Below are 70,192 nucleotides of genomic sequence, written 5' to 3' on the forward strand. Positions count from 1 at the left end.
GGCTGAGGCAGAAGGATCACAAGTTTGAGCCCAGACTGGACAACTTAGTGAGACTCTGTCTCAAAATAAAAAATAAAAGAGTTTAGGGATGTAGTGCAATGTAAAGGCTCTGATTCAATCCCTAGTACTGGGAGGGGGAATAAAAAAGAAAAAAAACAGTCTGATTCCATGCACATATGGTTCAAAAAAGACAAAACTCAGATACTTTGTTTAAAGTAACATACATGTGGGTATGGAGACTATAAAAAGAATATCAAGGATATTGTCTTAAATGTCAGTACTGTGGTCGTCTCTGAGAGGGAGGGGCGGGGAAATGTGGGGGAGACACACTCAGCTGGGGTGGTGGTCCGTTCCAGGGTGGCACGTTTGGTAGCTGGTGGCTATGTGTTTGCTTGATATAAGCACTCATAAGACTACATAAACATGCTCTATGCCCTCTTCTGTGTGTGTGTGATTATCTCAGAATCAAGGAATAATTCGAGTGCTCGGTAATTGGCTGGAGCTGGACAAAGATTGGTTTTCCTGCCCTCTCCCCAGCCCCGCCGGCACCCAGGCTCTGTGGAGACACCAGCCCCTGCTTGCTGGGCGGCAGAGAGGAGCTGCAGTCTGTGCCCGCACTGGAGTGGGCCAGCTAAGGCCTCCCTGACTCCCTGGGCCCAGCAGCAGCGTTTCCAGATAAATGCCCCAGAAAGACACAGTCTGGGACTTGTTTTAAACCGCTTTATTCGGGTTGGCTGGTAGTCACAGATTGGATTATGTATACAGGGCTACCCACTCACCCCCAGGCAAAGCCCTCCACCTCTCCCAGCAACTGGATCCTTCGCTCACCGGCGGCTAGAGAGCCAGTTCTGGGGGTGAGGAGGGGCCCAATAGAAATATTTACACATCACCAGGGGTGGGGGTGCCCCTGATCAGGAGTGGTGAGGGAATTGGTAAAGGGGGGCCCTTGGCTCCCAACAGCCCCAGGCCTTGGGTGGACTTGCAGCCGAAGAGGGGACTATGACATCAAGGCTGGCAGAGGGAGCTCCTGGGCGAGCCCCAAGGACCCTGAAGGGGTCCTGCTGGTGCACGGCCCTGTGCGGGCTGGGACCGAGGGGAAGCCTCCCTCTGACCGCTGTGGATTGGCAGATTCTGGCGCCGGACTCCCTGGAGGGTCAGACCCGCTGTTTAGATATAAAGAGGCTGGACAGGAAGGGCCCACCAGGAGGTCACACAGCACCTCATTCTTCTCTCAGGCCCTGGTGAGCGATCCTGCTACAGGGCCACTGCCACAGAAAGGCCCTCCTGGGGGCTCTGTGCCCCATTTCTTCCGGTGGAGGGTGAGAGGCTCTAGTTCTGCTCAGAGGATTCAAGTCCAAAACTAGGGAGGGATCACGGTCCGCAGCCTCGGGTCCAAGTGAGGGGAAGGCTGGGAGGCCCGGCTCAGGACAGGATGGGGACAAGCAAGCAAAGCAAAACAAGGGACTCCACAGAAGCTGGTGGCAGAAACCGGGCAGCCCAGGCCCCCGGCATGGTCCCCGCCCCAACATCGGGGCAGGGCAGTCGTCCCTTGGAGCCCAGGGCCACCTTCTCCGAGCCGGGTCACCGCGAGGGGCTGAAGGGGGGATGGGCGGGTGGGCTTGCATGCTGAGCGGGGGTGGTGGGCAGAGGGCCGGCGTGACGGCAGCCACAGGCAGCCCGGAGGAGGCGGCGGCCGCAAGCAGTCCGTCCTCGGTGCGGCTCGAGCTCCCGCAGCGCAGCTACAGGCTGCAGGCCTCCGGGTCCACCGAGCGCTTGCGCAGCTCCTTGCCCGGCTTGGGCGGGGGCGGGGCGGGGGCGGCCGGAGGCGCCTCGGGCAGGTGCAGGACGGAGTTCTCGCCCGGCTGCACCCGCAGGTACGCCTTGACCTTGTGGTGCCGGGCCTTGCCGTCGCTGAAGTCGATGACACGACACTCATAGGTGCCTTCGTCCGTGGGCTTCACCCGCGACAGCCTGAGCTTGTGGGAGATGTTGCTGCCCACCACCTTGACCACCTGGGGGCGACAGAGAGACTGTGACCTGTCCTGCGGGGCGGTGGGGAGGTGGGTTCCCATCAGGAAGCTGAGACCCGCCCCAGCTCTCGCCCCCACCCACACACGCCCAAGCGCGCACAAGGCCCCGCCAAGGTTTGCTGCAGTGTCACAACAAAGGCAAAACAACAAAGTAGAAGCAGTTCCACTATTCGTGAAGGGAATGGGTAAGTAAGCTGTGGGGGGTTCATCCGGTGAAATTCTGCACAGCCGTTAAGAAGCATGAGCTGTACCACACACGCCGGAGCTCACCGCACACAGAAGGGAACGGTCTCTGCAACACAGTGGAGCACTGCTCTGCCATGAAGGACAAGCACCGCTCATTGGTAGGAAAACGGATGCCTCTTGAGACCACAATATTAAGCGAAGTAAATCAGACACACAAGTTTAAATAGCACATGGTTTCTCCTTTTTGAGGAACCTAAGTTATAAGTAAAGAGCAAAATAAAAGATGGATAATAGGAAATAGTGAGATCTTTTGTGAAAGGGCAGGAGACCAAGAGATGGAGGGAGGAGAAAGAAATGAAAAGCGAATGCAGATGTGCTGTGTACAGGTACCAACTTCCCATGGGGAAGGTGATCGCCACATTCTGCAAACGTAGTAATAAAATGTTTTTTAAGAACTCCTAGGGCAGGATGCCCTCTGTGGAAACAGACGGACAGGTCTCCAGCCCGGCTTCGTGCCTCTGTGTGAAGAGTGAAGAGACAGCGGGGAAGCAGCCTCCTAGCACTGTGTGCGCTGGGGCCCCTGAGGCGGGCGTGGCCCGGGCTGCTTTAACGTGAAGGCTGATTACAGAGATACCCGGATGTGCACCGCTCTTTGTGCCAGTGGTGTGGATGGAGCCGCAGCATTTGTTCTCTTGCCTTTGTAAAGCTTTGGCCTTCTATTGGTTTGTTTCATTGGGTTTTACATTTGGTTCTTTAAAACTGAAGATTAATTTGTATACAATAAAGTACACAGAGCTTGATGCAGTTGCGTTTACTGTGTGTCTGTGTAACTACCGTCCAGGGCAAGGAGCAGGGCAGTGCAGCCTTGGACAGCACAACCTGTGTCCCTTGCTGACCACGACGCACACTTCCGTCACTGCCGTGGGCCTGCCTTCCCCGTTCTGGAGCTTTTGTGGGAGACTCTTGCTGTGCCTGGCTGCTGTCATACAACACAGCGTCCCTGAGACTCCTCCGCGGAAGAGCCTGTCCCCAGAGCCCCGCGTCAGTGTGTAGCAGAGCGGAACACGGGCCCAGGCTGGACCCCATGAACTCTCAACCTCCAAACGGGGTGACAAGTTACACGGGTCCCGGGGGCCAGCAGGGCCACAGGGCCTCCTCAAACTCCAGCAGGGGCCAGGGCCAGTGGCAGCAGCAGGGAGCCAGGCCATGGTGCTCAGGCTGGAGTCACCACGCCTCACGAAGCCGGGGGGTAGCAAGGGGTGCCAAGGTGGGTCCCAAGCAGAACGCCCCACGGTGAGCAAGGACCCCTCTTCCAGTTGCCTGTTCTGCGTGGGGACCGAGGAGCAGGTGCCTGTCCCTGGTGCCGGGGCCAGCTGGAGCTCAGGGTGCCCTGCGGACCCCTCCACCCGACGGAGGGCCCTGAGGGCCCCGTGGTCCTGCCACGCTCTCGGCGGGCGGGGAGGAGATGCTATCGCAAATGCGCAGCGGGAGCGAATTACCTCAACATCTGCTTCCCTCACGGATATTAATTATCCTTCATTTGTCAACCCTACGAGGCGCTAATGGAGTAATAATGCGAAGCGCTGGGAGCGGCTCGAGGGGGGGAGCACCCGCAGGCCCGCCCTCCACCGCCCTTCGGCGCCGACCGGCCTGCAACAGCCCCGGGTGCCCTCCCATGCTCTCTGCCCACACACAGCTGCGGCCTTGAGAAGTGCCAGCCCCTCCAGGAGGCAAGGGGGACTGGCCGGATGTAGGGGGGCACTGTAGCACAGGGCTCTGACCTTGACAAGTTCCCCCGCACCCTGGTCTTGGATTTCTTGGGTCACATTCATTTACTCATTCAACAAACATTTAGCAAGCACCTGCTCTGAGCTGGGCACTGGAGACCGGGCTATGAACAAGCCAGACCCAGCGAGGCCTGCACAGTCACCCGTCTAATGCAGAACCCAGAGGAAGGGTGAGGACTCAGCCCCGGGAGCTCTGAGCACCTTCTGCAGGAGGCAAAGGGTTGAAACAACAGGAACGGTAACCATAGCGCTGACAGCCAAGGTCTATGCGGCAGTAGTCACTGTGCAGGGCTGAGCCGAAGCTGCACCAACCTTCAGACCTCACAGTCACCCTATGATGTGGGCAGTGGCAGGACACCTATTGTATGGGACAGAAAACTGAGGCTGGGAGAAGTGAAGTGTTCTTCCCAAAGGCCCCCGCTGGCCGTAGTGACCGGCCTTACCCACACCTCCGGGGGCATTCCATGAACAGAATGGGTCTGTCTTCCCATCTTTCCTCCCTAGGCCCCCAGCACTCCAGGTCCTGGGGGAGCCTAGCCCCAAACCTCATCAGAGGCCTGTGCCATTGCAGGACCAGGCACTCTGGCTTTGGGGGTGGGGGGCACAGCCTGCGGGGTCTCATTGCTCACAAATTGTCCAGAAACTTTTGGCCCAGCGGCCTACAGAGGCCGCAAGCAGGGAGACCCCCACATGGTGGCTTGGTTGTAAATCATAATCACCTCGGCACAGGCATCGACAGGCCTTAGCAGTGCCATTAAGCACCTAATTATGCTGAAAGAGTCCTCGCCACGACCAAGCCCAGCCTCCTTCCTGCTCACCCCATGGCCCTGGCACTTCGGGTGTGGCAGGAACAGCCCTGGGCCAGCTCCTCCTGTCTCCGTGCCAGGAGGGAGGGCAGTGCCAGCTGGTGCCCATGATGCCAGCCCTTGCCCACATGTCGCTCCTAGCTGAAGTGGTGGCCCCCGGGAGGTGTAGGGTAGGACAGGGTCAGTGGCTCCCTATCCCAGGCCAGGCCCTGCTCTGAGCTCCACTGGCTGCTTCCCCAGCCCCTCAGCATGTTCAGGGTCCAATTCAGCACCCCCCAAACCCAGGCCCAGACAGACCTCGCTTGTCATCATCCTCTGCCGTGCATAGTCTGCCTCTGAATCCCGGTCTTCCCTCTGAATGTCTCCGGGCCCCTTCCCTTCCCAACGCCCTGCACTGACCAAGGCCAGGTCCTGGCTCCTCACACCCGGGTAGCCACCCCAGCTTCCTTTGGGTCTCCCCAGAGTCACCGAGACCCCTTCTGTCTGTTTTTCCATGACAACCAGACCGAGCCTACCAAAATGCCCCCACTGGACACCTTTCCAGACAGGCTGATGGGACCACGGGGCCCCCTCTCCCCACCCCCCAGGAAGCCCTCTCGGCAGTGTTGGCTCTCAGAGGCCAGCAGCCCTTCTGCTCCATGTTGGTGGTCGCAGCTGCGGTCTTTAACTTAAACCCTAGTACACAGGGCTTTAGTGAGATCAAGGGGAAAACTTGCACAGTGTGACAACAGCCAGCAGGCAGAAGTGTTTCCTGCACCACAGCACAGGTCCCTTCCTGTCAGTGGGACCCACGGCCCATGCAGGCCACTGGGGGGACACTGCTAGACCAAGGACCCCTCCCCAGGACCCAGGTTCACTGAGATGATGCATGCAGAGTGCCCAGCATGACTCTGACCGGTGCTAAGCACCCAGTGAACCTCAGTGGCTGTGGTCCTACTATATGATTACACAGATGCCAGTCCTCCCGTAGAAATGATCTCACTGCCACCAGATTCTGAGCTCTTTCCATTCCCCAGCCCGTTTCTTGCTCCGTGATAGGAAAAGGAGTCTTATGGTTCTCAGTGTCATGTTAACAAGTAAACAACCACTGACATTCACAGAGCCAAATCCATGCGCTTTACAGTTTCCAAAGTGTTTCTTATATCCTCTAGACAAGAGCTTATATGGGAACTGGAGATCCAGGGAGGTGGCCTAGCTGGAACCAGAACTCAACTCTTGGGACATTAAGTTCTGGCCCCACCATGTCCTCACAGTGGCACCTGGCTCTCAGTACAGGGGCGTCTCAGACTCTGGGCCTTGTCACGGTTAAGACGGTGACCCAGACAGTCCTGAGGCCCTCCTGGGGACAGACTCCTAAGCTGGTGGCACTTTCTCCCCAGAACCTGAAACTACACCGGATCTGAGACGCCACCCAACTGTGGACTGCCACATTCAGGGCATGCAACTTTTCTCAAGAGACCAAATTATGTCCCAAGAGTTAAGCATCAGGAGATGCTCCGTCCATGTTGGTATTTTTAGAAGACATAGGACTATCAGTCCTGGCTCCCTGCCTGGCTCAGATGCCTGATAAAGATAATGTCGCTGTAGTCCCCACATAAGCACCTTCACTCACTCACGTCACCCTACACGTACACATACAGAAGCAGGATCTGTGTCCCAGCGGTAGGTCCGTGCACAGAAATCCACTTCCATACACGCTGGCCTGGATGCAGGCGTGTGAGAGTCACTGAGCAGTACTGGGCACTGACTGTGTCAGGCCCTGTCCCCGGCCCTGGAGTAACAGTGCCTCAGGCAGGCACAGTCCTGGGGCCTCTGGGGGAGGCAGACAGGTGGAGGTACAGCCATGGGGGAAAGGAAGAAGTGCCACTGTCACTGGGCTGGGCTGGGGGCGCCCCAGCTCCCTTTCTGAAGGGACAGAGAGAAGCAGCTTTCTGGGCAGAGGCCTGGCACTGGGAGGGGATGGGAAGGTAGAAGGGTACAGAGTTGGGGCAGGGTTGCAGTTGGGATGAGCCCAAGGAGAGGGAGAGCAATCTGCAGAGCCTTGAAGGCCAAGGAGAAGTCAGAGCCCTCCTTTCAGACTTCAAGAACCGAGGGTGTGCGCCTGTTACAGGTATTGCGGGCTGGGCCTCTGCGTGTTTAAGGATGAGGTTTGTGCGGACCAGGCCTAGGCCGGCTTGTGCATTTCCTCAGCAGACCTGAAGAGCTGCTGCTGGAGCAGCAATGGCTGGGGAGTGGGGCTGGGGGCGATTCCACACTCACATGGGGCACATTTATTTTGTTTAATTCATTTATGTGGTCCCGTTCCCCTCATGTTGGGCCCAGCAGCCTGGAATTATAATCCTCTAAATCAATTAGGTTATTCTCTCCTTTGCCTGAGCCTTGCCTGAAACCCAAAACAAATCAAAGGAGAGAGGCTTTCGATGAATGGGATGTGTTAATATACGTGCAGACCCCCACCTGCCCCGCTGATGGGTGTTTGGGGAAGCAATGGGGTGTTAGACACGGCTGTGCCCTCAGCAAAGGGAGGGCAGGGTGGGAGGGCAGGTGGCACCGCCAGCACCCTGAGTTTCCAAAGCCAGCTGGGCCCAGGCAGATGGCACACACAGCACTTTGATGGTCCTTGCTCTCTCCTCTGCCCACCTCTTGCCCAAGTGGCTGCGGGAGCCTCCTCCTGGCCTCCTTGCCTCCACACTCCCACCTCCAGTCCCAGACACAACCCTGTACCCCTTGCCTCCTAGTGTCCACATTCTAGGCTGTGACCTTTGGTTTGGGAGGGCAGCTTCCCTGTGCATCTGCGTCTAGTTGACCTTGGGGTCCTGAGCTCCCCGCTGCTCCGAGGGCAGTTCTGGGAGACCTCTCAGAAAGGAGTGAACGTAGAAAGGTCACCTCTTCGGCCCCTGACCTCACTGGGCCCCAGCATAGCCCGGGACACCAATCACCTTGGAGTGACCTCCCAGCAGGCCTTTGGCTCCCTTCCCAGCCTTGATTATCCTCACCTATAAAATGGGTGAATAACTGCCCTTTCCTATAGAGTGTGACTATATTATTTGTTTGTTTTTGTTTTTGTTTTTGTTTTTGGCTCCCCCCCCCCCCCGTACCAGGAATTGAACTCATGACCTTGCGCTTGCCTGGCAGGCGCTGTGCCGCTGAGCTAAATCCCCAGCCCCGAGTGTGACTATATTAAAACGAGCCAATGCATAAGAAGTCTGGCCAGTCCTAGAGTCCCCATTCCCGGAAGCTAGATCACCCAAGGGACTCAGGAATTCAGGGATCATGAGCTACTGTCACTGCCAGACATGATGAGGAGAAAAAAGCCCACTCAGTCTCATTAGACTTTGTTGTTTCCTCAAATAAAAATGCTGCTGAGACAGGCAGGAAGCATCAAGTGTGCACAGCCTTGGCCCGACACGAGAGAATGCATCTTCTCTCCTCTTGTCATTTTTTGTGTCTGTCATTCAATGAACTTGAAAAATCTCTAGCTTTTAAAACACAGAGCAGGGCTATTTTTCCTCTTCCGCTTTTTCTTCTCCATCTTCTTGCCCAAGCTCCCTTGCTGAAATGGACCCCCCAAAATGTTTTTTAAAGGTACAGCCACATCCTCTGTTAGAAGCTTTGTGAGAAGTCATTATCAACACTCACGCTTATTTTGGTGGCGTCCTTCCCTGCGTCTTCCTGCTGAGATGCTTTTAGCTGTAGGAGGGGGAGGGGCAGAGAGAGCAGAGACAAGGCGTTAACACGGGGTGGAGATGGGGGAGACACACCGCGGGATGGCACACGGGGGACAGTTCAGACTGTGGAGAAAGGGAGGTTGAATTTGATCAGTGCATGCTGTGCGCATGTATGGAAATATCACACTGACCTCATTAACATGTACAATTACAACGTGTTAATACCAAATTAAAAACCATTTTTAAAAAAGATTCCAGCTATAGCAGAAGATGCTTGGAAGCTGCATGGTCTGGGGTTGAGGTCCCTCAGCTCTGTGCCTGCTCAGGGTATGGGGGAGGGGGTCAGACAAAAGATGAAGGTGGCACCTGTGAAACTGACTGCCCGTGCTAGGCATCTGGGACCATGAGAGCACTGGGTAACAATAGGGGGTATGTGCAACTAGGCCAAAGAGGCAGCAACTGCTCAGCAGTCAGCTGGAGTGTGTGCCCTGCACCTATCTGCGAGTGTGCATTTGTAGCAGATGCTGCTGTGTGAGTCCCCACAAGCTGGCCCGGGGGCTTCCACCTGCAGGTATCCGCACCTCCTTTCCTAGGGGCTTTCCCTGGCCAAGGTCTTTTTCGTCTATGTGTAGCAGGCTGATGCACTGGGGTCTTGATGCCCCAGGAGCAGAACAGAGTGTGACATGTCCTTGTGCATATGTTAGCAGCTCTTTCAAGAGCCTGAGGGAATGTGTAGCTCGCTACTGTGTGCAGGTGAAGGTGTGCACGTGTGTGTTCACATGCGGATGCACATATTTGCACATCCATTTGAGTAGATACCCATGTGCCTCAGATGCAAGTGTCTTAGATGGTGACCCAACAGCACACCTGAGGACAAAGGTGAAAGTACAAGGGGCTTATTTGGGAGGTGACCCCAGGAAACCCCAGCAGAGGAGAGACAAAGGGAAGTGAGATACAAAGGGAAGGACAGTGATGCGGGGGCTACCCCTGCTCCACCCTGCGGGTGCCCAGGGGACCCTGTGGGTTGCTCATCAGCTTCCTAGCCCCACCTGCCTTGCAGCCAGCAGGCTCTGCTGCAGGGACAGCCCTTAGCAGAGTTGCAGGAGTTAACAGCTGGCAGCGGGGCTGGTGGTAGGGCATCTGCTCTAGGCCGTGTGTGACTGGGGGTGCTGGGAGCCTGCCTGTATGTACACGCATGAATGAACTTGAAGATGAACTCAGCAACGACACCCGCGTTTGCCAAACCATTTACAAAACAACTCTCTTCGTGGCCTGGAGAAGTGGGGGAATGTGAACCAGGAGACCCACTTTGCCTCATAACCTGGAGCCAGCTTCTGTCCCTCCGGCTTCCGTTTCCGGAGGGGAGGGCCTCTGTGCTCTCCCGATGGCCCTCTTGGGGCGGCGCCTCAGGAGTTTCCACTCGCTCGTCTCCTGCCTTTCCTAAAATAGTCTCCATCTGGGCATCACCTACTCCACCCCGGGCAAAGGGAGGGCCTGGCGGGTGCTGCGCAGAGGAACAGCGGGGGTGCCACCCGCAGCACCACCCACCCTACCAGCTCCCCAGTACCTGGTTGGAGGCCCACGCCTGCTTGTCGGCCCAGTCCCGGTGGCTCCGCACGTACCACCACTGGATCTCCAGCGAGTAGGAGGGGGAGCCGCTGCCGCGGAAGGAGCAGGCCATCTCCACGTCCTCGCCCGTCCGCGCAGTCATGTCGTGGGGCGTCTCTGTGAACAGGGCTGCGCAGAAACAGGGGAGGTGTGGCGGGCTGAGGAGCAGCAGCGAGGGGCAGGGGCGGAAAAGGCAGAGAAGCAAGAGTGGGCGGACGGCTGTAGCCTGGCTCTGGGTGGGCAAGGCTGGCAAGAGATGGGGAGGAAGGAAGGGGTCTCTCTGGACGCCCGGCCGTCAGCCGGGCCTCTGTCCTGGAGCCGTGGGATGCAGCGCAGCGGACAGAGGATGAGGGGCTGCGTTGGAAGCGGTGAGCAATGGGGCCAGGAGGTTGGAGGCGGCTTCTAGCCTCATCAGCGCACTCTGATTCTTGCAGTCGCTGCCGCCGCGTCCCCTCCGGGGTCACTCCCGGTCCCGTGCACAGCAGCCAGTGCCATCTTGGTGAAAGCCAAATCCACCCTGGCCTCCCCCATGCTCAGGACCCTCTGCGGCTCCCACCACTCCCCAGATAGGCCCAGAGGTCTCCATGGACACCCAGGGGTGTCTGCCTGGGCTCCCTCTATCCCTTGAGCTAATCTCACTCTCCCACTCATTTTTGTGGGGCTGGCCCCTGCCGGCCCTCCCCAGGGCCCCTCTGCACTCAGTGGAAGCTCAGCCCAAGGCTGTCCCCTCTGAGGGCTCCTCCGCCACCACCCTGAGGAGATCCCCACCTCCTGCCTTTGGTCCCATTGTCACTGGCTGCGGCAGCTCCCTCGGGTACTCCGCCTGGGCCACAGAGGAGCTGCCCAGGCTTGTTGAAGGGTCTCCTCTTTAGGGACACCCAGGTGCTGGGGTGCAATTTCATCCCTTCCCCTGCAGGTTCAGCCCTGCCCCCACCAACCCCCTGATCTACCAGGACCCCCCATGCTACCAGGTAACTGACGGAGCTGTTGCTGGGGGGCCAGCACCCCTCCCCACCATATGCTCAGTCTCTCCATCTCCCCAAACAAATGTCTTCCTGAGAAGTAATTAGAATGCTTGCCTCTTCTCAGGGGAGATTATCTCGCCCTGGAAAGATGCCTGGCAATGTGCGGGTCACCCAGGAAAAGTGAAGTCTGTCAGCCCCCTCCCCTTGCACTGCTGCAGCCCGTCAGGTACCCCAGGCTCAGAGAGGGATACGAGATGCCCGGTCCTGGAGGGCTGTCACGCTCCCGTCCCTTTCTGTCCCCTCTAGTCCCAGGAAGGAGGGGAGCCCTGGGCTGGGAGGTGGGGGGAACAACAGGGGGAAGGTAGGGTTCTGAGCCCCCCTCCCCCAAGGAGCAGTCCAGCGCCGGGAGTGGCAGAGTGCAGCTGCCCCCCACGTGAGCCCCCCAGGGCGGCCACGCAGGAAGGCACTTCCTGGCACTCAGAATGGAGCCATATTGCAAAACGTACAGGGAAGATTCCAGTTTCTAGTAGTCAGGTGGAAAAAAATTTTAATGTGAAATTAATTTTAATAATGTATTTTATTTAACCCAAGATATCAAGAAATTATTATTTCAACATGGAATAAAATTACTAGTGAGTCATTTTACATTCCTTTTTTGTGCTAAACCATGGAAATCCGTGCAATTTAGGCGCTCCCAGCACATCTCAGTAATGTAATGCTGTGTGTGCAGCAGTGACCCAGGATGTGGTGACCTGTGTCAGCCTGGGGGGCCGTCCTTTGCCCGTCCTCACAGTTAGGAGCAGACAGCCAGGCCCACCAGGGGACACCCTCCCACACCACACAGCAGAGCTGGGATTTGAACCGAGGCCTCCCTGGCTCCCAAGGCCACACTCTGTTGGAGCCTTCAGGTTCTTCCTGCATGCAGAGCCCTTTCTAAGGAGCAGGGTCCTGCTAGGGTGGGCGTCTGGTTCCCAAGGGCAAAGGCCTCACAGCCCAGAGGCAATCAAGGCAGGCTTCCCTGAGGAGTGTTGCCTGGGTCAGCCCCAGGGAGGGCAAGGAGCAGGGCGATGGTTTGCAACGAGAACCAAGAACCAGGCCTCAAGGCCTCAGGGAAAGGGGTTTGCTGTGAGTGAGCCCACAGCGAGCTCTAGTTCCAAGGTACCTTGGTCCCAGACCCAGCCAGGTGGGATGCAGCGGGGGAGGGCCCCTCAGGATCCCAAGACTCTGACTTGTGGTGACATGGGCACTCTACCTATAGGACAGGAAAGGAAACTGAAGCTCTGGGGACTGCGCAGAGCATGAGCCTCCCAGGCCTGTCCTGGGCCCACCCCACACGGCTCCAGAGGGAGGAGCCCATGTGTGCAGCGGCGCACCGGGAGAACTGGATGGGAACCATCGCAGTGGACTGGGTCTGGCCAACAGAACTGGTGGGGTGGGGTGAGGGGATGAGGTGGGAGGAGGGGGTTGTGTCTTTCCCTCTGAAGCTTGGAGGTCCTGCAGCTGTGAGCCCTTGGCTCTGGCATCCAGTAGAATGTGAGGTGCGTCCTAGGGGCAGGCAGCACTTGGGAACCGGGAAGGGGAGAGATCACTTGTATTTGAGGATAGGGGACCTGGGAAGGCTTCAGAGAGGAGGGGCCTGTAAGTCAGGCCTTGAAGCCCCATGCACCCTGACAGTACAGGCCAGAAAGGAAGATGGCCAGAGGCAGGAAGGACTCAAGCAAAGACTTCATTATTGAGCACCTACTGCATGCCTGGCACTATGCAGGTACTGTCACAAATACTCCAGTGCATTCCCATTTAACAGATGAGGAAGGTGAAGCTCTTTTCCAAGCTCACGTAGAGCTGCACTTGAAACCCAGCTCTGATAGCAGTTGTGACCAGGACCCGTGGACCTGTCAGCAGCTCAGGCTTTGGTCTGAATTGTCAGGTAAAGTTCAGCCATCAGGCTCCACCCTTCTGCCTCCCTTTGCACACTGCCAGTGACCGGGGGCTCAGTTCCTCTCACCTCCACAGAGTGTGAGCAAGAGTTTCCTCCCTCCCTTAACTCTGAGGACCTCAGCACCAGAACCTGGTGGGTAATCCATGGTGATCCAATGATAGAGTAGTAGCAATCTCCGAAGTTGAAGAAATAAAGAAAACCTGTCTGCAATTGGGCTGTGTGCCAAGCTCTTTGCATATATCTTTTCATGGTGCCATGGGGTGATGACTCATTTTCCTCATGTTTCAGATGGACTAGTGGAGGCTCAGAGAGGTTGTGACTTGCTCAAGGCCACTACAAAGTGAGTCAAAGACATCTGCACCTCTAGATCATCCTCAGGCGGCCTCCTCGCCTGTCCTCACCCCATTCCTTCCCAGCAGCCTCTAGGATCCCCGCCCCCACATCAGCACCATAGGGGAGCTGGGGACAAAGGAGCCATCTCTCCTCTTTGGCTGCCTCCACCCGAGGTGCCTCCGCAGCCATCCCCAGGTGCCTGGAATAATTATAGATGTGGGCAAAGAGGGAAATGAGTTCTCCAGCCCCAGGGCCTAAGCTGGGCCAGGCTCTCAGGGAAGACAATTAAAACCCGAGTCCACAAATTAGGGTTCCGCAGGAAGAAGAGCCGAGACTGAGTGTGGCACCTTCTTCCTCTCTGCTCTTGGTTGGGGGAGCGATGCACGCATTAACCTGGGCAGCACTGGGGACATCGGCTGTCGGCCCTGCCTCTGTGAGCCTGGCCTGAGCCAGAGCTTGGCTTCTAGGCAGGGTTGGAGATGACCGGAAGGCCTGGTCCAACTTCTAACTCCAGGCCCCCACAGCACCCCCAAACTCCAGCCTTCCTCCCACACAAAGAGTGAGGGCTTTGCCTTCAGGATGTGCTGGAATCCTGTCCCCCTCCTTCATAGCTGTGTGCCCTGGGCAAGCCTCTTTGCCTCTTTGAGCCTGTTTCTTTACCTGAAAAGAGGCAGAAAGAGAGGGGCGTTGAAGGAACAACATAAGGTGACCTCTGCCTCCTTCCTGGTGCATAGTAGGACTCTATACATGGCACTCCCTCCCCCACCTTCTCACTCCACACTCTCAACACCTCCAGAAAGATCTTTGGAGAGATGGCTTCTTTGTCCTCAGCTCCCCTATGGTGCTTCCAGTTGCCTCATGGGAACACGCAACGGACGCAGCACCTGCATCTCACTGGCCCGGAGCCTTTCACCCCCTAGTCTCGTTCTGCTCTCCAGCCTCCTTTGGGACCCTTGCTCCACCTCCCAGGGGCTCCTTCAGGCTGAGGCTTGTCCATTTACAGGGGCAGCCTAGGTTTCCTCAACTCCCTCATCGCTAAACCCAGATTCCCCACCCTAGACCCTCTGCTGCATCCCCCAATCTCCCTCCTCCCTCTGCACAGCCCTCCCAGTCCCTCTCCAATCTGGTGGGAGGCTGCCTCCTCCAGGAAGCCAACAGAGATTGTTCCTTAGCCCAGCCAGCAATCTCTGCTGGAGGAGAACGGGCTCCCCTCAGGGTCAGGGTGAGAGGTAAGGGGGTAAGGGCAGATCTGCGCAGGAAACTCAGACAGAGCGGGGTGCTTTGCTGGCTCCTCAGTCACCCGTCAGCCCAGGCCTCGTCTCTTACTCGGTCACACCGTGACACTGTGCTCCAGAACCTCTAGTGATGAATGGACACAGCCACACTGGATGAACCTTGAGGACATTAGGCTAAGTCACCCACAGCAGTCACAGAAAGACAAATGTGGTGATTCCACTATCCGAGGTCCCCAGAACAGTCCAATTCATAGAGAGGAGGGTGGCTGCCAGGGGCTGGGGGAGTGTGCGATGGAGAGTCACTATTGTAATGGGCAAGTCTCTGTGCAGGGGCATAAGAAGTTTCTGGAAGCTGGGCACTGTGGTCCACACCTGTAATTCCAGCATCTAGGGAGGCTGAGGCAAGATTGCAAGTTCAAGGCCAGCCTCAGCAACTTAGCGAGACCCTGTTTCACAATAAAAAATAAAAAAGGTTAGAGTGGCACAGAGCTCCCCGGGTTCAGTTTCCAATATTATGAAACAAACAAACACACACAAAATTTCCGGAGCTGGACGGTGGCGATGGCTGCACAGTGACCTGAATGCACCTGGTGCCGCCAAATGGTGACTTTCCGGCTGTGTGCATTTCACTCCCATCCTCCCCCGCGGCAGCAGTGGTTTCCACACGGCACACGTTTTCTGGATTTGTGTCCTCCCTATCCCCGGGGCTCGCTCTGCGCCCCTTTCATGCCTTTGTTTCCGTGCCACTTCACTGTGGAGGCCTTCACTGAGCCCCTCTCCTGCCCTCTTTGCCCCGCCTCACAGTGTTTCTGCCCACTCCTCCCAACCTGTTACACTTTTGCTCACTCCTCTCATTTCGTGCCAGTCTTGCAAGTGGAGCGTGAGCTCCTTACAGGCAGGGATTGTAGTCTGGTGCTGCTGTGTCCCGGCTGCTAGGACAAGGCCGGGCACGGAGCAGGAGCTCAGCGATACCGCTGGCCCCACACAGACACAGGCAGCAGCCTAGTGGCAGCAGAGGACACTTCCAGTTCTCCTGCTCCAGGTCACTGAGGCTTCCAGAGCCTTTCATATTGGGACCTGGCAGGGAAGATGCCAGCCCTCAGGGTCACAGTTAGGAGCATAGACTCTGGCTCTGCTACGGCCCCCTCTGGCTAATTACATGTCCCTGTCGTGGCTGGCCAGCACACAGTGCCTGACATCCTGGCTCATGTGGCCCTCACAGTGGCCTTCTGCCCAGTTCCTATTCCCCAGGCTGGGCTGGAAACCCTCCCAGGTTCCCTAAGAGTCCTGAGTCCTCCTCACGCCGGTGTCTCTGAGAGCTTCCCAGGGCTGCACGTGGGGATCAGCATGTACTCAATGAAGGAATGAATGAATGAATGAAATGGGAAGGGAATGTCAGGCCAAAACACAGAGGATTTCAGTTAAAAATGATACAGAAAGGAGCCATGAGGCTCAGAGATGGCAGATGGCCCATAAAGTCTTCTTGTGGAAGGCAACCACGAAAGAAACAGGACGACACACAGAGGCCACGTTGCCGGCAGGGCCACAGCTGTGTAGCCAGCACATGGACCGGCCTGAAGCTCTGCTGTGTCATCTTTCAGATAGCAGGCCCCTGCATGCCACAAAGGTGATGGCCAGCTCCATGCAATCCTCACAATGATTCTGTGGGCCCTGGCAACTGGGGTTCAGGGAGGCATGTCACAAGATCACACAGCAAGTCGGGGGCAGCCACTGGGATCTCAACTCAGGCTTTGGGACTGCAGAGTCCAACTCTCCCCAGCTCCTGCTGGCACCATTGCTGCAGTGAGTCTGAAGACTGGCAGGGGTGGCATGGCCCCTGCAGCCTTGCCCTGGTCCTTCTCCAGCAGCTGACAGGCGGAAAAGCCCTCCTCTATGCCAGGCACTGTACACTGGACCCTACTTTGTATTAGAAAGTCAGGATGAGGTTGAGCTGTAATCAGCCCAGTGAACAGCAGGGCCACTGCTACTCTGAGAGGGAGCATCAGTGCCTGAAGTCACACAATGTTGAAGGGACAAAGTCAGATCACAGACCCAGAAACGACTGAAAAAAATGCCCAACCAGAGCTGGAGTCTGCACTCCTTTTCAGCTCTGAGAAGTGTAACCCTCTGAGGGGCATTTCCTGCCCTATGCTCGGCTCAGCTGGGTGGTGAGATACAGGGGTGTGGCTCAGGGTCAGGAAGGCAGCGGAAGAGCGGCTCTCCCAGGGACAGGGCTGCAGGAGGAGGAGCTAAGGAGGCTCCAGCTCACTGGCTTGTTCATCACACCTGGCTCCTAAAATCAGGGGGCATCGACCCTCCCCAAAGGAAAACCAGATAAACTGGACGGAGAAAGCCCCCCAGGGACTGAGAAGGCTGGCAGCTAAGGGAGCCCGAAGGGCACAGAGACCCCTCCTCCCAGGGAAGGTGCAGGCACTGCCCAGGGCTGGGCCAGGGAGGCTCCTGAGCCTCTGTTTCTTCCCGGGCAGCCCGTGGCCCCTGACAGGCTGCCTGCAAGAGAGATGACAGGGCAACTGGTGGCAGTCATTTAAACAGGCAAGCAGACGTGAGCAAGCTCTCCTCTCCGTGAGAGGGGGACAGTGTACACGCCTTAGAGGCAAGTGACAGGAGCTTGAGTCCTCTCCGCCAACAGAATGAAGATGACCCACCCTTATGGGCCCCTACCTTTAGCTAGGCCCTGTGCAGGGCTTCCCAAGATGTTTTAGAGCAGGTTCCATCCCTTCAGGAGCCCACAGTCCACAGGAGGGACAGACATACACACCAGGGACTATTGTACCAGCACTGGCTCGGACTGAGTCTGAACCTCCCTGCACAGTTGCTCAAGGTGAGCACCGTTCCCACGGCCATGAGCCATACCCTGCCCAGGGGTGAGCAGGCAGTGTACACAGGAGCTCTGGAAGGAGGTGCAAGCTGGGGCTGATACTGGGCAGTCAGGGAGGGCTCTGGGGGGTACACTCGCTTGGACTGGAAGGCTGGCTACGGTTGCAGAGTCAGGGGAGACACAGAGAGGAAAGGGCAGCCCGGAAGAGGGTTTCCTGATCTAGCCTTTGGGGGACCTCCCTCACCATTTCCACAGATCCCTGTATCACCAGCACTATTATTTACTTAATATTTATTTTCAAAGCATCTTTCCTTTTTTACTTAAATAAATTCAGCTTAAAAGGAGACTTTTATGACCGCCATAAATGGAAAATCAGCATCACTTGCCATAAATAGAGGGTAACTGTAAAAATCAACACTCTGAAAACTGAACAGCATCCGTAAATCCCAGCCAGGGAGGGCAGCCTGTTGGGTGCTCTGGGCCTCCACCTGCAATTTTTCTCATTAACAAGGGAGACTGGCGAAGGTGAGGTGTTAAATTCAAGCAGCATCATGGAGGAGACTTTCTTCTTGATCTGAAGGGGCTAGGGCTGGCAGTCCTGCTGAAGTACGTACCACAGTGGGCAGCTACTGCTGTCCCCAGCCCTGGCTTCCTGTGGCCACCAGGCCTACCCTAAGAGTCACCAGGGTCCCCTACCCCAAGGCCTTGCTCGTGCTGGACCTCTGACCCGGAGCCCTTTCCTGGCCAGCACACGGTGAGGAGTGACACTCGTTCCGGGAGTGACAAGGCCCGGCGCACGCTCTGAGAATGAACAAACCACGTGATGAGTGGGTGACCCTGAGCTGTGTATGCTCTGTGCTGCTCCAACAAAGGAAACAACTTCTGCAGGAATCTACATCGCTCCAGGAAAACGGAGGAAGGACATCACATTTGTACGAAGAAAAAAAAAAGATATTACGGAGAGCCCAGAACCCATGGATTTTGAATGAAATGGGAGACATCGAAGAAAGAAATGGGAGACATCCATAAAGCTGCCCCTGGTGGGTGCAGTTTCCTTTGCTGCCCAGAGCAAACACTTGGTCGGGGCCTTCATCGTCTCTGCAGCCTTGTGCTCCTCAGATCCTGCCGCATTTGCAGGAAGGGCACCAGGAGGAAGGTGAGGGCCTGGCGGAGGAGGCCCAGGATTTACAGGTAAGGTTAATGGTATGTAAGCTGCCACTCTCCTCTGACTTGCTGTGTGATTTTGCATGAGCTACCTGACTTCTCCGAGCTTCATCTCCCACTTGTGCCATTGGTGAGGGCCTATTTGGAGGACTGATGAACTAATAGAGGTAAAGGGAGGGATGGGGGGACAGGACCCTGCTGAGTTTTAGACACAGACAAGCCCTGGCCAATAAAAATTAAAAGAGAACATTTAGCTACAATAAGTGCCTGTGATACTGTGCCTCAGTTTCCTAATCTGTAAAAAGGGGGTAATGATAGCAGCTGCCTTGTTGGACTGTTGCAAGAATTAAATGTGTAAGCATCCATAAAGCAGGCGGCCTAGCATGCACTATAGACGTGTTTCCTTTTTATTTAATTAGTTCATTACCTTTAATTGAAGTGAAATTTATATAACATAAAATTAGCCACGTGAAAGTGAACAATTGAGTAGCACTTAGTGCACTTACAGTGCGTGCAGCCGCCCTCTGTGCCTAGTCCCAAAACACTCCTGCGGCCCCAAAGGAACCCCCATCCCTATAGAGCAGTCGCTCCCCACTGCGCCTCTCCCCAGCCTCCGGGACAAATCTGTGTTCTGTCTCTACCGATTTCCCTATTCAGAATATTTCATACGTGTTCTTTTGTGACTGGCCTTTTCACTTATGGCACCTTTTGGGGGCTCATCCTCTGACGTAGCATGAGGCAGCATATCATCACTTTGCATAGAGGTGTTTCCGTTTCCTTTTCCTTTTCCCTGAGCTTCATGAAGGCTGGGCAAGTGCTCTGCCAACTGAGCCGCAACTGAGCTACATCCCCAACCCTAATTGTCAAGCAACCAGAAGTGGCTATTGGCATCTTCCTTTTTGTTGTTGTTGTTATTGTTGTTTTTTTGTTTCTGGTCCTCTGGCTTAAATCCGAGGAACACGGAGTTATATCTCCACCACATCCCCCCACCTTTTTTTTGTCTTTTTGAGACAAGGTCACACTATGCAGTTCAGGCTGGCCTTGAGCTCACTTTGTAGCCCAGGTTGGTCTCGAACTCACAAGGATAGTCTTGCCTCAGCCTCCTGAGTGCTCTGATTACAAGCATGTGCCACCACGCCTGGCCCACCCCTTTTTATTTTTTATTTTGTGACAGGATCTTGCTAAATTGCCCAGGCTGGGCTCAAACTTGTAATCCTTCTGCCTCAGCCTCCTGAGTGGCTAGCATTATAGCTGTGTACTACCACCACCCCCAGCTTCCTCTTCTTACAGACAGAACACTGAAGCACAGTGAAGGAGGGGACATACCCAGGTTCTCTGGCAGGCAGGCCTGACACAGCAGGCCAGCAGTGCTGGAGCTGGCAGCTGGAGGCAGGGCGCTTCCAAGGCCACCAGCACATATTCAGGGAGACAGCAGTGGAATTACAAATCTAGGGAGATTTAAGGAGAGTGAAAATACTCTGGCACTCGCAGGATTGTGGGAGTTGAGCAGGTTTCCCCAGTAGATTTCCCACCTCTTCTTCCCATACATCAGGGCCGCAGGGAGGGAGAAGCAAGTATGGGAGTGTCAGGGACCAGTGACAGGGCAGGGCTTCGGGGAGCAGGCCCGGGAACAGGTGGCGAGGGCCTCTAAACTGGCACAGGTGCCGTTTCTTGTTGTCCTTACCTGCGTGACCTGCAGAGCCAGTAGCAAGGCCCAGTGCACTGGTGACTAATGGGACTCAGGGAGGTGAGTAGGGGTCTGGACTGAGCCCCAGTGTGTGACCCCAAAGTCCAGGCATTTACCTGTCCCTGCTGCTGACCAGGTGCAGAGAGGGAGGGCTGGAGGAAGCAGAGCCAGGGCACATCAGGCCCGAGGACAGAGATCACCCTAGACCCCAGCAAGTAGCAACCCAGATCCACGGCGGAGAAAGGAGAATGAGAGATGTGGGAGCTCTAAAGGATCCTAGGAGGGCCAGGGACAGAGAGCAGAGCAGAGGGAAAGAAGCAGAGATGAGGTATCCAGAAGGGAGTGCAGAGACCAGCAGGAGGGAGACCGAGGCAGACACCTCCGATGCTCCAGAGCAGAGGTTGTGGGGTGCACAGCTGTGGCCCTATCCCTGCTGGGACCTGGCCTGGGTCCAATATGGTCCCACTCAGGACCTAGTGAACACCCGAGTTCATGCCAGTCCTGTCCAATGGTGCCTGGGAAACTGGGGGTGGGGGGCTCTCAAGCCAGGCTGAGCTGGATTTGAACCCTAACTGCACTTTCTCAGAGTAGGAACATCTCTGAGCCTCAGTTTCCTCATTTGTAAAGCAGGTATTGTGGGGATCCCGCCAGCACTCGGGACAGCGTCCATGTGCTGGTGACACAACACAACACACACTCCCCTCACCAAGCGGGTCTGCCCAGCTCCTCCTCCCCAGGGTTCCAACCCCTCAGCCCTGATTAGTCTGACCTTCAAACACAAGCTATTCATTCTCCAACAGGGAATCCCCCGCCAAAGAGGTTCTGGCCACCCCAGGGCCTCTGCATAGGCGGTTTCTTCTGCCTGACAGGGGACGGTCACACCCAGACACGCAGCACCAGAAAGCAGCGGAGCAGGGGTGGGGGCTGGGGCTTCCAGCACGACCCTGAGGCCCAGGGACCACTGTAGGGAGTGGAGGGCTCAGGACTCCCACCCAGCCCCAGACCTTCCCCAGGCCTCAGCCCTCCTACTTCCCGCCCGCCAGCCTGCGGAGACCATTAGTGTGCCTTTGTTTTGAGCGCTATTTCCACTACCCTGCGCTCTGGCCGCAGGGCCTCCATTAGGGACCCTTTCCCCGGGCCGATGACAGGCGGCAAACAGCTCCCCAGCGAGCCGGCAGTAATTGCTGCTGCCTCCAAGGCCGGAAATGATTTTTTTAAAACCTCACAAAGCAAAACAGACACCCTGCCGTCTGCTCTCAGCCTTCCTGCCTTAGCCAGGAATCAAGCCTTCGGACTCTGAGAAAAGGGACTCAGACAAGACCCCTTTTGCCCAAGAGACACCTTTCTAACGCCAGCCTGAGGGATTCTGCACTTTGGGTTCTGCTCCTTTGCTTTGAACCTGGTAGGGCCCCACACCCACCACTATGAGCCTCAGTTTGCTCTGCCAAAGACGGGCGTGTTGAGCGGTGCCCAGGGTGCCCGCTGGGGGTGTGGTGAGGCTCTGACAGGGCCTGGGCTTCTCCAGGAAGTAGCACGAAGCTGGAGGAGAGCGCCAGGGGGCAGGAGGGGAGCAGGCAGGTAAAGCAAGGCTTGGGGACAGGCCCGCGGGGGGAAGGAGCCGGTGTGGACTAGGACTAACTAGGAAGAAAATACAATGCGCGCACGCACGTACTTGTCCCCCGTCCCCAGTGGCTGGCCAGCCCTAGCCTCCCAGTGCCATCCTGGCTAGCAGCCTCCTCCATCCTGACCATCGGCTTTTCCTACCCAGAAAGCTTCAGGGCTGCCCCAACCCTCCAGGATCAAGGCCAAGTTCTGCAGCCCCGTTTCCAGATCCCCATGCACACCTCTCCAAATTCACACTCACAGCTCCCCAAGTGACCCCCTGCCAGACCAAGGCAGCCAGGTGTGGCTCCATACTGGCTTCCGGTGTCCCTTCCCAGCCCTGCCACCACCTGGGTACAAGTCTAGAAGGAGCCGCCTCTCTAGGACGTCTTCTCGGACTACCAGTGAGCAGCCTCTAGAGCACTCTTGTTCCTGTCCCGTTCACTGTCCTGGCTCTCCCACCATTCTGGCTTTTTGTTCCCCATTATCCCCTTACTCGTCAAGATACTTATCAAGGACGTATTGGGAAAACACAGCTTTGTTCCCCAGTGGATGGAAAGGACTCTGGAACCCCAGCCTGGTTCTGCCACCGACTTTTGTCCCAGGGCCAGCCCTGGCACCGCTGTGGGCCCAGAGGTGAGCTTCGGGGTCTCAGCAAACCACTTGAAACTATGGGAAAACCATGTGGCCTTTTTCTGAGGCATTTTTCATAGATTCTCAGGACTGTGACCGCTGAAAAAATTAGGAGCCACTAATCTAGCAAGTTTTAGTGTCACTTTCAGCTTTGCCATTCGGTCATTCACCATTCATTCATTCCTTCCTTCATGCATTCACCTGACAGTTACTGAGTGCTTGCCCTGTGTATCATTTTGATCTATGGAACGCACGCATGTGCAGTCCTGAGCTGCCGTCTGAAGAGGTGTTTGTGTGTGTAGAGAGAGAGAAAAGAATTGGGTGGGGGACATGAGAAGAGACAGAAATGGTACAGCAGACCTGGGAGAAAAGGACAAAGAGAAATGGAAAGAAATGGGGGAAAGACAGAAAGGAAGAGACAAAGATCAGAGAAAGTGAGCAAAGGAGGCCCAGGAAGAAGCAGGCCCAGGAGGGAAGGATCTGGATGGATGGGCATGCAGAGGACCCATTCAGGAGGGCACTGCCAGCCCCTCCCAAACAGCTCTCCACAGCCTCCCAGCACAGAGAGCGGAGGAGCTGGCACTGAAGCAAAGACAACCAAGGAGAGGGCAGAAGCCTGGCCCTTCAGGTGGGGAAGCTAAGGGACCACGCAGGCTCCCTCCCAGCCTGCTCTGGCCTCAAACCCACACACTCACCCTTCAAATGCACCCCAGATACATGCTTAGACACACCCCACCCCTCCCACTAGAGAACCGAGGCAGGGACACACAGGGTCCCTCATGTGCCCTGACAGTCCCACCACTTCCCACTGACAGTTGGGATTTGAGCCCAGAGTGTAAACCCTCAGATGCTCCCCTTTAATGGAAGCATTGACCTTCACTGTATCTGGCAGCACGTTCCCCATGTGAGTCCCATGGAATCAGGGTTGCCAAGCCTGGCAGCAGGGCAGAACAGATGAGTGGGTCAAGAACTCTGGCTCTGTCCGACAAGTGGGGCTCAAGACTGGCTCTGCCACTTAACATCTGTGTGTCCTTGGGAGAGTCCATCATCCGGTAAGCTCAGTGTTACTGTCTGTGAAATGGGACTGCCCTTCTGGGGTGTGTGTGAGAGGAGGGTAGGTGGGCAAAGGGAGGACTGGATGAACACCGCCAGCAGGTGCTTTGGTTCAGATCGTGGGAGAGCTCTGAGTGTGAAGTGGCAGGCGGTGGGTGGACTGTAGGACAACAGACAGGGCTCAGGAGGATGAGAGGGAAGAATCTCAGGGCCTAGAGCTGTCATTGTTTGAGGGGGAAACTAAGGCCCAGAGAAAGGGAGGGACCTGCCAAGTCACACCGCAAGTCAAAGGCTTGGGGAGGTGGAAGAAACCCAGCCCCTGCCTTGCACCTCCACTCAGAGCTCCAGTAATAGCACAAAAAAGCCATGTCCCCATCCCTGAAAACAGTGGCAGAGGAAGCCCCATCTCTGCCACACCCCCTGCGTGGGCCAGGCATCCTTGGAATAGGGAGCTTTTCTCACCTGGGCCCTTGTGCCAGCACGATCACTAAATTGCTGTGTGACAGATCTCTTTATTAACCGCCCACTGTGTTCTGGCTTCTCTGCCCATCTTGTCAGTCTTTGCTCCCTTGGGAAATAAGTTAGAAATCCCCTCAATAACATTTCCAACTAATAACTGGTTGGATGCAGTTTGCACACCTTCTGTGACAGGGAGCTCACTACTGCCCCAGGGGTGAGTACTTTTCTCCAAGTGAAACATCATACCTGCCTCTTTAATCTTTTTGCAATTTATACTCATACATTCTTTTCGGGTTTCGTTGTCTATCTCTCCCACTAGACTGACAACTCCACAACAGCAAGACCCTTATCTGTCTTCTTCCCTGATGTGTCCCCAGTGGCCAAAACAGCCTGGCACGCAGCAGGTGCTCAACTGCTAACTGTTGAATGAAAGAAGGAATGAAAGACCAAGCTTCCAATCCAAGGCAGCAGCCCCCATTAGGCTGAAGGTCCCAGCGTGTCCCCAGCCTCCTCACTTCTACTCCGTGGGTCCCCACAAACGTGCCTGTGTGCCACCTACACTATTATATCCTTTATGTTTTCCTGTAAATGAACCCACTCTTTTTTTTTAATATTCTGTTACTCTCATCCTAAGCAATCATATCTGTAAAATCAGTTTTCATATGCTGGTGATATTTTCCTAGCCTACATTAAAATAAATGCATAAGTATTAAAATGTAAGAGGTTTGTCTGGGTTCTGCCTGAGATCATCTCTCAGGAGGGCCCAGTTGTGCTGAGGGCCTGGGGAGTCTTAAAGAAGGATCTCAGCCTGGGGCGGTAGAGCGGAGACCCAGCGACTCCTCTCCCCTCCGGGCTGAGGGAGGGGACCCGGACAGCGGCCTTCTCCAACTTTGTGATAGTTTTACTACAAATATGCATTTTTCATCCAATTAAAATTATTTGAATAATTTTAATAATAAGCAAAACTTTTAGGATTTGGAGCTCTGACCCTTGCCTTGTCATCCACCCATTTATTTTCTGCCACCTCCCAGGCTGGGCCTTGTGCTGGGTCCCAGAACACAAGGTGTTTGAGCCCTGAGTGCCCAGCTGGCCCCAATCCTATTCAGGGCTAAGACCTCTCCCCACGACCCCATCTACTGCTGGTTTGGTCCCGAAAGTCCCAAGGAATGGCCAAGCACCCAGAAACGGTTTCAGACCCTGTACTGCTCTTCTCCGATTCCCACTACAGGCACGGATGCTGTTCATACAGGGCCCTGCCTCTCTCCCTACCCTCTCTTTCAACCCAGAGGGGAGTGGGCGGTTCTGCCGTGGGGGCTGCCGCTTCTGTCTGCACAGCCTCCTGAGGTGTGTAACATGAAAGCCAACAGGGAGCCAAGTCCTGGGGCCCCGCCTGCCCTCCCGTGTGACCTTGGGCCTCTCCTTCCCTCGGACTCAACACCAGTGTAAATGATGACCCTACAGCCAGTTTTCTGGCTAGATTGAGGCTCCAACACTTGTTAAATGTCTGAATCTCATTTCCCTCATCCATACCCTGGGCCCAGGACAGTCCTCTCTTCTCAGGGTTCTAGTAAAGATCATGTGGGACAATATACTGAAGTGCTGATGTGATGCTCGATAGATATGTGCTTCTCTGTATTATCCTTCTGTGTGTACAGAATTGAGGATTCTCAGATGCCAAGCAATAGCCTCTTAGAAATCCTGGGCAGATTCCCCCTTACCCTGGGCCTCAGGCCTCCCCTTTGTAAAAGAGGAGGGCGGGAGGGTTTTCAGAAGAGGCCCCCTCTTCATTCCAGGGCTTCTATCTCCTGCCCCATGGCTGACGGGTCAGAAAGGGCTGCTCACTCAGCTCCCCCTCACCTCGACTGCTTGTTTGCCATGGGGAGATTCTGCCCAACACCCTTGCTGTCACCACGGCAAAGAACAGAGCACCTTGCACCCTGCAGGCCACCTGCAGCTCCCCCTGCTCGGGGCAAAGGCTACGGGAGTCGCTGATGGGCAAGATGTCAAAACTAATCCATGCAGAAGACTTGGGGAAACTGCCCGTGAGGCCAATTCCCCACAGGAGGCGGGGAAACCCTCAGCCCAAGGCGGAGAGTTTACGGGCGTAATTGATAAAATAATCACCAATGCCTGAGACAAAGGCGAACACATTTTTAACATCATAACCTTCAAAAGACAGGACTCAATTTTCTCCATCTTCCAGCCACCAAACCAGCTGGCTTATTGATGGTGAGATACTAACAGTTCGGTAAGGAACACAAGGAAGCCAGAGTCATTTTTCAGCACACAGGCTGCTTGCCAAATGGCCCAGTGCCCCCTCCTCCCGGCGAGCCCCGCTGTTCCCTCCTGGCAACACACAGAACCTCGGGACAGTGAATCACTCAATGGACGAAGCACCACGCCAAACCAGGGTCTTTGTCTGCATTGGGTGTATTAATAATTGAAGGTGCTGGCCTAGGTGTGTGTGTGTGTGTGTGTGTGTGTGTGTGTGTGTGTGTATGATGTGTGCTGCAGTACGAGGCTTCCCAGGGTTCCTCTGAGGGTCCATATACCCGCCTGGTCTGAACCACTCCTTGCAAACCCAAACCAAGCCTGTCCCTAGCACCAGGAGATTCCCAGCCCTACATCTCCAATGGTGGTGTATAGGTGAATCCTTAAGCAGTGGCTCCCTAACTCTAGGCTGCATGAGAATCAACTGCAAAGCTTATTAACATTCAGATTCCTGGGTCGTACACGTAACTGTTTTTGGTCAGTGGGTTTAGGGGATCTGCATTGTAAGAAACTCTCTGGGGACTCTGAGGCTATGAGTCTGCAAAGATCCTCACAAAGAGCCTGTCTTCCAGACCCCTGCCCTGGACTGGATCTACGAGTGCTTTGCACACTGACTCAGTAAGGTCTTGTCACCGTTGTGAGTCACCAGTTCCTTCTGGTGAAACCCACAGCTTTAGCAGTTCCCTGGGAAGTTGTAAGGGAGTGCACTTGGGTTAGGGCTATGCAGAGGACGAAGTTTGTCACCGGAAGAGGCCAAGCCCACCTTAAGGCTGTCCTAGACCAAGTAGGTCCAGAACTGCCAGGCACACGTGCCTTCTGAACATGGCTGTCCAGCTCCTGGCACAGATTCAGTGACCTTGGGTAAGTCACTGGTCCTTCTCGAGCCCCAGTTTCCTCATGTGTCTAAAACCAACCTGGCCTGCTGATGCTGGCCTAAGAGAGTTCACACCGACATGCGGGGTGGCAGCACCCAGCACATAGTAAGCACCTTATAAATGTCATTTCCCTTTCCTCCCACCCCCGTTGGGCTCCTTTTGGATAAGGACAATCAAAACAGTTGTCATTTATTGCACAACTAGTAGGTGCAGTCGCTGAGCATTACCACCCCACCTCCCGGTTCCTGTCGCCTTCTGGACAGCCATGCGGGGCATACGTTCTGTACACCTTCACAAAGCCCTCTTCAAAGCGAGTGCAGTGGAGGTAGGAGGGAGAGGGAAAGTGAAACAGATGTCCTCGCTGACCCCCCTGACCGCAGGCTCTGCCTGTGACAAGCCCCGGGGCAGGCAGGCCGAAGGTGCCAGCCGGTGGCGGGGCTGGGCTCAGATGAAGCAGGAGCAGTGAACATTCAACACACACCCGGGGTCAGCGGGCTCCTTCTCAGCCCACTACCCCCTACCCTGAGACACAGAGACACCTTCCCGACCTGGCCACATTTCCTGAATCAGCTGAGGACACACAGAGCCCAGGAATAATGAAATGATCAGGCTCCAATCTGCTAAACAGCAATTTCTGAGCGTTTTCAGCACACACAGCTTTTATCAAATTGGTATTCTCCTCCTGAACACAAATGGCTTATTAGACATGACCCACTTATTCGCTGCGTCTCACTATCATTAATAACAGTTTCTTTTGGTGATTAAGTGAGTGGCTCCAAACCCTTCCTGTGGTGGCGGGTGCTTGGCCTGGCAGAGGGGCAGCTGCAGGGGGTCCTCAGCAGCCACTACTTGGTGACTTTAAACCTGGCGAGGTCGGGGAAGGCAGCCTGGCCCCTGTGGAGCAGCCCAGCCTCCTTGTTTCTTGAGGGACAGAGGGGGAGGCCCTGAGGGTGACTCACTTGTCCAGAGAGGCAAAGGGGATTAAGAGAGAGCCAGCTTCCCCAGCAGCTGGTGCTGTCCTCTTCCCACCCCGCCCCTCCCCCGGCCTTAGCTGGACCTCCAGGGTACCGACGGCGATCACGGCTCTCTGCGTGGCGGGGAGGACTGTGCCCCCTCAGCAGATCTGGCACCAGGGGGCAGGCAGAGACTGTTACACAAAAGGCAGAACCTGCTTCCCAAGGAATGACAAACTGGCACCCAAATTCCGGAGCTCCACTGCCCAGGGACAGGATGACCAGCAGCCTCTGAGCTCCGTGCGCGTACACGCCTGGACCGAAAACTCAGGGAAGTCCTTCCTTGGAAAACCCTCCCAGTGTAAGTTCCAACTGTGCCAAGGAACTGAGCGAGCGAGGAGGGGAGGGGAGGGGAAGGAATTCCCAGGCTCCCTTGAAAGGGAGGGAATCTGACAGAGAGATGAATGTCCTGGGCAGAGCGCTGTCTTTTCCTCACAGCCTCCGGGGCCTGTCCTGGCTCAGTCAGTCTCTCACTGTGTGACCTTGGGCAACTCCCTTCACCTCTCTGAGCCTTGGTTTCCCTATCTGTAAGTTAAAGATCAAAACAACACCTTCCCATTTGCCAGCGCTCCTGCCAAGTCAGTAGAAAGAGGTAAAAGATTCAAAGGGTGCACAAACAAGACGGAGTGGCTGCCGCCAAAGATGGTGAGGCAAAAGGGTGCAGGGAGTCGTGGGTCCCTAAAAGCAGACACTCTGAGAAGGAGTTAGAAACCACCTCCCAGGGCCATTCCGCTCGGGCTTCGCAGGCTTCATGATCTAGCAAGCGCCGCCCCCCGCAACCTACATTACCTACCCGCCTCACTCATGCGCTGAAATAAATCCCCGTTTTGGCCCTTTGTTCAAACCTCCCCCCAGCCCTGGGCACCGAGTGCCCAGCCCTGGTCCACAGCTTCCCTGAGACCAAGTGGGGAAGGGAAGGCAGGAAGCAGGGTCTCTTCTGGTGTCATCTATGCTCTGGCCCCCACCCCAGAGGCTGGCGCATAGGGGCAGGGGGAGCCCCCACAGCTGCCTACCTCAGACACACAACTCCGATGCCAACTTGGGCTCCTGTGGGGCAGAAGGAGCTTCTGACACTTGGGAAAGCAGTGCCAGGAACACTTGCTTGCTCCCAGGTCCCAGGTGGCCGGAGTTGAGGTTTCCCACGTTTTAGTCCTCTGGCGCCCAAGATGAGACGGGGTACCCTATGGAAGGGCAACAGCACCTGCCTACTCACCCCAGAAACAGAAAAAAGCACCGGGTGGCCCTCTCTCACTCCCACGCCCCTGGCTGGGAACGGTAACCCCAACTACTCCAGGGTCTTTGAGGGGCTCCCACGATGCCTACATCCATGGTTTGCCACCCACATGACCGGGGAGGCGGCAGCCCAAGCTAGCAGGTCCCAAGAGGACCATTCCCAGTGGCATAAAGGGCAAGATGGAAAGGAAGGGCACAAGGGCGGCCCTGGGGGCAAACCCACAAAGGGGAAAAACAGATGGGCAGAGAGGCGTGGGTGGACAAAGTGTACGCACAAGTGTGTGTGTCTGTGTGTGTGTATGTGTGTGTCTGCAGGCAGACAGGCAAGAGTTGTGGCAAAGCGCGTGAGCCTGGGTGCCAGCTGGCAGGGTGTGAGCCCACCAGCACAGGCAGTGCCTGATGTGTGTGTGTAGTGGGCATAAGTGTGAGTATTTGAGTGAGGGGATCTGACAAGGTGTGTGAAGACGTGTGAGGGCAGGAGTTGTGAGTGAGAAAGCAGTCAACGTGGCTGTGAATATCTGTGTGGACATGGAGGTGTGTATTTCTGCCTGAGTGTGTGTGCGCAGCAAGGGGGCTTCTTAAAAGCAGGCGTGGGGGTGCGCTCCCGGTGCCCCCTCCGCAGAACTAGCCAGGATGCCAGGGCAGGTCCATAGATCCGACAGGGGGCGCCCCGGGACTCCCGCCACGGCTAGCGGGGGTTCGAGCCCCAGGGCTGGCAAGTTGGAGCCACGCAACCTGGGGTGGGGTTTGGTGGGGAAGTCCGTGGGGGCGGCGACCGAACTCACCGTGGCCGGAGACATGGTTGTCCCAGGGCGCGTGGCCGGCGGGCCGTGTAGCGTCGCCGAGTTGCAGGAAAAGTGCCAGGTAGTGGAGGGCGCCCAGCGCCACGGCGAGCGGGGCCCCCATGGTGCGCGCTCCGGCCGGGGGCGCCGCCGCCTCACATCGGGGCTCCGGAGCCCGCAGACCTCGCGCCCGCGGTCCCCTGCTCGGTGCGGCCTGGCTACCCGGCTCCAGCCGCTGCCCCTTGCCCGTTAGGTCCGGCCCGGCCCGGGTCCCGGCCCTCGCCCGCCTCCGGCCCAGCCCTGGCTGCGGGCAGCGAGCGCACGCCCAGCCGGCCGCCTCCGACTGCGGGACTCTTCCCTTGCGCGGAAGGCCACTCCGCTCGGCGTCGCCGCGCCGCACCCCTCCCTCCCTCTGCCTCCCGCCCGCCCAGAGGAGGCCGCGGCGGAGGGATCTGCCGCTTGATTTATCATCAAAGTTTTGCCCAGGCTGGGATTTTTAAAGCGGTACTCGCAACTTTCCTCAGCCTGAGAGCCGGGGCTGGGGGCGGGAAGGGGTGGAGGAGACCACCCCGGGCCCCTGGTTCCCAGAAAGCAGAACACAACGGGTTCAGAAACAGAAAATACTATCTAACAGGAATGAGGAGAAAAATCATTCCACCTGCAGGTAGATCCAGAGCGCTGAGAGGGAGTCTTCAACTTTGTTGGCACAGCAGTGCCGGGGTCAGGGGGCAGGAGGGGGTGGAGCTGAGGGCGACGCCAGGAAGAAACTCGAGCTGAGACGCCAGACCCGATTATAGCTCCGCGAAAGCCTTTGGCTCCCTGTATGATCGTGTCCATGTATGAATCTCAAGGTCTTCATCTGAGAAATGGGAAACAATGACCGCTATCTCCAGGGCAGTGGTGAGGATTTGCGAAGTTGTAAAGCTCCGAACGTAATACCACCGACATGCCGCCTGTATAGTTATTGTCGTTCTCGTCTCTGGGACTCAGTTTTCCCATCTACATAATAGGAATAAAAGGGCAGAAGGTGAGGCTCCTTGTAGTTTAGAGAGGCTGGGCCCTACTCCGTGAATTGGATCGCCCCCTACTGGACTGGACTGTTCCCTTCCCGGGGCAGAAGCCCAAAAGGAATGTGCGTGAGCCACTCCCATTCTGCAGAGCAGGAATCCAAAGAGATCCTCCGATTCTTTCCCTGGCCCTTTTACTGGAGCTATTGGCCAGACCCTCAGAAAAGAGGGCGAACTTGCGGCTCATTTAAAAGATCGGAAGCATCTTAAATCAGAGAGAGTCGCTTCTCCGAGGTCCCACGGAGGGTGTGGAGCAAGGGCTCTGACTGCCAGGCAGGGTCCTCCCTGTTCTAATCTCCTGCCCATCTTCAGCCCTTGTGTGCCGCGGTGTCGGAACCACGGAGGACAGCGCCAACCCCTTTCTTATCCTGACTCCCATCTTTTCACCATCACGAAGGCCTCTGCAGGCTCTTTGGTGTAATGTTTCAGCACCGCGGACAGATCCTCCGGTCTTCCCCTTTCTCCGCTGAAAAAGGTCAGCGTCGCAGACAGCCCGTTCTCCACTCCAGACCACAGGTGCACCCAGCATTCAGCACTGTGCACAGTGTACTAAATTTAAGAACGAGGGCTGGGGATATAGCTGAATGGCACAAGCGTCTGCCTGGTAAGCGCAAGGCCCTGAGTTCGACTCCTGGTACCAAAAAAAAAAAAAAAAAAGTAGTAAATTTAAGAACGAAGTTAAAGCCTGTGGGACATTACTTTCTTGTCTTTATTGTCTTCTCCTCCCTACCCGTCCAATATTATGATGGCCAACACACTGGACGGGGCCTGTGGTCACCGCAACAATCCTGTTTCCTCAAAACTGAGAACAGCCCCTGCTCCAATGTCGCATGCTTAACCAGTGTTGGAGCGTCACGGACAGCGCACAGGCTCCCAAGACGGAGTCCTTCATTCAGCACCAGGGACAGGGCTACCGCATCTCCCCAGCTCGGGGACCGCACTCACAGGAGAGGGGGGCCTTTTTTGCCCTATTAACGCACCTTTTACTGTCTTTCCACACAAACGTGGTATTTAGATTATCCTGGGGTGGTCAGGCGCGTTGGACTCTACAAGAACATATATTCAATCATTAATTCACTCAACCGCCCTCCCAATGAAGTGGATGGTGTCATTCCCATTATAAAGGTAACAAAAATGAGACTCTTTGATCTCACCTGGAAGTGCTAAGATGGAAACCAGGACTCTTTCAAATCCACATTAGGTCTCTCCAGGAGACTGTGACAGATTTAGGGCTCAAACCCAAGGCTTTCTACTCATAAACCAGATTGGAGGGTTGGGACAAAGAACAGAGCACAAAGAGAGGGAGATTAGGAGACGCATAAACAAGAGTCTCGGCGAGGGAGCGGCAGCGGGAGCAGGTCAGGGTGAATGGCAGCACACTGGTGCCTGGCCACCGATCCTCTTGCTGACCTTCAGGAATACTTTCTCCTCATTGACTGGAACAAGGTTAAGCCTCGTAACTTCAAAGGTTCCTTCAAAGACAGGCCTGAGGGATTATGTGATTTTGGAAAGGCTCATGATGTAATGGTTCTACTGGAAACCCTTTGATGGCCATGTGCATCTGAGAAACCTCGACTTCTCTAGTTTGTGTTCAAGGTCTCAGCCTCCCTTCCTGTCCATACCCTGTGCCCTGGTCACTGTTCCCACTTGGAGCAGTCCTCACCTTCGTTATGTCCTGGCCCTCCCCGCTGCTTCCCCATGCTTGTATGTCTACCCCCTCTGTCTAATTGAGGCCCCGAGGGCCAAGGGCCAGCCTGATTCCTCCCACTGGAAAAAATACCTGCCAGCATCTCCTGGCTCCCATGCCTCTGTTTCCTCATTGTGTCCCCAGCAATATGACAAGAATTTTAATTCTCTGACCCACTCCTCAGACCAATAGGCCATATAGAGTGCGATCATGTAGGTGTAAGTGTGAACTCTAGAGCCATATGTTCAGAGTTTCAAATACTGCCACTTGCTAGCTGTGTGACTTTGGAAAAGTTGTGAAGCCTTTCTGTGTCTCAGTTTCCTCATCTATAAAATAAGGATGATCATACATCTTTCCCAAGATGATTGTGAGAATTCAAGGAGCTGCTATATGGAAAGTACTTAGAACAGTGCTGGGTGCATAGGAAATAACAGATACATGTTGGCTATTATTATCGTTTTTGTTGTTATCTAAGACAAGGACACAGTTTCAGAAAGATTAAGTGTCTTGCCCAAAGGAGGGCAATAATGGGGGAGTGATTTTTTAAAAACCCATGCTCTCTTAGGAATAGTCCCTAAGGACCTGTAACTCAATTTATCCTCTTTACAGCCTAGAAAAATAAGAATCAGAAAAGGTGCATGGTTTCTTTAGGGTCACACAGCCCCTTGACACACACAGATCCATGTCTCCCATCTCAGGACTCTCCTACTGTAACACACGGTCCCACTTGTATTCCTGCAGTTCCTACCTAAACTTCACTTTACAGTTTACAAAACACCCTTACATCCGTGATTTCATATAATTCATACCACAATCCCCAAGGCCAATACTATTACCTTTCTTCTTTTACAGATGAAGAAACTGAAGCCCAGAGAGGTGAAGTAACCTGCACAAGGTTGCACAGTAAGGTGGGGCAGAGCTGGATGTGAAAGGACAGATCTCCAAGCCCTACTCCTTCCCTACATAATTCTGTCTTTAGTCTGCTTCACCAACCCAAATGCAAACTGCAGACAGTGTGAAAACCAGCGCATAGTGGAAGCAGAAGGTAACCAAAGACTATCCCAGAAATAATCTCTGGGAATTCACTAATCACTCATTTCACTCTGGGAATGCTCCAGGAAAGAGTAAGCCTCCCATCCCTAGAGGTAACTAAACAAGCACCTAGCAGTCATGTGGATGCCATGAAGCAAATATCACTGCTATTTCCCTTATACAAACGAGGCTCTGGAGGTGAACACCATGTGAAGTATTTTAGCTGGGAAAGATGGTAATTTTAAAGTAACTCACCCCCGAAGCAGGAGATCTTGCATGCCCCTTGCCTCTGAGCTGAGCTCCCTGGAAAGTCCACACCCTCCCCTTGACTCTGGGAGGCCACCCTCCCTCCCCTCCTTGAAAGGTGTCACTTGAGCACTGTGGCTCTGTCAGTAGTGACAGCCGTAAGATTTGTCCTTTTAATCCAGAATCAATAACAAATTTCATTTAAAAATAAATTAAACTAGGCATTGGAAATCATTCACCGTGTGGGCCGGGGCCCTATAGAGCACCGTCTAAATGGCTTCCTCTCGCTCATCTATCAATGCCAAGAGGGGGGAAATACCTAAGCTGTCTGATTCATGGAGAAACTACTTAAATGTAGCAGCCCCTAACAATGAGCAATGTAAGCCCAGAGTCGCACCTTTTAACACACCAATAACATGTGGAGCGAGGCTCCACGCGAGCTTATCGGAGACCCCACGGTCACTGGCTTCGAGCAAGCCCATTTATAAGGGGGAACAATGCCTTTAGTATGTAGCTGCCTAATTTTCAGAATGCATTACTGAGCTCTGAGGAGCAATGGAATTCTATTAAAGTCTTATCTGCCACAGGAGGATATGAAACCGGCAGGGAAATCCAGACTTGGCATAGACATGCCCAGAAAGCACCAGGACTGACCCCAGGAGGTGGGTGAACTAGCTCAGAGGGAAGGAGGGGGCAGGCGGGGCCCCGGATGTGTGAAAATATGTGCATTAATAGAGCTCCGGTTTCCAGCGATTACGTTTACATCAGCGAATAAAACTTGGCAATAAAACATCAGAGCTGCGTCTCAGACAGCATTTCCTTTTACAGCCCGGTGTATTTCACTCATTATAACAGGAGGCAAGGAGCTCGAGGTGTCCCCATTTCTCCCCCTTTAATTAAATTTTCTAAATTACTGCCCAAGATTTGGATAAAGCAGAAGACTTACAGCTCCACTAATCGCCATCGAGGCTCCCGGCCCATCACCGCGGTGGCCCTGCCTGTCCCGGCTTCCAACATTATTAAAGTGAAATATTGTGGGCCCTGCCTGCCTGGGCTCTGCTTTGTGAAAGGAGATAGAGCCTCAGGAAAGGAACTGCCCCGAGGCTGGGCTCCAGGACTGGTTTTGCCATCCCCTCCTTCTGACAGCTGGGGCAAGTCACTTTCCCTCTCTGAGGCCCACAGTTCCTCTCTCCCCAAACAGCCATTTGAAGTCTCTAGAGTTGATGTGGGTCAGGAGCACCCCTGAGGTCCATATTGGGGTGACTTAGGAGCTTTATAAACACCAGTAATGCCCACACTATGCCTTAGAAATTCTGACACTGGTCTGGCCTGAGGTCTGGGTATCAAGGTTTTAAAATTCCCAGACAACCCCAGTGTCCATCCAGGGTTGAACACCAGGGTTGGCCCAGTGTTTTGAGATGTCTACAGGCTCTAGGATCTCTGAGATGACCATGGGCTTTAAGATCTCTGGGAGGTCTGGCTGTTCCTGCAGAGGGCCAGGCCTCAACCCTGGGGGCTTGCTTTCATTCTAACTGTTGGAGTCTGAGGAGATATCTAGAAATCTGCCAATTCAACAAGCACCCTGAGTGTGTTTCATGCAAAGATCCAGTAGCAATAGTGAGGATTCCAACAGGGGTTGGAGGACAGGGATCTTCTCTTCTGTCCCTTGAATTGGGCCAAGTCAGCCTCTTGAGATAAGAGTCCAGTTATCCTCTAGTGGACAGTGCAGGAGCTGGGCTAGGAACTGTCTCACAGGTCTGGACACTCCTCTCCTCTGGTGACTGATCTCATCTGTTCTTCTCAAAGCTGGGCAGGAGCCCTGAGAAGCCTCGGCAGATAGACTATGTGCTGTTCTAGGCCTTCTACCCATGGGGTCCACTGTACCCCGTCCTCTTGTCCTGATAGACTCTCAGCTTCATCTGTACTGCCCTCACCCACTTCCAGTTCTTGGGCTGCCTGGGAACACCCTGTTCAAAATCAAGGTGCTAATAAGGTAGGTTTCTGAGGGAGGCCTCTTCTCTTGGATGTGGCACTTTCTTTCTGGTGTCTTTTTTTTTTTATTTTTTGAGACAGGGTCATACTATGCAGTTTAGGCTGGCATTGAGCTCACTTTGTAGCCCAGGCTGGCCTCGAACTCACAACGATCCTCCTGCCTCAGCCTCCCAAGTGCTGGGATTACAGGTGTGTGCCACCACACCGGGCTGGTGTCTTCTTATAAGGACACTAATCCTATCAGGTCAAGGCCCCACCTTTATGACCTTATTGAACCTTAATTGCTTCCTGACTCCAAATACAGTCACACTGGGAGGCATGGATTTAACATGAATTTGGAAATATGAAACATTCCATCTATAGCAACCCCATAGATGCTGACCTTCAGATTTGAACCTACTTGCATCCTACCAATGGCCAGAAATACACATGGCATATGTCTGAGTTGTCCCAGCAAGGATCCTAATGAAATCCCCACCAAAGGCAATTAATTAGATCAGGCAGGGGATCCTGGAGTCCTTCACCCTACAACCAGGTGCTTGTTAAACATGGCAGGACAGCAGGGTCTCTGCCAATTAGGTACAAGGCCCTACTTGTGGGAGTGTTTTCAAAATCCTGAACTAATTTAAATGGCATGGTTAATGGCTCTTTAGTCCACAGTGGTAATAGCCAGACCAACGCTGGTCAGTAGGCATAAAATAGGAGTTGCATGTGTAATTTTAGATTTTCCAGTAACCACACTGGAAAAAAAAGGTAAAATTAATTTTAATAATGTAATTTTGTGACCCAGTGTATCAAAAATATTACCATTTCAATACATAATCATAAAAGCCATTATTTTAAGACTTCATTTTTATGATTATTTATATTTATTTACATTTATTTATTTATCTATCTTTGTAGTGCTAGGGAGCGAACCGAGGGCCTTGCAAGTGGTAGGCAAGCACTCAGCCTCTACCACTTAGTTTTTTAATTTTCTTTTTAAAGACAGGCTTCTGCGGAGTGGCCTGGGCCACTGGTGTCAAACTTGCAATCCTCCTGCCTCAGACTCTCAAGTCGCTGAGATTACAGGTGTGTGCCATCGCATTTTGCCACATAAGTTATTATTAACAAGCTATTTCACATCCCTTTTTACATGCCAAGGTGTTGGACTCTGGAGTGTATTTGACGCCCGTGGTACGAGTCCACTTGGCCCAGCCCTGGTTCTAGAGCTCCGTAGCCATGTGTGGCCTGTGACTGCCTTCGTGGACAGTGTAAGCTAGAGCGCCTCAGAGAAGGCCTAGGCTAGCATTGCTAAGGACAGGAGCAAAGTGAACAGCTATGAGCATTTACTGTGTGCCAAGCCTCAGGATTTATTGCACGACAGCCTCTTAACAAGAATGAGGCTGTTGCCCATCTGCTGGTTGTGGTAACTGAGGTTCAGCGAGGTGACATGACTGGGCTGAGGTCACATAGTGGCTGGAACCAAGTCTACTGCCCCAGGCTCCTGTGGTTGGACACCACGGCTGGAGTTGGCAGAATACAGGGCCTCAGCTTGAGGGGGCCCTCTGGAGTGACAGCTGGAGCTGGGCCTGTGGGCCTGAGCCAGAAATCTCAGGGCTGTCTCTCTTGCTTGTTCTTTAAAACCAGGGCTATAGAATTAAGCCAAAAGAATGACATTTTAATGGTGAAATTTCTGGTGAGTGGGTGTGGGGACAAAAACTGACCCACTTTACCGGCTGCTGGGCCTGGGTAAAGGGAGAGACGTCTTCTGAGCGGTGGCGTCACGGAGCAGCTGAGGTTCCTGGTATTATTGACCTACTGACAGACTGTGGCTACGAGGTGCCCAGTAATGGTACTTAGATGGCTGGAACTTGCCAAGGCCGGTAAATCATGCCAGCGCAGCTCAAGGAGGGGATAAATTCCACTGTAATCCAGAAGCATCTCCAGCTGTGGATCTAAATGCAGCCCGGTGTGGGGTTTTCTGAACCTCCTATCTCTCAGAAGTGAGTGTGAAGTGGGAGCAGGCCCTGGAGCCACAGCCTCCTGTCCACAAGAGAGAACCAGCTGAGAACCCGGGGAAGCTTGAGGGAAGAGAAAACCCAGGCGCCGTGGGTATTCTCATTGTTCTGCCCAGCCACACACCCGTCTTACGTTGCCCATGCATCCAGTATCTGCTCTGCTGAGGGGACGCTCACTGAGTCCGATCTGAACCTCCCTTCCCTCCCCTAACCCCAGAGTTATTTAAAAGAGCAGATGAGGCAGAATCCGGACACTCATCGGACAAACAGCCACTGTGCCTGTGACTGCATCTCTCTTCTCACTTGAGCTGCACTGAGATGGGGCTGGGCCCTCCTCACTTCACTGACAGACAACAGTGTGGAGAGAATGAGGAAGCTGGGTCAGAACTGCACATTTGCTTATTTCGCTGCCTCTGCCCACGTTCACCGCACTCTCCGGCCCACATTCCTGTGCACCCATCCCCAAAGCCACATCACTTGCCTGCCCTCAGGGGTGTGGCTCCGCCTGAGCGCAAGGACTCGTGCATATGCGCCAGGCAGCGGTGGGCTTGAACCCATCCCAGCTCTGTGATCCTGAGCCCCTTTCCAAGCCTCAGTTCCCTCCTCTGTAAAGGGGAGAGGGTGACACTCGTCTTACTTCTTCATGAAAATTCAATGAGATGTGTACGAGAAACACATATTCAGCACCTGGCAAGAGTAGAAGCTCAATAAATGTTATTTATTGATTATTTTTGTCTTTGCTCTTTCAAGAATAACAAATAGCTGTCAGGGACTCTGGACATCATCTTATAGCACACTGGCCTTGCACGGATGGGGAAACTGAGGACCGGCGAAGGACAGAGACTTCTGAGGCCAAATATCATCCAGACAGGCAGAGACAGCCTGGATCTTGGGGCCCCATTCCCCTCCTTCACAGTTCTCCATCCTGTGCCCTTACTGGACACTAGCAGCCAAAGCAGCCGGAAGCCCCTGAGCCAGCCAAGAAAGACACTGGAAGGCCGTGTCCCCAAGGAGGCCGCCCCAGCTAAGGCCCACTGTGTCCTGTGAGCCCAGCTCAGCACTGGCCCCAGCATCGCCTGCCTCTGTGATGCCGTCACTGCGCCTGTGCTTCCCTGGCCCCAGCCCGGCTGTCTCGAAGAGCCACCATCCTTCTCCCTGGGCCAAGTGTGTGCAAGATAGTGATGACGGGGACCAGGTCCCTGGGCCCCCGCGTAGGAGCTTTCGTCCACTTACCACCTCCCCAGTGAGGCTGGAGAGGCCCAGTCGGCTACTCGAGGCAGCTGGTGGCCGCCCTGAGTGCATCTCGACTCTGCCTCTGCCCAGTTGTGTGATCCTGGGCTCTTCCTCTCTCTGAGCTCCTATCTCTCTGTCTGTAACATGGGAATAAGGACTGTGCTCACTGTAGAAGTTTGAGGCACAAGTTAACACCCTGCACTTGTCACAGCACCCGCAGAGAGTGGGTGCCAGCGCCACAGCCTAGCGTAAGGGAAGGGCGCTCTGTCCGGCCCTCTGGCTCCCCACCCAGGACTCTTCTGCCACCCTGAAGCACGGCACTGTCTTAAACTGACCACCAGGGCAGGGGCTGTCTGGACGGGAGGGGCCCGGAGATCGTGTGCGTTCACCACTGCTGAGGCTGTTAGCAGCTGAGGACAATGACTCACCAGTCCGTGACCCAGGCGCCACACTGTCTACCTCACAGCTCTCCTCAACCTGCCCGGTGCTGAGTTCCTGACCCTTCCCTCAAGTCCGGGCCTCCCCATCTCAGGAGGGGCAACCCACCATCTTGCACCCCAGGTGGAATCCAGCCCGAGGCCGCCCATGGAACCAAAAGCCTTCTCTCCTCCACCCATGCCACACCCTCTGCTCTCTGCTCCCCAACCCCTGCTCCTTCTGGGGCTGGGCTGCAGGCCCAGCTTTCACAGCTACGGGCTTCCTTACCCGACCTCGCATCTCCTCCAGCCACCCCCGCCCCCCTTACTATCTCTCAGCCACTTGGCCTCCTGGCGTCCTCTAGAATCCAGACCCTCTGCCTGGATGTACAAACTGGACCAGTGCCATTTCCTGGAGCGGGCAGCCCTCCTTGGCAAGGCCTCCGGGTCCCTCACCCGCTCCTCTCCTGCTCCTCCTCCTGGGCAGCCTTTGTGGTAGAAACCCTGCTTGCTCACCCTGCCTGGTCGTGAGTACTTCCGGATCTGTGTTTCTGATGATTGTGCTCTCAGAGCCCCACACAAAGTCAGCCCCCAGGAAATCCTCCTGAATAAATGAGGAGGGCAGCAGTGGGTGAGTGAATAATGAGAAGTAACTTCAGCCTGGAAAACATGCTTTGGGAGTGGGGGGCCAGATCTCTGCTTCAGCCGCAGGAGAGCCTGGCCCTGCAGCGACCCTCATTCTCTGCCTCACTCTTGTGGCTTGCATCCTGCTCTAGGCCTCAGTTTCCCCAGGAGAATAAGGGAGAGATACATAGACCTCTAAGGCTCCTCTTCGCCCTGGAGGGCTTTGCTCTGGCTTGTGGAGGAGGCAGAAGGTGTGCAGAGCCAGGCCCTGGAGGTGGGGCCGGAGGGAGTTAGAATAAGGACAAGACACAAGTTCCCATGGTCAGAGCTATCCTGTCTGCTCAGCAGGAAGTGAGCTGACCAATGCAAGGTGTGCGAGCAGGGTGCTGTAGAGAGGACTACTGAGGTTGGGCACAGATGGGGCCCCAGAAAGGCAAGGCAGCAGGGGCTTCTCAGCTCTGTCCTTATTGGCGGTGTCATATGGGAAGTTGGCTCATCTCCAAATCTCCATCACCTGGCCTGGAGAATGGAGATACAGCATCAGCCTTGCAAGGTTTCAAGAAAATGCAGAGGGCTTGGAGCGCCATAAATGTTTGATAAGCACTGGCATCTCCCGGGCCAGCCCGCGTGTCTAGGATGAGTTTGGCTGCTGTCTCCTGGATCCAGCAGGGGCCTGGCCCTCAATACAAGGGTTAGAGATCCCACCTATCTCCCTCATGGAGGGCACCACCCAGACATCACACCCAGAGGGCCCTGGCCTTGACGCTGGCATGCAGGAGGAAGGGCAGCCTTGTGCCGCCCCTTCCTATGCTGAGCCTCCTGCACAGCCTCTGGTCTGGAATTTTCCCTCCCTTCTCCTCGTCCCTCGTCTCCATGCAGAGAGCCCCATCCTTTCCATGCCTCCCAATCACGGCAAACTGCCTCATCAATCATGTTCTCTCTAATTAACTTCTAATTTACCTCTTTAGTCAAATCTGTTTACAATCAGAGACAAGAAAACACGCAGCAGCCTGAGGTACGGACGAGGGGACCAGCTCTGGGGACCGTGGAGGATCAATCAGCCCTTGACCAGAGTGGGAACCCTGAGGCTCCCTTTTCTTCTCAGGGAGCCGAGGGTGCTAAAGGGCGGAGTGGAGTTGCCTGGCTCAGGGACCTTGCCCCGAAGTGGGCACCCAGCATTCCTCCCCCTCCAGGCCTGCCCTTCCCTGCCTTCCTCCAGCCCCTTGCAAGGTGGCCTCTGTCCTAGTCTCCCACCCCCCCTGCTCTTCAGGGGTAAGAGTCAACCTGCTGGCTGAGCCTGTTCCCGTTTGCAATGTGAGACGTAGAACGACAACCCACCTCTCAGGGCCGTGAGCCTGCCTCTCACCCCCATCAGCTTCACAGGGAAGCTGGGAGCTGAGCTCAGCAAGGAAGGAGCACTGTCCTTGTTTGTTTTCGTATTTTGGTTGTTTTAAAGTTTTGAAATTTTGAATTAATCTCAAACTTAAAAGTGGCCCCCACAGTACATGTTGATACCCTTGAACGTACTCGCTTGAATTTTCTAAGATAGTACAACTGCTGATCTTGGGAAATTGTGTTGAAATATCATTACTCTGTCATCTTAATGAGCACCTGAGGTCTTTTCAGTCTCACTGCATAACTTCCTGGTCATATGGACTTGACCTTATTGCTGTTGTGGGCCCAGCTTCCTGGTCTGCGTGGCTTTGGTCCAGGAATAGGGGACGGAATTTTCCTTCCCCGATGAGACAAGGCGTGGGAAGCATAGGAAGCACCATGGTGGCTGGTGGGGTCATCACTCTCTGCTTCCCAGGACCCTGAGGTTGTGGGTGAGACTTCACACTCTCCACTCAGAGAGGTGACTCGAGCGCAGAAAGCCCAGGAGCTTTGCTCTGGGAGCCCTTGGCCTGTGTGAAGCAAAAAGCAAGTGGCAGAAGGTGAAAGTGAAAAGCAGCTAGGAAGGAGAAGGATAATGATTATTAATGACACGGCAGTAATACCAACAAGAAAGACCAGCAAAGTCACCATGGAGGAGGCGCCCCTGGTGAGGGCAGAGAAGAGAGGAGAGTGGAGGGAATAGGCATTGGTTCATTCAGTCTCTACTCAGTTTTCCTTCTTTCTGTAACATTCCTTCAGCTCCTCTCATGGTTGCTCCTGCTGGACTCAGCTCAAGTATCAGTTCCTCCTCTGAGAGGCCTTCTAGAACTTTCTGGAAGCTTCTTCTGTCACCACCATGCAAGCACTCTAATTTGCTCTTTATTTTATCACCTTGTTTTATTTGCTTCCTATCACTTATTTCTCTCAGAAATTACATTATTTAATTCTCTCCTTTTGCTTGATGTGTTGGGGTGTCTCTTTCTCCCTTCATGAGCTCCTTGAGAGCAGGCGTCACTGTCTGTTCTGTTTATCTCTTGCCTCCTCAGGGCCTAACCCTGTGGCTGCCACAAGGAAATGCCCAATCCCTTGGTGGACTAAACGTGGATTTTCCTGTTCAGTCCTTTCTGCCCTGGTGTGGCCAGTGTGGGGAAGGCAGAGATGGAATCAGACAGGGATTCTGCTCTCAGTCCTGCCTAAGACGTAGCCACAGGATGTTATGAAGGGCAGGGACAGCCCAGCTGGCCTCCTGAATGTGACTCTTCTGAGTGGGACAGAACTTCCTGGGGATAGACATTGGTGGGCTGAGACGCAGCACCCGAGAAGGCACCTGGTTTCCTCCTGGTGAGGCAGTGGCAGGTTCAAACCCAGCTTTACCAGCTTTGTGGGCCCCGACTGCTCTGATGTCAACCTGCCATGACACCTGTTTCCCAGGAAGCTCTTGGGCAAGCTCTGGAAGGAAACTTTGTACCCATTACCACTTCATGCCACCCCACTGGTGCCTCCTGGAGCCCTGGATGGTTGCTGCAGGGAGGAGGGGAGGCCTGGGTGTGAGAGGCGAGCAGGGGTTTTATCTAAGGAGCAGGGAACTCCTCTTGTCCAGAGGACTCCTGGGAATGACAGCTCTGCTGACAAGGAAGGTGCCTGTGTTGTCTTGCTGTACCATGTGTTCATATTTCTGTTTTCTGGCCCGTGTTTCTCATTCCAGACTGTGTAATTAGGTGTCCAGGGTGCTCCGATTCTGTTCTGATAGAATTTGCCTTGTTTAATCGGGAACAGCGTGGCTGCCTCTGACAGCTGCTTTTTCCTGGGGAAAAAAAAAGCAGTTATAGACGGAACCGGGGTTCTTGGTTGTAACTTGGCTTGCCACAGACTTGAGGGTGACCTAGTGCCTTTCATTTCCCCTCTGGGGCGTTAGTTTGCCCGTGTGTCAAAGGGGTAAGGAGGTTTTGGGATCTCTGAGCTGTGACTTTAAACATTACTGTGACCGAGCACCCACTGTACCCACTTCGCCTCCACGGGGTGCAGGGCCAGGCCCGGGCACATCGCTCACCCTGTGCTGGAGGAGAAGAGGCATTTAAATCCAAGGTGGCATTTTTATCGCTGTGTTCTTAATTGTAATTGCCATTTAATTAGATTAATGATAATTAATAACACTAATAATGTGCTGTCCTTTGTTTGGGACAATGACATTGCAGAACCCACCACCCTGAGGGGAGCCTGGCTGCCGTGGGCGCCTCCCCCCTCCTCCCTGCCCGGACTCTGTCTCTCCGATCACACGTTTGTCACGTTGGCTGGCGGTAGCCTCTGCACTCAGTGCTCTCCGTGTGCCCCTGGAACAGTGAGAGACTGCCTCAGAATCAGTACATGCTGAATGCAAGGAGGGCTAAGAGGACACAGAGGTGGAGGTGGATGAATGAATACACGGAGGTGTGTAGGGGACCCAACCTCTCCCTCCACTCCCTCCCTCTGACGCGGTGGAGCCCTCCCCAGTTCCATGACAGCTCTCGAGTGTGTCCTCTTCTCCTCTCTGAGGTCACTGTCCAGCTCCACAGTCGGCCCTGCTCTTCCCACCCCTTGCCTGCCCTCCACCCATGTGCACAGAATAGGCAGAGTTGAGGTCCGTTTACCTGGCTGCCTCCCTTTAGCTCAAGGGACCCTCTGGGCCTTCAGAGCAGCGCAAGCGCTTGACCTTGACATTTAAGTTTCCTAACCCAACTCCGGCCCTGTTCCCAGGCGCCTTTGCCGTGACCTCCTTCCTTCTGCCTGCCCACTCGCTGTGCCCTGGAGCGCCCCTGCCTCCAGCAGACCCCGGCCCTACCCTGGGCCCCTCTGCCTGGTCCTCATCACCAGGCCCCATTTGTTCTCCCTGTGTGGCTGGGTCCAGTGCCACCCTCTCCGTGATGCCCTTCGTGACGTTCAGGAAGAGAGAGCTGCTCTGCATGACCCCCACCTGCCCCGTGCCCCATCCCCAGGGCCCAGAATGTGGGGACATATGTGCTCTTGGCATTTGTGGGCTCAGAGTCTCAGCGCCCTCCATAACCAAGATGGTTCAATTTTTCCTTTTTCGGAGCCTCTGTCCTCTCAAATGGTACAGGCATGGGTGACGGCTTGCCCTTCCCAGGGTGGTGGTGACAGCTCCTATGCCTGCGTCTGTAAGGCCACACTCGGAGCAGGCGCTTTCCAGACACACGCCCTCCCACCGGCAGCCGCTCCTGCCCCTCCCTCATGCAGAGAAATTCTATTTGCCCTCAGTCTGGTCCACGGCAAGCATCAGGGCGCCCGCTCTAGTCCGTTCAGGTGTCCTCGGAACCTCGTCATCCCCCTGCGATGTTTCTGTTGCTCTGACCTCTGGGATCCCAGGCTGGGTGCTGGTTGCTCCAGATAGAGCCAAAGGGACATGGGTGACGGGGAGGGCCCAGCTCCTGTGGCAACCATGGTGGCATTTCTTGGTCTCTGCCCCCCGCATCTCCTCCTTATCTTCACATCCTCCTCCCTCTACCCTCTGTGGCTCAGTCTCTCCCCTGCCTCACCCCTGCTGTGGCTCCCCACTACAGACAATAATCCGAACACCTTCCTGGGCTGGTATGTCTGACCTCTGCTCACCTCTGCCAGCTCCTCCCACATTGTCCTCCTTTACACACACATTTGGCTGTCCCATGAGGACACCCTGCCTCAGGACCTTTGCACTTCCTTTTTCCTCTGCCATAGATACTCCCAACTTCCCCCACTCTGCTCATCATTCCAGGCTTACCTCTGACATCCCCACCTGAGAGGCCGTCCCTGACCATCCAGACCTGAGCAGCCACCTTCCTTCCAGCTGCTCTCCCTCCTTTTCCCACTGTCTCAAGCCACCTCGCCTTTTCCTGTCTCCCCTCCTTGGCAGGAAGGCAGCAGCCTGGGAGTCCTGTGTCTGCTTTATATCCTCAGCCTAGCGCACAGCCTGCTACATAGTAAGTGCTCAGAAGCTATTTGCTGAAGACACACTGCAGTTCCCAGGCTGGGCAGTGCCATGAAGAAGAGGATGAGGCACAGCCAGCACCCTCTGTGGGGCTGCTGCAGAGAGCCCAGCCTCAGCCTGTGGCAGAGGGTGGGGGGATCCTAGGGCCTCTGTCCATCACGTCCAATAAGGGTGGGTTGTCTGCCTTTGTCTCCCCCAGGAGGACAGCACTGCATTCCCGCCTCCTAAGAGGGCAGCCATTTGCAGCCATTGTAGGGCAGTCTACAATGACCAGCAGAATTCCCCAGGAGGAAGGGGTGGGGTCGGAGGGACAGCTGGGCACAGACAGAGGCCACGCATAGACGAGGGCCCAGGCCCTCAGTGGGCAGAGGGGGACAGCTGGGCAGGTCGGCCTGGCTCCCCAGCCTTCCGGGGCACAGCGCACGCTCTCTGAGGCCTCGGCTGGTGTCCACTGGTGGCTGAGTGACACCCTCATGGATGTGGTCATTCGATCTGGAAGGCACAGGTCAAGGCGAATCCACTCACAGCAGAGGGAGGATGGTGAACAAGAAAACACGAGAAGAAACGGACGCTGGCAGTGATGACAACAGCTGCCAGCGCTGGTTCAGCCACGTGTGCGCCGGCCTGCTGTGGGTCTATGCAGGGAGTAGCCTTGGGTAGACTAGTCCTCTCCACAGTGAGGAAATGGAGGTGAGGTGACTTGCCCAGGGTCACAGCCAGGGAGCAGCAGGACTGAGGTGGGAATCGGGCCGCCTGACTTGGGCACTGCCTAGGGGGTCCGCTGGGCCAGCCGGGAGGAGAACCAGCCTCGGGAGGATGCTCCATGCCTCTTTTAATCTCCCCTAGTTACAGAGAGACTTTTGCTGCAGCTGCTAAGAGCAGGAGCCTGTCCTTCGGCTTTGCTCTCAAGAGGGCTGGAGTGAGGCAGGGAGGGAGGCAGCTGGCCTGGGCCATGTCCTGTCATGGCCACTTAATGAGCTTAACTGATAATCGTGCACCCAGGCAGGCTGCCAGCTGGCCTGTCCATTTGGCCAGGCTTCTTGGCCCTGCACCCACTGGCTAGGGATGGGTGCAGTGGGGACAAAGGAGGAGGAGAAGGATCCCCTGCCAGCAGCAGAGGCACAGCTGTGTGACCTTGGCCGAATTCCTTGATATCTCTGTGCTTCCTTTTTTCATTTGGAAACATGGAAGAGGGTGTGGCAACTTTGGAAGATGCCACAAGGCATCCCATGAAGGGCTGGGGCCAGTGTCCTTCAGTTCAGAGACGGGTGGAGTTATCACTCAGGGAATTTCCCATCATGAGTCCTCTGAAAGACTCACAGTTGGATAATTTATGGGTGTAAGAAAACATGATCCCAGCCCTGCTATGCTTGAAAAAACTCGAACAGGCTGCTGCAGTTGCAGAGATGTGGGTCCAGATCCTTGTTCTCTCTGGGCCTCAGTGTGCTCATCTGCAAAAAGGGCTGATGACAGGGTGCAATGAGCTAGTGCATGTTCAGTGCTTGGTACAGCCAGGCATTTAGCTGGTGTTGAAGCACACGGCCGTCACTGTGGTAGCTCTTGAGGGCTGAAGCTGCTGGTCCTGTGGGATCTTAGGACAGTCACCTGCTCTCCTGGGGCCCGTTTGCTCACTGAGAAGCTTGATGCCCCCAGGTATGCTTGCCCCAACTCTGTCATGCCAGAAATTGCTCCACGTTGAACACCTCCGCTTTCAACTCACCTCGGGAGCATTAGTCGGGGCTGGATGCTGGATGTCTGTGCCCCAGCTGAGCAGAGGGAGGCCCCTGGTTGTCAGTGACAAGTCACACGTTGCTGGCTGCCACCACCTCTTGCCTGTGCAAGTGCGTGGGAAGTGCAGGGAAGGGCCTGACGCTCCTGGGCCCCAGGACCCAGGGGAGGCTGAGTGGGCTCAGGCAGAGGCAGGGTGAGGGTGGGCGGGCAGATTTATCGCAGCCATTCCTCTCCCCTGCAGCGCCTGCTTCTAATGAAATTTTATGGCAGGTGGAAATGATACGACTCCGCCAGCCCTAAAAGCACTTCTATTTATTCATTAAAGATATTTATATACTGAGCGGCTCTTCAGGGCCCAACCTGGCCCTGCTGGGCAGTGAGTTGCTCCAGTCTTCCATGCTGGGGAGGCTTCCCCACCTCTACAGAGCCGCAGTCCCCTTGTCTCCAACTCGCTGCCCTTCCCCGGCCCGCAGTACAGGTGCCCCTCCTGGGACCAGGGGGCCTCTTCTTGGCTTTCGATGCTTCCTGCCTGGCTTCCACAGTGCAGCCTTCATGGAGAAGTCAAAGGCATCATCCTTCATGTGCTCAGAACTCCCCCGATTTCTGTCCCCCTCTCTGGCCTTACCTCCCACCAGCCTTTGCCTCTCCATGGGTCCAATTACTTTGGCCACTTTGGGCCACTTTCTGGAGAATGATGCTTTCTGTCCCTGCCTCTGGGCCTTTGCACTTGTGCTTCTGCTTAGACCTGTCTGCTCCCAGTTCTTTGGTTCCTTCACACCATTCAGAGCTTAGTTCAGGCGCAAAGGCACCTCACCAAGCCAGAAGTGATAGCACATGCCTATAACCCCAGCCCTCTGGGAGGCTGATGCAGAACTGAAAGTTTAAGTTACCCAGGCTGGGCAATTTAGTGACTCAATGAGATCCTGTGTCAAAATAAAAAATAAAAAAAAGGGATGGAGATGTAGCTTTGTGTGAAGGCCCTGAGTTCAGTCTCTAGTACTGAAAGGGGTGGGAAACAGGCATCCAGCATCCAGCCCCAACTAATGCTCTGGACGTGAGTTGGAGGCGAAGGAGTTCAACATGGAGCTATTTCTGGCATGGCAGAGCTGGGGCGAGCATACCTGCAGGCATCCTCAGCGAGCAATGGAGACTTCCCAGAACATCTGACCTAAAGCCAGCCCCTCCCATTGCTTAGCTCCATAGCTCTGTGCCTTCCTTTGCTGCTTTATGACACTTGGTGATCATTCTGTGCATTGTTTACAGGGTCCTGTCTTCCACTCTGTCCCATGAGGTGCGAGCTCCTTGGTGGCTGCTCAGTGAGTGACTAAGGGATGGGTGGTGGGTCATCCCTGATGATAGGGTTTATATCTGGATGCTCCCCAAAGCCGCCTGGGCTCATAGGTGGGGCTTCCGGGAGGTCCCCGGGCCACGGGGGTGTGACACTCATCATTGGATTAGCCCACGGATGTGTTTACAGCTAAATGTGATACTGGGAGGTGAAGTCTAGTTGGAGGAGGTAGATCACAGGGCCACGGCCTGGCAGGATCTATCTCCTTCCTTGCTGTCTCTCTGCCTCCTGCCCGCCACGCCACGAGCTGGTTCCCCTCTGCCACACTGCCCTGCCTTGGAGCCAGCCCACCATGGACTGAAAGCTCTGCAAACTGTGAGCTGAAATAAACCTTTCCCCCTTTAACCTGTGGGTGTCAGGTATTGTGTCTCAGCGGTGAGAAGGTAACCAAGACACTGGGTGCTGTGAGCTGGCTGCGGGGGCGGTGTGTGTGAGGTTCCCCGGGATGGTCCCTCAGAGCCCTTTGTTTTCCGTCCCCCACTGAAAAACAGGGAGATCCCAACAGTGTGAGGGACATCTCAATGACCCAGGGGCTGGGCTGAGGGTTCTGGCAGATTTCCTGGGTGGTGCTGGCTGGCAGAGGCACCAGGAGCGGAGGGAGCCAGGCCTGTGAGCCATGCAGGCCAGGCACACAGTGAGGTGGGGCTGCCCCATGGGGCCTCCTGCACAACTCCGCAAGGGCCCTGCTTCTGGAGAGCTCTGTGCCACTCCCTCCATCCTCTCCGGAACCCCTCCAGGTGGGAGGTGTGTGGTCTGGAGGTCAGGAGTCAGCTCTGCCATTCTGCACACCACAGATTCTCTCACCTGTGAAATGGGGCTGAAAATGGAGGTCCCTTGAGGGACAAGGGCTGGAAAGAGCTCGCTGCGGGAAGAGCTCTGTAAATATTAGCTGATGCAGTACGTGCCCCATATAGCCACTCTTCTAAAACACAGGCTGGCCTCACCACAGAAGCGCAGATCAACATGGCACCTGGGACACTGCTCATCTACAGAGGCAGAGCCTCCTGGGCAGTGTGGAGATGGCCCGGATGGCAGGCAACCTGGCAATGCACATCACAGTGAAAGAAGCACCTTCTCTTTGACTTAGCAATTCGACTGGGGAATTTAAACTCACACATGTGTGAAATGACGTTCCATACTAGGATGTTCACTGCGGCATTGTAATAGCCGAAGATCGGAAACAACCAAAATGTCCATTAACGCGATTAACTAAATTACAGAACAATGTTGCAAAAGAGCTCAGCTATTAAAGGAGAGGGGACAACCATGAGTGCCTGTGGCTGATGTGGAGCAAAAAGCAAGGTGCGGAACAGAGAATATGAAACGCCTACCTTCGTGTTAAAAAATTCTCTTATCCACTTGAAAACACCAATGACGACCACCTCGGAAAGGCTGCTTCAGCTAATTAGCAGTGGCTGCTTCTGGGAGGGGGTGGGTGGCCAGGAGACACATCTGGCAGGGAGATTTGTGCATCGTACATCTTTATATAAGTTCTTTTTCCAAGGGCATATGTTACCCAATCAAGGAAAAGGTGACTGGAGGAACGTCTGCCATTTTTCCCAGCGCAGATAACGAAGGCCCACTGCTGTGATACCAAGCACTTTCCATGTGCACCAAGGAACAAGACAGATTGAACCATGTGGGTCTGCCTCTGCCTCTGCTGCCGGGGGAGAAAATCTCATCAAGAAGTCTTGCCTTTAGGAAAGCGAGTCTCGTCTCCCTGTCGACACAAAATCGACGCTCTTGGTAATGGCAGAAGATACCACCTGGGCACTGGTTGACTGAAGGGTACCTTCCAGCTTCCCTGACAACGCAGTCCCCCCGATAGACAGGGGATGCAGCCTGCCTGCAAATCTCACTCAATCAGACATGGTCCGTCTTGCCGCTGCGGGATCCAGACATGCTGACCCCAAGTGGAGCAGCAAGCTGTGAAGGAGGTAGAAAATGAAGGCCTCATTTCGTCCGTGAGGAAAGCACGGCTAATACTGCTTGGAGGCTATGTCGTTGCCATGTTTGGGTGGGAGGGTATGCCCTGGGGCCACTCAGCTGTGGACACAGGATAGACACGAAGGGGAGAGCCTATGAACCCCCAGAGCGGACAGACACAGAGGTGGGGTGCAAAACCAGGTGCAAAGCTAGGAGAGGTGGCACACGTCTGTGATTCCAACACTTGGGAGGCTGAAGCAAGAGGATCGCAAACTCAAGGCCAGCCTGAGCAACTCAGCAAGACCCTGGCTCAAAAACGGGCTGCAGATGTAGCTCAGGGGTACAGTACCCCTGGGTCCTATCTTGGTAATGCAAAAACAATACAAAATACCCCAAGACCAACAAAAAAAAAAAACCCATATGCAAAGGTGGCTTTTATGGAGTCCCAAGAGTCTTTCCTGAGGGGTGGGCTGCTCAGCAAAGCAGACAGAGCTCAGCTGGCCCCCGGCACTCAGGAACGAGGCCACAGACCACTGCCCAGGGTTGGTCTGCACCTTGTATTGAAAAGGTCCTCTCGGACACACGTTGTTAGAATTACAGGCAGAGGTTTCTGTGTTTTTCTTTGTCCTATATCTGAGACTTCTTGACCACTGGATCCCAGGGACGACAGTTCATGTTCCTCCTGCCCTTGAAACCAGGGGAAAGGAGATCACTCCTCACTTGTGAAGCCATGGGGCGGGGTTCAAATATGTTTTTAGCAGAGGGACTTTGGCAGCCCCAACAGCTGCCTGAGGGGGCAAGAACCCCGGAGGTGTCCGCAGCCCCTTCCCTGTGCTGGCTGTGGATTTGCTGGTGAAGAAGCCCGGCCTGAAGCACAGGGCTGGAAAAGGCTGGAGAGAACTCTGGAAGGACAAGGGACAGGGAGACCTGCGGGTAGGAGGAGATCCCTCACTGTACCTTTTAGTAACTTTTAAACTTCTGTACCGTATGCAAGCACTACCTGATTAAAAACTAGTAACATTTAAAAAGAAAATACCAGTGAAGAAGTAATGATCTCTAAAGTTCCACCTTCACCTGCAAAAATCCGTGGTTCTGCAGATTACATGTGGCTATGCTCTGGTCTGCAAATTCATTAAGTCATTAAAGGGCGGATTGAAACATTATGTCGGCCAATGATCCGCGACTGTCTTCCAGGTAGAGGTGGCTGGGGAGGGGAGCACGTAGGCTGCATAGCTACAAACCTTGCAGACCGACCTTGCTGACCAACCTTGCTTTGAACACAGGTCCTACAGCTTATTGGCTGTAGGACCTGGAGGTATTAGTTAAGTTCCTGCACTTGGGGGTGAGCACACCAGGACTATTTTGCAGTTAGAAAGGACAGAAGTAAAGCAGGGACATGTAGCAGGTGGTGCACGTGGGTAACTGACAGCCACAGCAAGTGAAGTACAAAGTAATGGAATCCAAAAGTGACAGCTCAGCCACGTGACTCTGTCCTCTTTAAAGGGTGCCTCTGCTGGGACACACACCTCATGGTCTGAAGCCCAAGGGTAGGGATGGCCTCCCTTGCTCTTCCATCAGAGGCCCTGCACCCAGCATGAAGCAGGTGCCATCTTACTCTGGCGTGCTCCTGCCTGGGAGGGCAAATGGGCATCACCCAGCGTGGGGACTCTGGCCGATGGTCATGGCTACTTAAGTCCTGCCCCGTGAGGGTCAGTGAGTGGTGAGTGCCGCTACTGAGCAGCAGTGTTGGGGACAGCCTCGTGCAGGGTGTGGCATCCCCTGCAGTCCCTTTCACCAATCTGCCTGCACTTGACTGGAATGAGACGCTGTCTCTCCACACTGGCTACTCTGTCTCCTCCTTCCGTGAAGATGCTCCTCTTCAAGCTGATGGGAAAACACCCACAGCACTGCTGACTTCTGCAGCGGGTCCGGTCAGTGACACTGTACTTCTGAAGTCCCAGTTTGCTTAGCTCACACTTCGTCCCCATGAGCACCACGTGGGTGCGATCAGCGCACTTTGGGGACACAGGGAGACTCAGAGAGGTGGAAGCCACACACACAAGGTGCTATGCTGGTGGATGGCCACTAGGGATTCACACCCAAGGCCTTCCTACCTAAAGCAGTGGCTCTCACCTCCGCTTGGAATCCTGCAGGAGCTTAAAACACTATTAGTGCCACGGCCACACCAAGGTTCTGTCCTCTCTGACCTGTGGGGATACATTCCAAGACCCCCATGAATGCCTGTGATAGTGACTAGAACTGAGCCCCCGTGTACACGGTTTCTCTGTACCAGTGACCTGTGATGAAATCTAATTTATACATTAAACATAGTGACGGATTAATAACAGAGTGATTATAACGAGGTACTGTAATATGTGACTGTAGCTTCTTTCTCAAAACACCTCATTGTGCCATGCCCACCCTTCGTGTGACAATGTGAGATGACACAATGCCTGTTTGATCCGTGAGGAAATGATAATCATCAGAAACTGCAGATGGGGCCGCAGAATATCCGTAATCGTCTGGGGCCCCATACCATGTGAATCTAATATGCAGCCGGCCTCCTATAGGGGCTCAGGCCCAAGGCCAGGTGCCTCGTGTCACACACCTGGCCCTATCATGTCACCCCTGGAAGCCTGAGGAGGTTCACAGGCCATGCCCACCCACTTCCCAAGACACACGCCAGGGAACCCACAGTGGTGGTGCTACCACGCTGCGCTGAGCCTGTTGCAGGCGGAGTGAGGCAAATGCTGGCCTTCCCGTGTGCAGCGGACACAGCCACGACAGTGCGGGGGAGGCGAGAGGGGCTGCTGTGCCACAAAGACCGCCAGCCCTGTGTTACCAAAACTAGCTTTAATTTATCTGGAGCCACACAGAGCTGCACAAGAACAGTTTGTGGGAGAGAAGCTGGGAGAGGCCGCAGTGCAGGGGCGACGGCCCTTAGAAGTTCTCCAGCAGGCCCAGGATGCGCTTCTGCTCCGTCTCGCGGAACTCCGGACTGCGGCCGTCCCCGATGTTCTCTGCGTACTCTAGGGAGACAAGCACAAGATGAGGGGGGATCCAAGCATGCAGCCCACTGAAGCTGTGACCCTGCACACTGAGCAAGTCCTAGTTCCCGGTGAGGCATGGGCTGCCCTCACGCTGGGGGCAGTGCCCAGGGCAGCAGGTGTGGCTGGGCTCCTCGCTCACGCCTGGGAAGCCTCAGCGGAAAGGGCTGGTGCTCTTCTGTTCCTGTGCTCAGGCTCTGCCCCCTTCCTCACCCCTCATTCCCTCCCTCCCCAGACTTCTGTTGAAACCCATTCCCCACTCAGCAGGATTAAACCCTCTCAAGAGGGCCCCCGGGAACTAGCTGGGCCCATCACCAAAGGCCAGCACTTTGAACTTCCCAGCCTTCAGAACTGTAAGGAAATAAGTTTCTGTTCTTTATAAATTACCCAGGCTCAAGTCTTTTGTTATAGTGGCACAAATAGGCCAGGATGGATGACTACAGGGCAAGCGCTGCTCTAGGCCTGTGGTTCTCAGCGTGGGTCCCCAACCAGTGGCACCAGCATCTCATGAGAGCTTTACTAAAGCACACGTTCTTGGCCCCACTCGGCTGCAGCCTGGGTTTTACCAAGTCCTCCAGGCAACGCCGATGCACACTCGGGTGGGAGAAGCAGTAGCTGCAGCAATGGGAATACAGTAATAAGCAAAACAGAAATCTCTGCTTGTGCACAGCCTGCTTCCCACTGAGGGTAACAAACACCACGTACACAGAACACACAGGGTGGCTGCTGAAGCTGTGGGGAGAGGGGTGCTTGCACATCCCTTCAGGAAGTGAGTGTGGGGCGATCTGGGTAGGAGGACACGAGGCCTGTGGTGCCGGGCTCTGAGGAACAGCAAGGAGGTCAGCGCGGCCAGAGCCCAGGCAGGGAAAAGGGCAGTGTCCAGATCGTGTGGGGCCTTGGGCTGCTGTAAGGACTTTGGCCTTTTCCTCATGACAGAAGGGGTTCTGGGCAGAGCAGTGAAAGGATCTGATCTTTGGCAGCTGTGTGGGAAACCCCTGTGGGGTGAGGGGGTGAGAAGCCTTCAACAGGACTGACTTAGGGACAGACTGAGGACGGTGAGAGAAAGATGCAGATGCTGCAATCGCCAAGAACACAAGAGTAGTGGGAAAGTGAGAGTGAGCCCGGGAACAGGTGTCTGCACCACAAGGCAGGGCTGTGGGTGGCACAGGAGGAGGGAGGAAGAGAGCACAGTCCGGAGGGGTCAGGGAGAGGCACGGAAGCCTCCTGGTCTCCAGTGGGAGGAGGGATGCGGAGAGCAGGGCATATGGGGAGGCGGGAGGAGCTCTCGCGAGAAGGGGAAGATGAGACCAGACTGACAGGGGAGACACCGTTGGAGAGTTTTAAGGGGCTGAGCAGGTTCTTGTTTGCCTTGCTGTCCCAGCAGTTAGTACTATTCCATATCATCCTCATACGGACCCCCAAATAAAGCATCCCCCACTTCAGGAGCTAGGGAGGAGTGAGCAAGAGGCCCTGGCTCACTTGGTGACTCCCGGGGCAGGTATAAAGACGCTGGTGGGAGGGGTTCTCCCCGCTGCCCCTGACTCACAATCCTAAAGGGCCGTGGGTGCGCTCTTCTGAAAGTGAGTGCAAGGTTCCCGACAAATAACAGATGTTCAAGAAACATTAGTTTCCTCCTGGATCCTCCTACACGCAGACTGGCAGTGTCACTTGAGGAAATCCCACTCGTCCTTGCAGGCCATCTCAAGAGGTGTCTTCGCTGAGCCACACATGGGCCTGACTTCTGGACCTCCTCTGCTTGTCCCCTCTCTCAAAGGTCCGCGCTTCGGCCTCACTCAGCTACATTCCCAGCAGAGCCTGGCTGAGGCCACTTGGCAGCAGGCGTGGTGAATTCGTTCTCTGCCTACATTTCTGTCCCATGGACTCTTGCTGGCCTAGCATAGGACCGAACAACAAGAACTCTAGGGTATGAAGCTTCTGCATAATAAAACATCTGCTGATGGAGATCAGACAGAAACTGGGGAGAGAGAAGTGTGCCCCCCCAAACGATTTTGTTCCTGCTACTTCTTCGTTTCTCCTCCTTCCTCTTTATTACTTTGGACGTGTGCTGGAAAGTGGGATTTGGGATTTAGACATGTGCCAGCTGTGTGTCTTCCCCTCGGAAATCATTCTCCTCTGTTAGGCCCATCCATCACATCTATCAGCAAATGACTGTGATGCCTCCTACTGCAGCCCCATGGTTACAGAGGGGGCCAGGTGACGGGAGAGCAGGAGTGGAGCCTCGGGAGCGGCTCTGGGCTGTGTGTAAGTGGTATCTCTTACTCACTCGCGAGTGATAGCATCGCTGTCCCAGGAGAGAGAGAAATGACCATCAGAGCATTTAATACCCCCAGAGGCACGGTCTGGAAGTAGGAGTCTTAATGGATTGAACTAACACTTTGCTCTCCTAATGTCTTCTCAGACCCAGGAGCGGGGGACGTAGAGAAAGTCAGATCCTCTGAGGCAGTGATTTTCCAACAGTAAAGCCCGCTTCCCCAGAGGGACCTAATCTTGGGATGCACAAAGAGGAGGAAACCAGTCTCTATCAGTCTCCTTGCTGAACGCCCTCCGCCAAGGCCTGGGAAGAACATGTGTCTCCCTGTTCACAGCACCAACCTCTGGGCGTCTCCACAGTCAGTCAGGCCATGGGGAGCAGGACGGCCTGTTCTCAGAGGTGAGTGTCGCACAGGGTGTGGGGGAACAGGAGGAGCTGCCTGTGTGCTGGGCACTACAGATGCTCCTCACTTAATTTCTGCAGCAAGAGGTGAGGCAGACAACACTATCCCTGCTCACAGCAAAGGAAGCTGAGCTACCAGAGACTGAGGAGACTTGCCCTATGTCTAGGCTGGGAGAAGAGCTGGAATTCAAACCCAGAACCTGTGTGAGCAGTGGAAAAGGGCACCCCAAAGCCACTGGGGTGGGGCTGGTCCCTGCAGTGGCATCCTCTTACCTGTGCAATATCTCATCTTGCCTGCTTCCCACCTGGGCAAACTCCTGCTCTGGAGCACCTCAAAGCAGCCCAGCCTGTGAGCATGGGACTGCAATGTCCTCATCTAGGTCGGACCCTAGGGGCACTGTAGTGGGTAAAGGGGTTTTAGTGGCTGGGCAGACGTGTGGTGGTTTGGCGGGGGCCACACTCTTAGTCAGGTCACTGAATATCAGAGCTGGCACGGCTCTCAGAAAATGGACTGTTAGCTGGGTGTGGTGAGGCAGCAAGATTACAAGGTTGAGCCCAGCCTACATAACTTAGTGAGACCCTATATAAAAAAATACAAAAAAGGACTGGGAATGTAGCTCAATGGGAGGGCCTGGGTTCAATCCCCAGTACCGCCAAAAAGAGGCCTGTAACCCCAAGGAGGCAGGTATGCATCCAGCCAGTCACCAAGCAAAGCCGAAAGCAGGTCTATGACCTAACCTGGTGCTCCTTCACAGCCCCTACAACCTACACCAGCAGTGCAGTCCACCCCTCGCCCTCCACCCACCCCTCCTCTGGGCTCAGTCTTCGTTTCTAGAGGAGAGCTCTGTTTGGAGTGTTGTATCTTGGTGGTACCAGCTACCTCTGGTTATTATAGTTTCTGCAGCAGTTTATAAATATTGAACAGATTCCTCCCAGAGGTCTTGGGGAAGACTTCTCTTTGCTGTGTGTGTGTGTGTGTGTGTGTGTGTGTGTGTGTGTGTGAGAGAGAGAGAGAGAGAGAGAGAGAGAGAGAGAGAGAGACAGAGAGAGAGAGAGAGAGACAGAGAGAGAGAGAGAGGAGAAAGAGATGCTACAGGGTGGGGGAGAGAGAGTAAGAGGGATGAGGGGAGATGGAGAGGAGGCCAAGGATGAGGCGGGCTAGAGAGTGAGGAAGATGGCACACACATCAACTCCGCCTCTCTACTTCTCCAGCATTTTCAAATACTCTTATAATAAAGCCTTTGATGGAGCTCAAAAACAGGCAGTAGTGCTGAACGCATAAATATTAAAGCAAACTTTAGATAGGAGGTTTACTATTCAGACATGGAATACAAGCTGTTCTGTTTATGTTAAGAGGGAACAGGAGGGGACATAGGGGCTGGTGACAGGAGAACTGTCTTCCAGGGCAGGGACCTGGACCAAAAGTCATAGCCTGGGTCAGACCCCTGAACCCGAGGTCTTAAAGGCTCACCCTTTACAAAGGGCAGGAGGAAGAGCTGGGGAAGGAAGAGCAATGCCAGTATATCTGCACTAAAAACCCAGACGACATACAAAGACCCACAAAATACAAACAGGAAAGGACAATCCAGCAGGCCCTTAACAACAACAATGAACTTGCAAGATTTAAAGGTTACACTCTCTAGGAGGAGAATATTTTGCCAGGCTGTGGGGTATAATTCCATCTGGGCTGTCCTTCAAATGAAATGTACTTAAAGGAGCAGGAACTTTTGCTCTCGGTGCAAACAGGCACATGTTCCCACAGTGCCCACTGACACACACCCACCCTCAAGGCCTCCAGGAGTATGGCCTGGATGCCAATCTACAGGCAGTGCCCAGGCAAGGAAGGAAGGTCACTCCATTTACTAAGCAAGTACTTGGTCCCGGGCACCCAACTATATTTCCAACCGCAGAACATTCCTGAACAAGACAGTATTTATTGCTTCTTCACAGAGAGGAAAGTCAATCCTCAACTATGGTATCTACTAACTTGCCAAAGGTACAGAGAAACTGTTGCTGGTTGGTGGATCCCTGTTCCACTAGTGGATTATCCTGGACACTCATCTCAGTGACACAGATAGTTATCCCTGTCTGGCTCTTGCCAGGTCCAGCCAACCGGTAAGCACCCTACATGCAGTAGCTCAGCTATTCTCACCATGGCCTTTTGCAGGCAGATGCTGCAGCTTAGTGAGGGCAGGTAGCTGGCCTAGGGTAGTGGTGGCAAGCCTATGGCATGTGTGCCACAGAGGGCTGTGTCACTGAAAGTTCTAAAAGATCTGCCATCACCGTCCTAGGGTCACACAGCTAGGAAGTGCGAGGGTGTAGACTGGAGTCCAGGCCCCCTCCTGGCAGACTCCATCACCGGTAGTTGGTTCTCAAAAGATATCCTTCCCTCCGTCCTCCACACACCACCTCACTAAGGCAGCATTTCCTGGGAGCTCCCTTCAGAGAACTGTGGCAGTGATCTTTCCCTGTCTCCAAAGGCCTGTGGCCAGTTATTTGGAGCAAGGCACACACACCCCATCATGTCAATAAGAGATCAATTCTCTCAGCTTCTGCAACTTTAAAATCAGAGGCAAGGCTGGGGTTACCAAGAACCCCACAGTGATACGGAAATATGTTTGTGAGTTTCCAAGAGGAGATTTCACGCCATAAAGAATACACGCACACCAAAGAGCCACGGGCCAGTTTCTGAAAGCACTGGGAAGTTCTGGCTCATTCTTTTCACCTTCCACTGAAAGGGTTGTGAATCAGCGGTCCTCTGTGCTTTCTCTGCAAACACCTGTACTGCTTCCGGGCACCTGTGTGGTCTCCTAACAACTGTCCCTAGTGGAATACACATTTAGGAGACCCGCTAGGGGTTTCCACCATAACCCTAGGCACAGCTGTTTCTACTAAGAAGTGCTCCCACATCACAGTTCCTATGTCACATCCAAGGAGATGGCACGGACTTATGTATGTTCACATCTACCTATGGCGTCATTCACGGGCCTCCTGAAGCCACCTTCTTCCTTAGGGCCATTAAAGTCAGAGAGACACCAAATCGAATGGAGGCTACCAGGAAATGCAGGGAGTGGGAAATGGAGTTGGTGCTAATGGGTCTAGAGTTTCAGTTTTACAAGATGAAAAAAGTTCTGTGAGTAGACAGTGGTGATGGCTGCAATGGTTAAAATGGTGAATTTCATGTAACATGTTACCATAACTAAAAAAAAAAAAAAAAAAAAGACAGCCCCTCTTCTGTCCAGCCTCCCTGGGGTTCCAGCTCCTCTTAGCTCAAGTCACATGAGGGGACTGTTAAGTCCTTTGGGGACAGAGTCTCCTAAGTGTGTCTCACTCATCTCAGGAGCCCACCTAGGCCCCTGTGATGCTTGCTAGTGTGTGTTCCACTTAGGTGGACGCCTTGGAGTTTCTTTTCCTTCTTTAGAGCCTACAGACCTGCATGAGCCGATCGACACAGCTGGACCTTTCTTTTGTACAAGATAGAAAAGTTCTGCTGTGTATAGTTCTGTCTGCGTTTGAACCTGGTTTCTTACACCACTAGTGATGTGCGTGATGCCACTTCACTTCAGGGAGTCTCCATTTCCTTATCTGCAAATGGAGATCATCCTGCTTTCTAGGGTTGCTGGAGGATCAGAGATAATGGACATGAAAGCCTGCTACACAGCAGGTGCTCATTCTACTGGTGGGGTCCTAGATTTTGGGATTAACAGAGAGAAGCCTGGGCCCCCACCTACCATGCTCCCTACTCAGCAGTGACTGAGTGCTGCTCTGTGCCAGGCACCAGTGAGATAAATCAGGAAGACCAGCGCTGTCCTCGTGGTGGAGCCCCTGGACTGCACTGCCCTTCTCTGTGTGGATTTCTCAGTCCTTGGACCCTGGTTCTGATGAGACCCCAGTCCTCAGGCCCAGAGCAGCCGCCTGTTCTGGGACAGACTGCAAATAAGCAGTCTGCAGGAAGGGAGACTTTAATGAGCCATCAATTATTCCTGCTCTCTTGGCACCCCCAACAGTAAAGGAGGCGGGGTGGGGTGGTGGTGGTGGGAAACCAGGAGAAAGGGGGCTGAGAACCCTGGAAAATGTCCCCTGCTGGGCTTGCCTCATCAGCGTTTTCCTGAGACCTCCAGGGATACATCAGCTGTCATTTTGCCGCAAAACTTAGGAAATATGTAGGCCATAAAATCAAAGAAAAAAGCTTGCATCTAATTAGTATGGTAAAAAAATAAAAAAAGGGAAGCAACCCAAACTGAAAAACAGAATTAAAATCAAAGAGGACAGGCTGATGAGCTAGTTGTTTTATGAGGCTTTGTTTCTTTCAGACTTTTTGATGGAAGGAAGGGTGGGGGAGGGGAAGGAGCAGATGGGCTTGGAAGAGGAGCTGCAGAGCCCAGCTCCAACCCCACTCCAGCCTCGCCCCTCTGACCTTGACACTGAGGGTCCTTACTGTGCTGTGTTCAGGGGCTGAACTCAGAGGCAGCCACTCTGCAAAGGCTCCAGCTTCCTCTGGTGAGTCAGGGCAGGGCTGTGTCAACAGAAGGAGGCAAGAATCTTTTATTTTAAGTCTCCATCTGTACAGAATTCTTTCACGTTGAAGGCCTCAGCAAGCTGAGCAATGGTGTTCAGTTCCCTGGCTTTCAATATCGCCTCCACATCAGTGACTTCCAGTGCCCCAACTAGCATCTCTCCTGGGCTCTAGGAGGATGTTCACGGCTGCTGGCCAACAAAGGAATCCAGGTCACTACCTGTAGCCCAAACTCACTGTACACCTCACAGAACTCACAAGCCCTGCCTGGCAACACCCCTACCCTACCCAGTGCTTCAGCCACGTCCCTGTTCCACCAAGGCCACTGAATCCTGTCTGCCTCTAGACCTCTGTTCCTCTGTCTGCGATGTGCTTCTCCCTTAAACAGCCTCCCCTGGATACCATTCTAGCCGCTCCCTCCTCTACCTCCACTGCTGCTTGCCTGCTGCCCCTGAGCACACTGTTCACAACTCTAACGTAGCACTTAGCATGCTGCAATTACTAGACTGTGAACGCTGCAAGGATGGGGATCTCATTTAGTCATTCCCAAATCTCATACACAGGATGCTGATCCCGGCCCTGAGCAATGTCAGCTGAGTGGTCACTGGGCTGGGCATTCCATTCTGCCTGAACGATGGTGGGCCAATGATACAGCCATGCCCCCAGAAGACTGTAACCCCATGGAGGCAGGTGCCGGCGACACCTGCGAAGCTCAGGACCTGGCAGCCCACCTGGCTAGCCCTGAGAAATCTCAAGAAACATCTGCCAAGTTTTAAACTCATACAAGAGGATTTAATTCAACAATATTTAAAACATTTATTGGTTCCATTATAAGCCTGACTGCTCTAGGAGCTGAGGAGACATGTGATCAAGGCAGACAAAGTCCCTACATCAGAGAGCTTACATTTTAATGTATGAGAGAACAAATGAGTAAACAAACACATAAATAAAAACAATTATAGATTGTGATGAGGGCTCAGAAGGAAATCAACAGGGTGCTAGGACGGGAATAGCAGATGGAGAAGAGCAGAAAGCTTCGAATGGGGTTTGCAGGCAGAGGTAGTGGGACTACCTGAAGGACCAGCCGCAAAGGGCACTGGGAGAAAACTGCAGAGCTGGGCTCAGGTGGGGAGAACCCGTATGAAGTCTGCACAGAGGCAAAGGAGGAGCAGGGAGGCAGCACTGCTCAGGCTGCTCCCCTGCTCTGGCGTGTGGTTTCCTGCCCAGACCCAGGTCAACAAAACAAAAACCCATCTGCTTGGGTCCTCATGGCTACCAGAGTCAGCTCCTCACACAGGGAGTTCTGAACACCCGTAGGTATGCAAAGCAGGGTTTGAAAAAGAAAACACCCACCTACTATGCATCAGCACCTGCTAAAGACACTCTCCTTCTTGGAGGATCACTGTTTTGATTACAGGGATAGAGGCGTAGGGAGAAGCCTAAATGGAAGACAGCAGAGATGCGAGTAATAAAAAGTTCTAATTGAACATGTGGGCGTTGGAAGTAAATGCCATTTAAAGGCTGGAGCTGCAAATCACTGCAGCTACACCTTAGGGAGGTGGAGGAATGACACGCTAGCAGAATTCACGTGGATCTGTCACAGACTACAAGGGAAAGGCCAGGGTTGCATGGGGGAGGCAAGATGTAGGGCCAAAGTCATCACTAAGTCCCCTTTACATTCCCCTTTATCTCAGGAGAAAACAGCAGATTCTAAGGCCTTATATTCTCCATCTACGAAATGGGCACAATGGATGCCACAGCCCCTGCCTGTGAGAGCTATCCTGGGTGGCTGATTTCCATCTGAGCCTTCACTTACACTATTTGCTTCTGGAATGGCCCTGTCACCGCCCTGCAGATCAGTTCAGTGCCATTTCTTGTGCAAGACTTCCCACAGGACGTTAGCATTGCTTCACTGATGATAATGATGAAGGTGATTATCACAATATTTCTGAATACTCACACTAGTTAGTACTACTGTGAGCGTCTTTTGGGCAGACTGTTTCCTGGACACTCTCTCAATCATCTCATTCGACCCTATGGGCCATTCTGTGAGGCCCAGGGCACCCGGGCCTTCTGCCTGAGGCCCCACAGCAAAAGCAAGGTTGAGTACAGACTTGGAGCTGGCCCCAGGTCCCTACTTCACTTTGCTATGTGTATGGTTCACTTTCACTTTTTTTCTCACACCTGCAAGGGGGACTATGGACAACTGGCAAGCGAACCCCAAGTGAGTCTAGCCCAACCCCTCAGCTTAGAAATTGGCAAAACAAAGGCCAGAGAGGCAAATGGATCTGTGTGTAGTTACCCAGTCCATCTTCAGTCTCTGAACTTTGGGGCACCCAGGACTGTAACACCCAACATAGGCCTCCACCTACCATGTGTATCCCAAGTGGCCTGAGAGCAGGGCTGCATCCCAAGCTCAGTACAGAGGCCCTGCCTCATGATGGAGGCTTGCTCCCCCACTGGAGACCTCCTGAGCCACTCTAGCTTGGGCAGGTCCAGCCAAAGATCTAATAGCATTAGGACTCCAAGGGGTGGGTGGGGAAGGAGGGAAACATAGCCTCCTCACCACATGCCAAGCAAGGCCTACCATAACCTTTGCATGATTTCTTCTTTTTCACAGGGAAATCAATGAACTTGATCGTGCTCACACAGCTGGGGGCAGGGCAAGCACCGGAGGACAGGCTTGCTCTTTCTGCACTGCCTTGGGTTCATGGCTTTCCGGATTGCATGATTTCACTGATTACTTGTCATGTCCTTGTTTTCTTTCCTTCTATAAGCAGTTAGAAGCTAGATTTTTTGTTTTCCCTTTAAATTTTTTTTTCATTTTTAACAAATATTTCTAAGCCTTAATGCTGCTTATTTAAATTCTAGTATTGGAGGGTCAGAGGCAGAGAATAACTAGGTTAGTCTTCAGTATTCTGACAAAGGTGACCTGGACACACAGTGAACTGGAAGACACACTTACGCTTTTCACGTAGAACACACTACACCAGACACCAGGGATGCTGCCAGACTCAGAAGTAAGCACCCTACAACTCCTGAGGCTGCAGACACAAGCAACACCAAACTCACCCTTGATGATATGCCTGACGATTTTGATGGAGCTTCCGCGCATGTTTAGGATCTGATGAACTCTCTGGCGAATCTAACAAAGGGAAAGAATGGAGAGAAGGAAAAAGGAACATTTGTTTTGACAGACCGGAATACAGCTTCTTGATTCACCTCATCCCGCTCCTGAAAAAGTGAGCCCACACAGAGTGAGGAAATTCCAGGAAGTGTGACTCATTTCTTTCCTTGAGAGTCTCTACAAAGCAGGTGGTCAGGAAGGAGGCAGAGAGGGACAGGTCCATGGGGAAGCCCCTCCTACCTGGGGGACATTGGCATTGCAGATCTCCGCCATGATGTAGCAGATGTGCTGAAGAACGAAGAGCCCCGCATCAAGGCGCCGGAGGTAGAACTCATCCTCCAACTCGTTGTCTATGATCTCTCCACGCCGGACTATGTCCTAGAAACAAACAAACATTCAGGGATATGAGCTGGTTAGTGAGCAGAGAGGCAAAGAACTGGTTTCTGGTCTGGCCACAAAATTTGAAGAAAACCTCATCATCCTGACTTGTTTCCCTCGCCCATGGCTCTGAAGGACCTTTCTTGAGCTCATCATTTTTTTTTTTTCCTAAGGAGAGATTTCTTTTATCTCACAAACCTCAATTTTGGGGGAGAAGAGAGGGACAGGGTCTTGCTATGTAGCCGAGGCTAGTCTTGAACTCATGATCCTGCTGCCTCAGCCTTTGGGTGCTGAGATTACAGCCCCATGCTACCCCATCCAGCTTGGTCTCCTCATTGTGAATGGAGTATAGAGGTCCCAAGAGTAAGGTTCAAAGCCCATTTATTTTCTATCTCATGAGTCAGGGCCAAAATGCTCTTGCCCACATACTTAACCTAAGAAAATATGCCGAAGGGACATATACTTCAACTTTGTATTGCTTCTGGTCTTTATTTTAATAAATGTTCAATCGACACATTAATTGCACATACTTATGGAGTACAGTATGGTACTTTGATACATGTGTACAAAGTAAAATGATCAAGTGAGGGTAATTACCATTTCCATTTCCTTAAAATTCATCATTTCTTCGTACAGGGAACCTTTGAACTCCTCTGTTCTAGTTCTTTCTTTACTCTGTGGTCTGTTCCTCCACAAATAACCTCTCCACCAGATACACATAAGTCTTTCCCTTTCAAGGCAAGTGAACAAAGGGGAGAAAGGTTCCCTTTTTCTGTAACTCTGTCTTGGAGCCCAGGTGGGACTGACAGGCACTCTACTACTGTACACACATCCCTTTGCTCAAGTCTTGTTGGGTGCAAAATGCTGCCACTTTCCCACTATATTTCATGAGTCCAACACCCCTCTACATTGAAGCTCTAATGGATGAAGGGAGTCTTTTCCCAATCCTTTATAACCCCAGACCTGTCAGACTTGTCCCCATCTCTCTTGTGGATTCTTTTTTAAAAACAACTTTATGGAGCTATGACTTACATATCACACAAATCACCCATTTAAATTGTATAATTTAGTGGCTTTTAGAATATTTAGAGTTGTGCAATCATCACTGCAATTTTATTTATTTTTTTGTGGTTACTAGGAATTGAACTCAGGACCTCATGCTTGCCAGGCAGATGCTGTGCCACTGAGTTAAAGCCCTGACCCATCACTGAAATTTTCGAATATTTTCTTTCCCACCACCCTCACTTAGTGGCCAGTAACACTTCTGCCCGGGAGCTCATCTCCATGCTTGGGCCCTTCCTGCCTTCCGGCTCAGGAACTCTGGCGTGTCTCTTAGGTCCAGTCCACTGCTAAGCTACCTGTACCACAAAGCCCTTCCTGATTATTTAAGCCCAACACTGCTCCTTGGAATTTCTGAGTGCACCTCAGGCAAGTCAGTCTGTCATGAGACCTCTCCTTGCAGTCACACTGACCTGCCCAGCGCCTACGCCCTTTATTTCAGGAAGGTGGACTGTGAGCTCAGGCAGGGCCTGAATTTGGTTTGACCCCAGCTCCATAAACTTCCATGAAGGAAATAAGAGAAAAAAGACAACTGTTTGGGGTTGTGAGGTCTCAGGAGTGAGAAATGGGGGGAATACACCTCAGTCTGCATGACACACACACAGGCCTAAGATGGCAGGTGCTTAGCCCATGCTTCTGATGACAAGGACCCATTTCTCAATTCCACTGGTATTTTTATGGCTATGGTTCCTTCTGACAATGTGGGTTCCTGTCACTGATGGAGCCCTTGGGACGCTGCTTTTCACTCTTCTGAACAAGAAAGGCTTAGCACTGTGGTCGTCAATCTCCAACAAGAACCCTTTGGAGACTACTCAGATGCGGATAATGCACTTCTTTATTTGCCCAGGAGGCCAGCCCGGAGCAACACAGGGCCACTTTTCATCTCGCCCCTAAAGGCCTGTCTATGAGGCAAAAAGGCTGCAGATTGCCAGGGCCTGCCCAGTCTGACCAATTACCACCGCTAATTCTTAGCTTCATTTAGTAGCAAATTCTTTGGTAATCTGGCAATCATGCTAATGTTCATGAGGCAGTCATGGAGCACTGGCCTGATGTCTGAGGAGTTTAAGAGAGAAAGGCTCTTTTGCTTCTCATTTACTCACTTATAACTGCAACTTCCTGCTCCAGAACACCTATGTGCTCAGCAGCTAGGGCACAAGAAGGAAAATTACTCCTGACTTTCACTGATGCAAAAAGCACTTGGCATTAAAACCTTGATTTCTACAGTGCTATAGAATTTACAGTGTTACTACACGTACATGTCCTTACTAGCAAATTTAAAGAGGGCAGTAAAGGGATTATTAATCCCATTGTACAAATTAGAAAACAAGGCCCAGAGAGGTGAAATTGCTCATAATTACATAATTACTAGTTATCATAATATGGACTCTCCTGGGGGCAGGACTCCTGTCTCATTCATCTCTGATGCAGAAAGGGGTAACAGCAGAATTTAGACCCTTGGCCCTACTAAGTGCCTAAGGGAAAGAGCACCTTCTTAAGTACTGAGCTAAGGCAGAAGAAAAAAATTAGAAAAAGGGAGAAAAGGGGAAGAGAAACCTTGGTCTTGGTCACCCGCGAGCTATCTGTCCAAGGAGGTTATAGAGACATAGGAAATAACCACAAGTAAATGGATTTAGCATACCTACAAGTTAAAAACTAATTATAAGTAGTAGGTACTGATTAGGGTGGACTGAATGTTAAGGTACCCTGGAAGAAAGATTTCGAAGCCCACGACGGGCAGAGACAGCAGGATGAATGTCTTGCAGGAATAGTCTCCCCTTTGTCTAAGCCCTCTGGGAACACGCTGCCGGCAGGTCGTACCTCCTGCTCACTAGTGCTCCTCCCCCCGCCCCACCTCCGGCCTTGGCACAAATGGGTCCTTTTCCTGGCCTTACTTTTTTCCTTTTAATGTTGGTACTCCCCATTTGGCATCATAATACGTTGAAAGTGTTAAATATGATGCTGCTCACAGAACTTTTCCTGAGATCCCCCAGCAGATACGATTTTTTGGTCTTTAAAATCCAACACCTTGGATTTGTACCTCTGTTACGCTACCTCCCGTGGCCTGCCTTGTACTAGCGAGTCAGAGTGAGTCAGTGGTCTGTCTCTTCCCAGTGTGGGTTTCCTGAAAGTCAAGAGGTGTGTTTTACTGATCTCTGTACCCTAGAAAGCACTTTGCATAGTGTTTTTTTTTTTTTTTTTTTGCTTAGCAGGCTTTAGGAAAGCATTTGTCAAACAGAATTTAAAAAATGCAAGCAGAGGCTCAAAACTATTCAATGAGTTGGGTGTGCTAAGTAATTCGGGTAGAAGAGGAAGCACCAGGAAACAGTACAGAGTGCCTTGTAGAGCGAGCTGATGGGAGCCTTGAATGCTGGCCAGCGACGTTAGATATGATGGGCTGCAGACTGTCAGGCAGCACTGTGCAGGAAAATGTCACGGATAAGGATATGCAAACAGCTATATGTTGGACACAGTGGTTTAAAGCATTGAGAGAATCACAGGCAGGCAGGGTGCAGAGCTGGGAGGCCACAGATCAGCCTATGTGAGAAGGTGCTCAGGGGGAGAACGGAAGGGGAAAAAGGAAGGGAAGAAAGGAAACTTCTAGAGGGTGCAAACATGGGATCCTGGAGTGGATTCATTCATTTATCCACCCAGTAAAGATTTCTAGAACACCTAACTGGGCCAGGTATTGTACGACAGCCTGGGACAGCAAAGACAAATAAAGCAGTCTACATAATCAGGGAGTTTACAGTCAGAAGAGGTTAACCAATAGGAACAGTTAGTTCTGGAAAAAAAAGCACTAACTAGTGATTATACAAGATTTCTCACCTGCACTGAGTGCCGTGGAGCCTAGCAGAATCTGTTGAGGGAGTCAGAAGAGTTCAAGGAATGAAGCCTTCGAGATAGAGTCTGAACAAGCCTCACAGGCTAAGAACAGTCCAAGCATAGGAAATAATGGTACCAAAAAGCCAACTCGGCTAGCTTGGAACAGCACAGCCGAACATCATATCACTAACAAGAACATTAGGAAGGAGCACGGGAGTACATTTTGCTTATCTAGCCTGGGTACTGGAAGAGAATGTCAGTTTTGATGGATTACTATATGAACCCTAACCCGCACATACAACATCCCATCACCCACCCACTGAAGAAGAACAGCTTATGTTCCCAAAGGCTGCTTCTGTGCCAGGTGCCAGCTGTGGTCGTCAGTGCTTCCTGTATATACTGGACTTCTCCCAGACAGAAGTTCTGACCCGGTGGGGAAGCGGACACCAGCTCAGGCAGGGCCACCTCCCAAGACTAGGGAGTGGTAGCACTGGCATTCCAACCCAGCGCTCTTTCCTGTGCTCTTTTCACTTTATGCCATGTGTGTGTGCAGACATTGATTGCAGTCTTGTCCCGAGAGCAAAGGAAGATATTAAAGAAGAGTGGCAGAAAGGCTCAAGAATGGAGCTGGGCAAAATTAAGTTTTTTTCACTAGGACAGAAGTGCCCCGGTGATTCTTCCTCTTTCACACTTTTCTCCACAAACTGACCTTTTAACTCTGCAGGACACACTATGCTCTCCAATTTCTCTGCTCTCTTCCAGAAAGGACAGACCCAGATCCAGAAGAACCATGTCAGATTCCATTTTCTCCACCTTTCCCTTAGAACTTCTCGGACACTGTTCGATTCTACATTCTACTTTAGACATATGGGCGTATGATTTGAAAGTGAAATTTTCAAATGCAGATCTAAGATACAACAACAGCTCATCTCCAAAAAAAGCATCAGCACTGCTTCGGTGAACACACAAAGATGAAACAGAGATTACCTTCTGAAGACCACGTTTCTGCCCTGACAGCTTTAGCAGCACCATAGAAACTGTGTGCAGTGAAGTTGACTGCTGTCAGGATAGCACCTTATCTAGCCTGTTACAACTCTGTGGCACGGAATATTTACTGCTGAATGAATCCAGGAGAGCTGAGCACAAATGCGTACTCACTGCTTAAAGGGAAATAAAAGAAGACTGTGTATCATTTTGATGGGAAAGAAGGAAGTGAGAAGTGTAGTCCCAGGTCTTTTAGGTACATCTTCTCAAGTCCTGGTCTGTTTTAATGGGAAGTGAGATGGTATCCAGTCATTATGAATGGATTAATACATTTCTGACTCCTTTTCTCAGTTTCCAAGACCCCAGATGAAAGTTGATCTTGAGATAAGGATATGATTTGGTTCCTCTAGTACATCTGTGTGATGAGGCTGAATCAGCATCTGAAAGAATGTCTAAGGGTGCCTGAAACTCCCAATCGGCTACTGGCACAACTCAACTCACAAATCTGGATGGGATTCAGGACTCTGGAGAAGTAATATAAAAGTTGTAAGAATTGAAAAGAAATTCATCACAAGGCTTCTCCTTGCCCTGTTCCTTCCCTTGTAAAAAACGTTATGAGACTGAAGAAGTCTGGGGCTGGCCATCGTGGCACATATCTGTGCTCCCAGCACTTGGGAGGCTGGTTCAGGAGGATTACAAGTTCTAGGCCAGCCTGGGCTACATAGGGAGTGCAAGGCCAGCCTGAACTACATAGCGACACCTTATCCCAAAAAAAAAAAAAA

At 53.5% G+C, this 70,192-nt stretch overlaps 2 protein-coding genes across 3 annotated transcripts in view; both read right to left on the reverse strand.

Moving 5' to 3' along the window:
- Positions 1-705: 705 nt before the first annotated feature.
- Positions 706-30,558, reverse strand: Vstm2l (V-set and transmembrane domain containing 2 like). Its single transcript, XM_005392552.2, has 4 exons — positions 30,172-30,558; positions 10,045-10,214; positions 8,449-8,499; positions 706-2,012 (listed from the first exon to the last, which is right to left on the reverse strand). The coding sequence occupies exons 1-4, from the start codon at positions 30,290-30,292 to the stop codon at positions 1,740-1,742; spliced, it is 615 nt and encodes a 204-aa protein (XP_005392609.1). The 5' UTR covers positions 30,293-30,558; the 3' UTR covers positions 706-1,739.
- A 23,078-nt stretch (positions 30,559-53,636) lies between these two features.
- Positions 53,637-70,192, reverse strand: part of Ctnnbl1 (catenin, beta like 1) — a 166,470-nt gene continuing 149,914 nt past the window's right edge. The window contains exons 14-16 of one of the 2 annotated variants that reach the window (XM_005392553.2): positions 64,407-64,544; positions 64,112-64,184; positions 53,637-53,831 (exon numbers count right to left, since the gene is read on the reverse strand). In XM_005392553.2, the coding sequence (XP_005392610.1) occupies positions 53,743-53,831; positions 64,112-64,184; positions 64,407-64,544 (300 nt within the window). In that variant the 3' untranslated portion in view covers positions 53,637-53,742. Of the gene's footprint in view, positions 53,832-60,793; positions 61,040-64,111; positions 64,185-64,406; positions 64,545-70,192 lie in introns of those variants that run through there. The other variant, XM_005392554.2, reaches the window with a different exon arrangement.

The sequence above is a fragment of the Chinchilla lanigera genome, unplaced genomic scaffold, assembly GCF_000276665.1.
Source record: "Chinchilla lanigera isolate Chin_1 unplaced genomic scaffold, ChiLan1.0 scaffold00044, whole genome shotgun sequence".
NCBI classification, from domain to species: Eukaryota; Metazoa; Chordata; class Mammalia; order Rodentia; family Chinchillidae; genus Chinchilla; species Chinchilla lanigera.

Bases quoted from the DNA above. Each gene is read 5' to 3' on its own strand.
- Vstm2l (XM_005392552.2), bottom strand. From the start codon at position 30,292: ATGGGGGCCCCGCTCGCCGTGGCGCTGGGCGCCCTCCACTACCTGGCA. The intron at 10,215-30,171 runs GTGAGTTCGGTC...GTTTCTGCGCAG, and splicing joins CAACCATGTCTCCGGCCACG to CCCTGTTCACAGAGACGCCC. The intron at 8,500-10,044 runs GTACTGGGGAGC...CCCCTCCTACAG, and splicing joins AGGCGTGGGCCTCCAACCAG to CTAAAAGCATCTCAGCAGGA.